This window comes from Cetorhinus maximus, chromosome 5, assembly GCF_964194155.1.
Source record: "Cetorhinus maximus chromosome 5, sCetMax3.hap1.1, whole genome shotgun sequence".
NCBI classification, from domain to species: Eukaryota; Metazoa; Chordata; class Chondrichthyes; order Lamniformes; family Cetorhinidae; genus Cetorhinus; species Cetorhinus maximus.
In genome coordinates, this window is record NC_135883.1 from 57,950,760 (window position 1) to 58,022,848 (window position 72,089).

General features: G+C 40.7%; 2 protein-coding genes across 4 annotated transcripts in view; both read left to right on the forward strand.

Annotated features, from left to right (window-relative positions):
- Window positions 1-1,157: 1,157 nt before the first annotated feature.
- cln8 (CLN8 transmembrane ER and ERGIC protein) lies at window positions 1,158-42,665 on the forward strand. The gene is made up of 4 exons (XM_078541893.1): window positions 1,158-1,222; window positions 4,159-4,316; window positions 37,143-37,864; window positions 38,640-42,665. Exons 3-4 carry the CDS (start codon window positions 37,301-37,303, stop codon window positions 38,952-38,954), a joined length of 879 nt encoding a protein of 292 aa, XP_078398019.1. The 5' UTR covers window positions 1,158-1,222; window positions 4,159-4,316; window positions 37,143-37,300; the 3' UTR covers window positions 38,955-42,665.
- Window positions 42,666-62,880: 20,215 nt separating this feature from the next.
- arhgef10 (Rho guanine nucleotide exchange factor (GEF) 10) overlaps window positions 62,881-72,089 on the forward strand; it is a 340,903-nt gene continuing 331,694 nt past the window's right edge. For all 3 annotated transcript variants that reach the window (XM_078541897.1, XM_078541898.1, XM_078541899.1), the window contains exon 1: window positions 62,881-63,250. The gene's annotated coding sequence lies outside the window, so the exon portion shown is untranslated. The remainder of the gene's footprint in view (window positions 63,251-72,089) is intronic.

The following is a 72,089-nucleotide window of genomic DNA, read 5'->3' on the forward strand; positions in this document are numbered from 1 at the left end:
CTGGGGTGGTGGTCAATGTGGGGGTAAACCTGGGGTGGTGGTCAATGGGGTAAACCTGGGGTGGTGGTCAATGTGGGGGTAAACCTGGAGTGGTGGTCAATGTGGGGGTAAACCTGGGGTGGTGGTCAATGTGGGGGTAAACCTGGGGTGGTGGTCACTGTGCCAAACCAAACTGCTTAGAAATCTGATAAAAGCAAAAAACTGCAGATGCTGGAAACCAAAAATAAAAATACCTGGAAAAACTCAGCAGGTCTGGCAGCATCTGCGGAGAGGAACACAGTTAATGTTTCGAGTCCGAATGACCCTTCAACAGAACTAAGTAAAAATAGAAAAGGGGTGAACTATAAGCTGGTTTAAGGAGGGGTGGACAGGTAGAGCTGGATAGAGGGCCAGTGATAGGTGGAGATAACCAAAAGATGTCACAGACAAAGGACAAACAGGTGTTGAAGGTGATGATATTATCTAAGGAATGTGCTAATTAAGGGTAGAAAGCAGGACAAGCAAGGTACAGATAGCCCTAGTGGTGATGGGGTGAAGGAATCGAAATAGGCTAAACGGTAGAGATAAAACAATGGATGGAAATACATTTAAAAATAATGGAAATAGGTGGGAAAAGAAAAATCTGTATAAATTATTGGGGAAAAAAAGGGGGTGATGGGAAAGGGGGTGGGGATGGAGGAGAGAGTTCATGATCTAAAATTGTTGAACTCAATATTCAGTCCGAAAGGCTGTAAAGTGCCTAGTCGGAAGATGAGGTGCTGTTCCTTCAGTTTGCGTTGAGCTTCACTGGAGCAACCAGCTTATTTCACCTCTCTTCTATTTTTACTTAGTTCTGTTGAAGAGTCATTCGGACTCAAAACGTTAACTGTTCCTCTCCGCAGATGCTGCTAAACCTGCCGAGTTTTTCCAGATATTTTTATTTTTGCTTAGAAATCTGCACTCTCTTTGCCTGTTAAGAGTGCCCCCACCTCCTTCATTGCCTCATTCGCCCAAGGCAAGAACATTTATTGGTTTGAAAGATTCAAGTCTTGTTGGGCTGACTGTACTTGCTAGAGCTTAATAAAAATAAAATGATCAATGATGAGCACAGAACAATAATAAACTTCTGCTTGTTCAGCTAGAAACAGTTTCATGTTTGGGAATTGAATTGCAAGATTTTATGGAGCTCTTTGGGAAGAATTCCGACTAGTCTTCTCTGCCAAATTCCGTTGCTGAACCCTAGGTTGGTTGGATAGCATTTTAAAAGAACCACATCTTTGGTTCCAGTGAAGGAAAAAAGCTTTGCTATAATTGTATGTCATGTCCTCAGGATGCCCCCAAAGTGTTTTTCAGGCAGTTAATTTCTTTTGACATGTAATCATTATGATAATGTAGACAAATCTAGCAGCCAATTTGTCTACACCAAGGTCTCACAAACAGCCATGAAACGGCTGATGGTCTTGGTTGAGGAAGTAGAGAATAAGCAGGAATGTAGGACATCTGAAGTAAGACAGCAAATCAGTGGTGGATCAGCCAGAACAAAAAAGAGATAATGATTGGAATGTTGCTCACTGGTTAGAGCTGGTGATGGTCAGGCAGGAGAATCCCAAAACAAACATGTGAACCATGGATAGAAATGATGAGCGCTAGTATTTTATAAAGATGACTGCTGTGTCCTGTTCTGTTTTCTCTGCGCCCAGTGATTCTTTGTGTCATGTTTCTGTCCACCCAGGCCAGCCCTACAGCTAAAACAGTTTTCATAATCTCGACTAGTTTTGGGTGCCGTAATATATGATTGATACTGATGATTTAGTTTTTAAAAATTCTTTCATGAGATGTGGGTGTTGCTGGCTAGGCCAGCATTTATTGTCCATCCCTAATTGCCCTTGAGAAGGTGGTGGTGAGCTGCCTTCTTGAACCACTGCAATCCATGTGGTGTAGGTACACCCACAGTGCTGTTAGGGAGGGAGTTCCAGGATTTTGACCCAGTGACACTGAAGGAATGGCGATATATTTCCAAGTCAGGATAGTGAGTGGCTTGGGTGGGGGTGGGGGGGGAACTTACAAGTGGTGGTGTCCCCATGTTCTCCAGCTGATGTAAAGAAAAATTCCCATGGTATTATTTGAAGAGCAGGCCAATATTTATCCTTTGACCAACATAATCAAAAGCAGATTATCTGATCATTTATCTCAGTGCTGTTTTGAGGACATTGCTGTGTGCAGATTGAAATCACAATTTCCTACATTGCAATAGAGACTGTTTCAAAAAGTACTTTGAGCTGTGAATTGTTTTAGGATGTGAAAATTCATTTTTTAAGATAACAAGAAAGAAGTTAGAATATTGTTAAAACTCTTGTCATTTTATTCAGTTATCTAATTTGCCACCTGCTAATATACATTACACATTTTAATTATAGTAATCCAACTGCAGCCGTTTGATAATCTTACCATCTTGTCCTCGTTTAAAAGGAAACTTAGTGTTGGGGAATAGAATATTTTTCTTAAGGCACTCAGCTCAGATAGCATTAAAAGCAAATAACTACAGATGCTGGAAATCTGAAGCACAAATGGAAAATGCATTGATACATTCAGTCAGCATCTGTGTACAGAACAGACAAGTTAAAGTTTCAGTTGTAGCTACTTTAGAACTGGCAATACTGATGACTGATGATTTCTTTCATGGATAGTACGGTTAGATGCCAAATAAAGCTCCTTGCACTCTGCCCTAACAAAGTGCTTCAGGCCTGGTCTACTGCATCAACTTGACATTTTCTAAATGATGTTGCAAATTAATGCTCTACGTGGTGTACTTGGTTATGTCAGCTCAGCCATGACACACGGAGTTGGACTGAGACTTCCCAAACTCATTTCATTAAGTGCCCTTGCTGTTAGAACACTTGCTTCTATTAGCCCGAGCTAGATTTCATTCCATCCAGAGATATAGGACGAGGGCCTCATTTAACCCTCAGCATCACCCTTGTTTTGAGGCTCATACAATCTTAACATTTTCTGCTATACTTAGGTGGTGTCTGGCTTTACTCCTGTATTAAAGCGATTGTCAGCAAATGAGGGGCAAGACAGTATTAGTTTAAAACAAAGGCTGACACATCGCAAAACAAGGTAGAAATCTAGCAGACTGCGAGAGCAGTAAAAGAAAACAACCAAGCGATACAAAGAAAATGATAAAAGTGCAATAAATATGTTTTTTTTTTAAAAAGAAATTGCAAGCAGTATCGAGACTAACAGCAATGGTGTTTATAAATATATATTTTTTAAAGTGGCAAAAAGGAATATGGGCCCATTAAAGTTTGATGCATGTGGGACAGTGATGGACAATAAGAAAATGGCAGACTTGTTAAATGATTTCACAATGGAGGAAGATGATAAAATACCAGTGGCACAAAGAAACTTGCAGATCTGGGAAGGAGAGGAATTTAGTAGATTTTCATACACATTTTCAAAATGGTGATGGAGAAAAAGACATAATTGACAAACCACGGGGGCTGGATGGTTCCACAATCCCAGGGTGTTAAAAGATAAAGAAGGAAATTGGAGATGCATTAATGATTTTCCTACGCTCTCTACATTCAGGAATTCTGTTCTTGATGTGGAAAATTTCAAATGCCACTCCATTACTTAAGGTGGAAGAAACCAGGTAGTGTCAGACCTGTCGGTTTAATATCAATTGCAAGGAAGTTATTAGAATCCATCAGGCTTTTCTCCACAACTCCCCCCCCCCCCGCCCCCCCCCCCTCCCCCGCCCCCAACCCCTGCCAAACCCCCGCGTTGTCTTGAATGAAATCTAGAATAATTCTTGACTTTAAAACTGCTTGTCCCCACACAACCATGCTTTGCTTGTCGTCAGAGATAGGCTGAGAAGCAAGTTACATTGTCCTTTTGGTCAACTTATTTTGGCATATAGCGGGCAAATATTTCATGCCTTAAAGCAGTAGGAACATGTAGGGGAATTATGAAGTTTTAAGTTGCACTTTTCCAGGTTCATAGAGGCCTACCATTTCCAGATTCCACTGATGCTAACTGCTGACATGTGGACATTGGGCTCCTATGGGTTTCCATCTCTGGGCTGGAAACCAGGTGGGTGTGTCAGCAAAATTCAGCATCAAATGCAAACTGAGCTACATTCTGCTGGTACTGAATTTTTCTCGTGTATTTCTAAAGGAAATTCTAACGAAGATGTGTGGTTATGCTGCTGCTGTTTATCCATAGAATGACTCAAAATTGAAAGGAGAGACTTGAAATGGCAAGTCACTACAGCCTAGAAAAGGATCTCCTACAGCAAAAAGGGTTTTTAAAACTTACATGAATACCTTCATGTGGTGAGTACTTTTAAGTAAAACTTAATTTTGTAGAGATTAACTTTAGAACCACCAGTCTAATCCAACAATAGTGAGAAAATATGTTGGTGCATCTGAGACTGGGAACTCCCTATTTGTGAATTTTTGTCATGAACTTGCTTCCCATGAGTTAGCCACCTCTTAAAATCTCTTAACGTGGTTGCAGATTTAGCAAGTGCACTTTGCACTTTTCTCGCCTACTGTCATGGAGTCATTGACTCTGCAACTGCAAGTTGGTTTCCCATGTCTTGTCTTAAGTTGGTCTTCATGTGATTCAGGACTATTTGGCTGTGGACAGTCATGATCTTTTCCTCACACGTGAACTTTCAGCAGGGTTCACCTGGAAAGAAATCAGAAGTGGATACCATGAAACCACTTTCTTTGACCAACCTGGGGAAGTGCTTGTGGCCAAATGTTACACCCTTGCCATTCCAGATGAGAATTAGGTTAACACAGACTAGAAATTGAACTTGAACCTTTCTGGATTGTATGGCTTAGAATTGATATTTTACTTTAGATTTTACCTTCTTGAACGTGTTTTTAATATACACGTTCATATATATACAAATATAACTTTTTTATTGTGGGGCATTTTACTATTGGTACAATTGTATTGAAAAGAATCAGATAGGCAAAATCATTACTACCTAGAGTTTTTTCAAATTAATTCTTGAAATATAGGTGTTGTTGGTAAGGCTAGCATTTATTACCAATCCTGAGTTGCCATTCAGAAGGATGCAATGAGCAACCTTCTTGAACGACTGCAGTCTATGTGGTGAAGGTCCTCCTATAGTGCTGTTAGATAGGAGTTCCAGATTTTTGACTGACCGATGAAGGAACAGCAATATATGTTCAAGTCAGGTCAGGTGTTTGACTTGGGGAGGAACTTGCAGTGATGGTAACCGAATTGATGTATGTGTGTCTGGCCTGGGAAAGCAAAAATTAGAAACTCCAGATCACATGACTAGTGCAATTGGGGAAGGAAAGGTTCAAACTGCTATCTGATTGGCTGGGGGATTGCCAATGTCCATTTTACCATTTACCTCAGCATGAAACAAGGAATATTGTGATTGCTGTAAACTTTCTAATGTTTGTCATTAGATTTTATCGGAGAAACATATGGAATGTGACTTTTTTTAGCTTTTGTTCATCAGTAATGTTCCTCTGACTCTGGATCCATTGTTGTCTCTGGAGCACTGGAGGGGATAGTGAGTGTTCTCAAACTACCTGTATGAGAGTGCAAGAGGTTGGTTAGTTTGCACCCAGCAGGTGAAGACCTTAACAAAACAAAAGCTCTTCACGTTTAATTATACATCATCAATCAATACCTTGGATATGTTTTTTATGACTGCGCCGCTTCAATTGTACATAAGGATTAGTTCAGTTCCTTGCACTATTAAGTTGCATTGGTCCTACGGGTCACCAGTGTTTACTAATTTTCACAATTTAGACAAAAACAGAAAAGGAAATAACCAGAAAGTGTGCAGCCAGGTTGGTGAAATCTCATAATTTATTACATTTTGATGGTGTTAGTAAATTTCACTTCTTATTTTGGGGTTTACAATTCTGCCCAAGAAGGCTGTATTTATGCTTCCTGTAAAGCTGCATTAGGTAACATTCCTGTAAAGACACTTCTTGTTTCATTCAGATTAGACAAAGCTGCACAGCAACACCTGTCTACAATTGGTTGCAGAGGAAATGGATTAGCAAAGAACAAATATTCAGGCATGGAGGAGGGGGATTAAAAGCTCGTGTTTTAACTTCTACATTGCCACAAGTATATGACACACCTAAAGGTTGAGCAAAAGTTCATGATTGAGTTGAAAATCAGATATATCAAATCAAACATATTCACATATCCAGTTTATGAAGTGTCAGAGGACATTTTTAATCCATTGTAAGTGTGAATGATGAATGAGTAAGTTGCAGAAAACTGAGCTTTTGACCTTTTTCATTTATTGTTGGAAAGCTATTGGTTTCCATTGCCATTGTTGCCTGGAGTCCATGTTAATCTAAGGCAAACCATTCTCCACTCTATTTGGGTTCACCTGCTGTGCCCCTACATAGCTCATTCTGCTCCTTCTGCAACTAATCCACTGAACAATCATTCCTGCTCCAACTATGTCTGATTATTTATTCATTTAGGGAAGTGGTGGTATATTGGTATTGTCACTGACTAGCATTCCAGAGACCCAGGGTAATGCTCTTGGGACCTGGGTTCGAATCCCACCACGCCAGATGGTGAAATATGAATTGAATAAAAAAAAAATCTGGAATTAAAAGTCTGATGATGACCATGAAACCATTGCCAATTGTCATAAGAAAAATGCCACTAATGTCCTTTAGGGAAGGAAATCTGCCATCCTGGTCTGGCCTACATGTGACTCTTAAACACCCTCTGAAAAGGGGCAATTAGGGAGGGGCAATAAATGCTGGCCTAGCCAGCGACACCCACATCCCATGAACGATTAAAAAAAATGAAGTTCAATTTTTCTACTGTGCTTACTGTAATCACAACTATAGAATTGCAGGATGGATGAAGATGGATTTGGGAGCAACGTAAATCAGAGAATAGTAGTAGTTGGGATTGTGATTCTCCTTCCTCGTTTGCCTGCTAAACCTGAGTGGCTCCCAGCTAACCTGCTGGTATGTTTCCTCATCAATGTGAAATACTTCCTGGCCCATCCACCCCTTGTATGACTTCTTTTTATAAGCCCTTGGTAATTGTTATGTCCAAAGCTACCTTTTTATTACATGGGATTGTACTTACAATCCCATGTAATAAAAAGAAAGATAATTTCAATCATTCAGTCAATGGAATACTGGCCTTGATGAATTTTCTGATTTGTCTCTCCTTATGCTTGTGTCAATATGTTTCACGTTTTGTACAGATTTATTATATGAAACAACTTGAATTGAACCTATGATCTCTTTGTCAAGATTGTTATTAGGAAGTACTTCAACGAAAGCATGATTAATATTTGGAAATATCTCAGGAAGAGTCAAAAGTTTCTAGAGCAATTCAAGAGGCAGTGGACACTGAGCTATCAGTGGTTTCTATGACGGGATGGGCTGAATACGCTCTCTTGTGATTGTATTTTTATTATCTGTATGAACCTTTATTTTCAAACTAATGCAAGGTGGCTTGCATCAAGTGAACATTTTAGAAAGTTATCTTGGGGTTTTACAGCATTATTAAACATCAATTCAAACTCAGTGTGGCTCATTTTCCTTGGAGGGTGGGTGAATCAAGGGCTATTTAAAGGCAGATTGGCTCCAAAAGGATAAAAGTGGTGGTAGAAGATTGCAGCTTGGTCGATCGTTCCACAGTCTAGGTAATCAGATAGCTGAACCATACGTCTTTATACAGAACACTGAAGCAAAATGTTGCAGATGCTGAAAATCTGAAGTGAAAACAAAAATTGCTGGAAATAGTCAGGTCAGGCAGCATCTATGGAAAGAGAGTGAGTTAACAGTTCAGACTGAGTTAACAATTCAGACCGATGAACTTTCATTAAAATCAGCTTAGTTTATATGTGAGATTGCAGCTCTAATGTTCAAGTTGTTTTATATAAATAATCTTTGTTGCCTTTTGATCTTTTTTGATTTAATGAAATTTCAAAAAATGTTGCAAATGTCAGGTTGCTGCAATTCGATGTGTAGCATGATCCTGAATTGGATAAGCAGTGGGAAACTTACTGACTTAGCATGTGCTGGTAAATTGCATAGTTTTAGTCAGTTCAACTCCAATAATACACTTGATGCACAATGGAATTCCATATTATCAACTGTACAGTTTTCTAGGCTTGGGTAAGTGGAATGTGTCCCTATGGATAGCAAGTGTGGACACTATATCAACGAGTAGAAGCCCTGCTAATATGGATTTATCAATAGCTTGATCTAAAGACTACTGGGAAGCTTCTAACTGTGACTAGAGGTGCATTTTTTGGGACCAGGAGAAAGCTCTGAATACCTGTACTTGCAGGCATGTAGTGATCTGTTCCCATTTGTTAAATAATATTTTGATTGAATGATAATGTACTTAGGAAAGCTTTTTTGCTTGCTTTGGTCAAACCATGTTTGCCTAAATCGCAGATTTTTTCTTTGTAGTACCAAAGCCAAACAGCAGCGAGGCTGCATCCTTGAAGAGGTCTTTCTTTATCCATCTCTAGAGCCAGGTTAGAGTGTGACTACAATGAATACTGTCACATCAGTTATATTTGTCACATTATTACTGCTGTAAAATGGAAGCTGCTTTGCAACAGTTCAGAATTAGTAGTATAGCTGTGCACTCAAGTATGATGCTGGGTCTTGGTCTGCTTCAAGCACTCTTCTGCCTGTCGTCATTGTCATTGTTGTCACCCCTTGCAGTTAACTGGAGCTGGTACCTGGATTGTTGGCATAAAAATTGGATTAAAATTTTCTTTTCATACTCATTCACAGGATGTGGGTGTCACTGGCAAGGCCAGCATTTGTTGCCCGTCCCTAATTGCCTGTGAGAAGATGGTGGTGAGATGCCTTCTTGAAACACTATCTGTGCAGTGAAGGTACTCCATGGTAATGTTGGGGACCATATTTGTCAGACCTGCTGAGTTTTTCCAGCTATTTTTGTTTTTGTTGCGGTATTTCATTATTTCGACCTAGCAGTTAAGAAGCAGTCATGTATTTCCAAGTCAGGACTTGGAGGTAGTGGTGTTCCCATGTGCCTGCTGCCTTTGTCTTTCAAGACAGTAGAGGTCGTGAGTTTAGGAGCTGCTGCTGAAGAAACCTTGGTGTGGTGCTGCAGTGCATTTTGTAGATCTCAAATGAAATTGAATTAAATTTGCACTTAACTCTCATATGAAATAAAAACAATAGGAAAATGTATCTAGGTACTGTAAGCATTTGAGGGAGCCTGCATTTTGGTAGTTTGATTACTTATTTCATAGTCATAAAATCAAAGTAAATCCAAATATCGGCGTGACATTAGTCGTCTCAATCTCTCTGCTCCTCTCACCCATTCTAACCTGTCTTTCTCTGAACTTGCTGCACTCCGTTCTCTCAGGTCCAGCCTGACATTGTCATCAAACTTGCTGACAAGGGTGGTGCTGTTGTTGTCTGGCACACTGACCTCTACCTCGCAGAGGCTGAGCGTCAACTCGCAGACACTTCCTCCTACCTCTCCCTGGACCATGACCCCACCACTGAACATCAAGACATTGTTTCCAGGACTGTTACTGACCTCATCTCCTCTGGAGATCTTCCTTCCACAGCTTCCAACCTGATAGTCGCCCAACCTCGGACGGCCCGCTTCTACCTCCTACCCAAAATCCATAAACAGGACTGTCCCAGCAGACCGATCGTGTCAGCCTGTTCCTGCCCCACGGAACTCATTTCTTGCTATCTTGACTCCATTCTCTCTCCCCTTGTCCAGTCCCTTCCCACCTACATCCGTGATTCTCTGACACCCTACATCATATCAACAATTTCCAGTTCCCTGGCCCCAACCACCTCCTCTTCACCATGGACGTCCAATCCCTCTACACCTCCATCCCCCACCGGGAATGATCTGATGGCTCTCCGCTTCTTCCTCGAAAAGAGGCCCGAATGATCCACATCAACCACCACTCTCCTCCGTCTGGCTGAACTTGTTCTCACACTGAACAATTTCTCCTTAAACTCCTCTCACTTCCTCCAAATAAAAGGTGTGGCTATGGGTCCCCGCATGGGCCCCAGCTATGCCTGTCTCTTTATGGGGTATGTGGAACATTCTTTGTTCCAATCCTACTCCGGCCCCCTCCCACAACTCTTTCTCCGGTACATCGATGATTACTTCGGTGCTGCTTCATGCTCTCGTCTGGACCTGGAAAAATTTATTAATTTTGCTTCCAATTTCCACCTCTCCATCTTTTTCACATGGTCCATCTCTGACATTTCCCTTCCCTTCCTTGACCTCTCTGTCTCAATTTCTGGTAATAGACTGTCCACCAATATCCATTACAAGCCTACCGACTCCCACAGCTACCTCAACTACAGCTCCTCACACCCCGCTTCCTGTAGGGACTCCATCGCATTCTCTCAGTTCCTTCGCCTCCGTCGCATCTGTTCTGATGATGCCACTTTCAAAAACAGTTCTTCTGACATGTCCTCTTCCTTCCTTAACCGAGGTTTTCCACCCACGGTGATTGACAGAGCCCTCAACCGTGTCCACCCTCACACCTTCTTCACCCTCCCAGAAACATGATAGGGTCCCCCTTGTCCTCACTTATCACCCCACCAGCCTCCGCATTCAAAGGATCATCCTCCGCCATTTCCGCCAACTCCAGCATGATGCCACCACCAAACACATCTTCCCTTCACCCCCCTGGCGGCACTCCATAGGGATCGTTCCCTCCGTGACACCCTGGTCCACTCCTCCATCACCCCCTACACCTCAACCCCCCTCCCAAGGCACCTTCCCATGCAACCGCAGAAGATGCAACACCTGCCCCTTTACTTCCCCTCTCCTCACCGTCCAAGGGCCCAAACACTCATTTCAAGTGAAGCAGCATTTCACTTGCACTTCCCTCAACTTAGTCTACTGCATTCGTTGCTCCCAATGCGGTTTCCTCTACATTGGAGAGACCAAACGCAGACTGGGTGACCGCTTTGCAGAACACCTTCGGTCTGTCCGCGAGCATTACCCAGACCTCCCTGTCGCTTGCCATTTCAACACTCCACCCTGCTCTCAGGCCCGCATGTCCGTCCTTGGCTTGCTGCATTGTTCCAGTGAAGCTCAACGCAAACTGGAGGAACAGCATCTCATCTTCCGACTAGGCACTTTACAGCCTTCCGGACTGAATATTGAGTTCAACGATTTTAGATCATGAACTCTCTCCTCCATCCCCACCCCCTTTCCGATTTTCCCCCTCCTTTTTGTTTTTTCCAATAATTTATATAGATTTTTCTTTTCCCACCTATTTCCATTATTTTTAAATGTATTTCCATCCATTGTTTTATCTCTACCTTTTAGCCTTTTTCGATTCCTTCACCCCACCCCACTCCCACTAGGGCTATCTGTACCTTGCTCGTCCTGCTTTCTACCCTTAATTAGCATATTCCTTTAGATAATATCACCACCTTCAACACCTGTTTGTCCTTTTGTCTGTGACATCTTTTGGTTATCTCCACCTATCACTGGCCCTCTATCCAGCTCTTCCTGTCCCAACCCCCACCCCCCTTAAACCAGCTTATATTTCACCCCTTTTCTATTTTTCCTTAGTTCTGTTGAAGGGTCATTCGGACTCGAAACCTTAAATGTGCTCCTCTCCACAGATGCTGCCAGACCTGCTGAGTTTTTCCAGGTGTTTTTGTTTTTGTTTTGGATTTCCAGCTTCTGCAGTTTTTTGCTTTTATTTTAAATCCAAATACAATTCCTTTAGCAGTAGCACAGAGGAATAAGCAGAACGGTTTTCCCCATTCCTTTGGATAGAAACGCAGGCTCTGTCTTCAAGGTTTTCTTTCGTTTCTCTACCAGCAGCTCTAGCCTGTCCCACTTCCTGCTGTGTCAGTTCGCTCAGTGGTCTAGGTTCATCAGCTCTACGATCATGCCTTTTTGGAATTGTTACTTTACTTACCTCCAAACCCCTTAATTATAGTGAATGATGGTGAAGGAGAAGGTAGTTGAGACATTGCACAGGCTAAAAATTGGTAAAGAGGAGGTATTATGAGAATGGCTGGATGTTGATAAGTCACCAGGGCCAGATAGGTTGAAACTCTTAATGCTGAGCAGAATAAGGGTAGAAATTGCAGCAGTACTGGATATAATCATCTAATCCTCCTCCGATTCTGGGGTGTCACTCAGACAAGTGTAGGTCAATTAACGAAAACCAGCATGGATTTGTTAAAGGCAATTTGTGTTCAGCCAACTTGATTTGAGTTTTTTAAATGTAACAGAAAAGGTTGGTGAGGGTAATGTGGTTGATGTGGTGTAGCTGGACTTCCCAAAGGCATTCAGTCAAGTGCCACTTAATACCAGTAAAATTGAAGCCCATGGAATAAAAGGAACAGTGGCAGTATGGATATGAAGTTGACTGAATGACAGAGTAGTGGTGAATGGTTGATTTTTGGACTGGAGGAAGGTATACAGTGGGGTTCCCTATGGGTCATTTCTAGGACACTGCTATTCTTGATATTAATGACTTGGGTGTAAGGGGTACAATTTCAATATTTGTAGTCGACACTGAGGTATTTTGGACTGTGAGGAAGATAGTGATAGTCTTCAAGAGGACATAGGCTGGTGGAATGAGCAGACATGTGACATGAAATTTAATGCAGGGAAGTGTGAAGTGATTCATTTCGGTAGGAAGAATGAAGAGAGGCAATATAAACTAAAGGATGTAATTCTAAAGAGAGTACAGGGTCCTGTGGATACATGTGCACAAATCATTGAAAGTGGCAGGGCAAGTTGAGAAAGCGGTTAAAAAGGTATACGGGATCCTGGGCTTTATAAATGGAGGCATAGATTTAGAAAGTAAGGTAGTTATGATGAGCCTTTGTAAAACACTGGTTCAGCCTCAAATGTAGTTTATGTCCAATTCTGGGCATCACATAGGCAGACTTTTTAGAGAGGGTGCAGAAAAGGTTTGAGTGGTTCCAGGGATGCGGGATTTCAGATGCATGGATAGATTGGAGAAGCTGGAGCTGTTCTGCTTGGAGAAGAGAAGGTTGAGAGGAGATTTAGTAGAGGCATTCAAAATCAGGAGGCCTAGACAGAGTAGACAGGGAGAAATTATTCCCATTGGTGGAAGGTGCACCTACAACACATGGACTGCAGCAGTTCAGGAAGGCAGCTCACCAGCACCACCACAAGGGCAGATAGGGATGGGCAATAAATGCTGGCCTAGCCAGCGACACCCACGTCCCATGAAAGAATAGAAACAAAGGGGTCAAGAACACAGATTTTAGGCGATTGGTTAAAAAAAAACCCAAGGTGAAATGAGGAAAACTTTTTTATGCAGCGAGTGGTTGGAATATGGAATGCACTGCCTCAGAAGGTGGTGGAGGCAGATTCAATCATGGCTTCCAAAAGGAAATTGGAGAAGCACCTGAAAAGAGGAAATTTGCAGGACAACAGGGAAAAAGAGGAAGTGCTAAATTGCATTTGCAAAGATTCAGCATAGACTTGATGGGCAAAATGGCCTCCTGTAATATAACTATTCATGATTGTGAACATACATACAAATAGGAGCAGAGGTAGACCATTCGGCCTGTTGATCCTGCTCCGCCATTCAATAAGATCATGGCTGATCTGTTTGTATTATGAATTCCACATTCCCATCTACCCCTGGTAACCTTAGATTCTTGTTAGGCAAGGGAATCGATCTACCTACATCTGAAAGGTAGTAAATGACCCCACTTCTGCCACCTCCTGAGGCAGTGTTCCAAAGTCGCATAACCCTTTGAGAGAAAAAAATTCTCCTCATCTCTGTCCTAAAAGGGTGCCCCTAATTTTAAAACAGTGACCCCCTAGTTCTGGACTCACCCGCAAGAGGAAACATCATTTCCGCGTCCACCTTGTCAAGGCCATTCAGGATCTTATATACTTCAATCAACTCACCCCTCACTCTTCTAAACTCCAGTGGAAACAAGCCCAGTCTGTCTAACCTTTCCTCATAAGACAACTCGCTCATCCCAGATATCAATCTAGTAAACCTCCTCTGAACCGCCTCTAATGCATCAACATCCTTCGTTAAATAAGGAGACCAAAACTGAACACAGTATTCGAGATGTGGTCTCACCAATGCCCTGTATAACTGAAGCATAACATCCTTATTTTTATGTTCAATTCCTCTCGTAATAAAGGATAGCATTCCATTAGCCTTCTTAATTACTTGCTGTACCTGCATGCTAACTTTTTGTGACTCATGCACGAGAACACCTAGATCCCTCTGCACCTCAGAATTCTGCAGTCGTTCTCCATTTAAGTAACACTCTGCTTTTTTATTCTGCCTGCAAAACTGAACAACTTCACACTTTCCCACATTGTACTCCATCTGCCAGATATTTGCCCACTCCCCAAACTATACCTGTCTGTCTGCAACCTCCTTATATCCTCTTCACAACATACTTTCCTACCTATCTTTGTGTCATCTGCAAATTTAGCTACCATGCCTTCACTGCCCTCATCTAAGTCATTGATATCAATTGTAAAACATTGAGGCTCCAGCATAGACCCCTGCGGGACTCTGTTCATTACATCCTGCCAATCAGAAGATGATTTATGCATACTCTGTTTTCTCCCAGCCAACCAATCTTCTATCCATGCTAATATGTTACCCTCTGCACCATGAACTTTTATTTTCCGCAATAACCTTTGGTGTAGCACCTTATCAAATGCTTTCTGGAAATCCAAGTACAGTACATCTACAGGCTCCCCTTAATCCATGGCTCAATAACTCCTTCAAATAACTCTAATAAATTGATAAAACATGATTTCCCTTTCACAAAACTATGCTGACTCTTCCCAATTACCTTGAGTTTTTCTAAGTGCCCAGCTATAACCTCCATAATGATCGATTCTAGCACCTTCCCCATGGCAGATGCCAGGCTAACTGGCCTATAGTTTTCTGCCTCTCTCCCTTCTTGAAAAGAGGGGTTATATTTGTCACTTTTCAGCCTGATAGAACCTTTCCAGAATCTAGCAATTTTTGGAAAATTAACATCAACGCGTCTACGACCTCATTGGCCACCTCTTTTAAGACCCTAGGATGAAGTCCATCAGGGCCTGGAGACTTGTCAGCCCGCAGCTCCAACACTTTGCTCCATAAAGCTTCACTGGTGATTGTTATTTCACCAGTTCCCCCCTCTCTTCCACCTCTTGATTTGCAGCTATCACTGGAATGTTTTTTAGTATCTTCTGTCATGAAGACAGAAGCAAAATATTTGTTCATTCCATCTGCCATTTTCTTATTATCTACTACTAACTCCCCACTGTCACTCTCTAGAGGATCAAAATATTTTATATACTCTTTTCCTTTTTAAATACCTGAAGAAGCTCTTGCTATCTGTTTTTACATTTCTAGCTAGCTTCTCATACTCTAATTTCTTTCTCCTGATTAACCTTTTAGTCATTCTTTGCTATTCTTTATATTCTGACCAATCATCTGTCCTTCCATTCATCTTTGTGGAGTTGCATGCTTTTTCCTTAAGTTTGATGCTTTCCTTAACATCTCTAGTTAACTACGGATGGTGGCTCCTCCCTTTAGAATATTTCTTTATAGAAGAAATATACTTATTCTGAATATCCTGAAATATCCCCTTAAAAGTATCCCAGTGCTCCTCTATTGACCTACCCTCTAGCCTAGTGTCCCAGTTCACTTCAGCTTGCTCAGCTCTCATGCCCACATAGTTGCCCATATTTAAGTTTAAAATACTAGTCTTAGACCCACACTTTTTCTCTTTCAAACTGAATGTAAAATCCAATCATATTGTGGTTGCTGCTACCTAATGTACCTTTACTCTGAGGCCATTAATTAATCCTGTCACATTACACAATACCAAGTCTAATATAACCTGCTCTCTGGTTGGTTCCAAAATGTGCTGCTCTAACAAACTGTCTCAAAAACATTCTATGAACTCCTCACCGGGCTACTACTGCCAGTCTGATTTTTTTCCAGTTCACGTGTAGATTAAAGTCACACATGATTATTGCCGTCCCTTTATAATAAGCACTCAATATTTCTTCTTGTATACTTTGTCCTACATTGTGGCTAGTGTTAGGGGGCCTGTAGACCACTCCCACAAATGACTTCTTTCCCCTACTATTCCTCATCTCCACTCAAACTGATTCTACATCCTGACCTTGTGAACCAAGGTCATCTCTAACTATTGCATAAATGCCATCCTTGATTAACAGCGCTACCCCACCACCTTTACCTAGCTTCCTATTCTTCTTGAATGTCATATACCCTGCAATATTCAGGACCCAATCCTTCTCATCTTGCAGCTACATCTCCGTAATGGCTCAGATCATATTCATTTACTTCAATGTGCGCTATCAATTCATTTACTTTATGAATGCTACACGCATTCAGATACAGAGCTTTTAGTTTTGCCTTTCTGTTATCTTTGTACTGTAGTCTTGACTGTTGGTGCATTGTTAGGTTTTTTTCTCTTTTCCTTCCTGCCATTCTCTGACCCTCATTTCTCATATTACTACTTTGCTCTCCTGCAGTGACTCTACCCCATGATTTGCAACATCTGCCCAAGCTTTATCCCTTAGCCCCTCCTTGTTTAGTTTAAAGCCCTCTCTACCTTCCTAGTTAAGTGGCTTGCGAGAACACAGTCCCAATGGTACAGCCCCAACTTTCCCCAGTATTGATGCCAGTGCCCCACAAACCGAAACCCACTTCTCCCACAGCAGCCTTTAAGCCATGCATTCATCTCTCTAACTATGATTGCATGATTGTTTCAGAATGCAGATCATCATAAATGAGTGTAAATGAACAGTGTTGTGTGCAGAATTATGTCAAATTTTTCTGGTAGGGGAATATGATCTTCCCTTCATCATAAGGTCAGAAGTGGGGATGTTTGCTGACGATTGTGCAATGTTCAGCACCATTCGCAACTCCTCAGATATTGAAGCAGTCTGTGTCTACATGTAGCAAGACCTGGACAACGTTCAGACTAGGGCTGATAACTGGCAAGTAACATTTGCAACACACAAGTGCTGGGCAAGACCACCTCCAACAAGAGAAAATCTAACCGTCAACCCTTGATGTTCAATGGCATTACCATCGCTGAATCCCCAACTATCAACATCCTGGGGGTTACCATTGACCAGAAATTGAACTGGACCAGCCATATAAATACTGTGGTTACAAGAGCAGGTCAGAGGCTAGGAATCCTGCGGTGGGTAACTCATTGCCTGACTCCCCAAAACCTGTCCATCATCTACAAGGCACAAGTCAGGAATGTGATGGAATACTCTCCACTTGCCTGGATGAGTGCAGCTCCAACAACACTCGAAGCTCAACAACATCCAGGACAAAGCAGCCCACTTGATTGGCACCCCATCCACCATCTTAAACATTCACTCCCTCCAACACCAACGTACAGCGGCAGCAGTTTGTACTATCTACAAGATGCACTGCAGCAACTCAGCAAGGCTCCTTTAGCAGCACCATCCAAACCCACGACTTCTACCAACTAGTAGGACAAGGGCAGCAGATGGATGGGAGCACCACCACCTGCAAATTCCCCTCCAAGCCACTCACCATCCTGACTCGGAACTATATCCTTCACTGTTGCTGAGTCAAAATCCTGGAACTCTCTCCCTAATGACACTGTGGGTGTCCCTACATCAGATGGACTGTAGCAGTTCAAGAAGGCAGCTCACCACCACCACCTTGGGCAGTTAGGAAGGGGCATTAAATGCTGGCCTAGCCAGCAACGCCCATACCCTGTTAAAGAATAAATAAAAAGAAAGTTATTACTACAGCTGACTGAGCATAACAAGGACAATCCTGTTCCTAATGTATGTAGGTCCATAATGTAAAACCATTAATGGTTATAATTTAGCATTAATTATGGCAGTCTCAGTTGGAATCTGCTATATAAATGGCTACGTGGGAAGAAGAAAATTTAGATCACTTTTCATTCCTGAGTATTGACATTTCTTGCTTTGATCAGTATAATAACCCCATTTTGTTTTACAGATACTGGAGAATGATTTGAAGGTTGCTTTAATTGATGGGTTCAAATTGTGGTTAGAGCTTTGGGGACATCTTTCATATTGTCACCGGAATCCTTTGATTAATTTATTGTACATCATTATTGTAATCTTGCGTTAGCTAATTATGTTTGACCCAAATAATTATTCCAGTAAAATTTAATACCATTGCTTCTTGATACCTGGTGATTGTGCTCAAAGCAACTGAGTTGACCCCTATTTTAATACCTGATACCTAAGAGTGTGGTATAGTTTGTAATCTGGCTGTGGGGTTCAGTTTTACTCTTATCTTGAATGAAATACTGGAAACAGATTCCACCACTGTAGCTTGCTTTTAGCTATCCATTATTTATTATATTTTACAGTATAGCACTCAATGAACAAAGCTTTAAAATTGTTTAATTTTCAAATTGGAAGTTATGCTTTCATTTGTGTGTCGTTAACTTTCCTAAATTGCAGCCTCTGAGCCGGGTTCAAGCTCCACTCCAGAGCCGTGAGCACTTAATTTAAGCTGGCACTTCAGTGCAGTATTTAGGGATGAGACGTTAAACTGAGGCCGAGGTTCATTCTCCATGAACTTAGTGACTTGCACAGTTTCAAAATAATTTATTCATAAAGCTACTTGCTTTGTGAGGTTAATTTGAAATCATAACGAACCAACACAGCTTTGAATGTGCCAACATTGGCAAATGAATAAGCCAGCAGAGAAAGTAAAAATTGGTTCACTTCCCATTAAGGCTGCTACAGTACTAGCGACAGAATTCTGTGATGGATCAGCAATTCCTGTAAATGTGACATTTTATATTAAATAGCAATAGTATTTTTCTGGGTTTTTTTTAAAGTTTCATACGAAGGTACAGTCTTGTAAGCTGAAGTTCACAATTTTAAACTTCATTTATTACAGCAAAAAAAACCTTCAAAGGATTTGTGTCCACTATTCACTTATTTGGCTAAGAAAATGTAACAAGTAGCCCCTGACTGGGGCCGCAATAAGTACATCCAGTTCAGTTGTGGATATTGGAGAGAACTCCCCTGCTCTTCAAATAGTTCTGTACATTTTTTACGTGCTTCTGAGATAGCAGAGGGGATCATGGTTTTAACACTTCATCTGAAAAATGGCATCTGACGGTGCAGCACTGCCTCTGTAAGTGTTAGCCTATATGCTCAAGTCCTGGAGTGAGGCATGAAACCATGCCTAACAAGTTTCTCTTCTGATTTCCTTTTCACCACTTCAAAAGTTTTACTTGCGTAGTACCACATAAACTGCAAAACAAAAAAAGACCATAAGACATAGGAGCAGAAATTAGGCCATTCGGCCCATCAAGTCTGCTCCGCCATTCAATCATGGCTGATAAGTTTCTCAACCCCATTCTCCCGCCTTCTCCCCGTAACCTTTGATCCCCTTACCAATCAAAAACCTATCTATCTCGGTTTTATATACACTCAATGACCTGGCCTCCACAGCCTTCTGTGGCAATGAATTCCATAGATTCACCACTCTCTGGCTAAAGAAGTTTCTCCTCATCTCTGTTCTAAAAGGTCTTCCCTTTACTCTGAGGCTGTGCCCTCGGGTCCTAGTCTCTCCTACTAATGGAAACATCTTCCCCATGTCCACTCTATCCAGGCCTTTCAGTATTCTGTAAGTTTCAATCAGATCCCCCCTCATCTTTCTAAACTCCATCGATTATAGACCCAGAGTCCTCAAACGTTCCTCATATGTTAAGCCTTTCATTCCTGGGATCGTTCTCGTGAACCTCCTTTGGACCCTCTCCAGGGCCAGCACATCCTTCCTGAGATACGGGGCCCAAAATTGCTCACAATATTCTAAATGTGGTCTGACCAGAACCTTATAAAGCCTCAGCATCACATCCCTGCTTTTATATTCTAGTCCTCTCGAAATAAATGCCAACATTGCATTTGCCTTCCTAACTACCGACTCAACCTGCAAGTTAACCTTAAGAGAATCCTGGAGTAGGACTCCCAAGTCCCTTTGCACTCCAGATTTCTGAATTCTCTCCCCATTTAAAAAATAGTCTATGTCTCTATTCTTCCTACTAAAGTGCATGACCTCACACTTCCCCACATTGTATTCCATCTGCCACTTCTTTGCCCATTCTCCTAACCTGTCCAAATCCTTCTGCAGCCTCCCCACCTCCTCAATACTACCTGTCCCTCCACCTATCTTTGTATCATCTGCAAACTTAGCCAGGATGCCCTCATTTCCTTCATCTAGATCATTAATGTATAAAGTGAAAAGTTGTGGTCCCAACACTGACCCCTGCGGAACTCCAATAGTCACCGGCCGTCATCCTGAGAAGGACACCCTTATCCCCACTCTCTGCCTCCTGCCAGACAGCCAACCTTCTATCCATGCTAGTACCTTGCCTCTAACACCATGGGCTCTTATCTTACTGAGCAGCCTCCTGTGCGGCACCTTGTCAAAGGCCTACTGGAAGTCCAAGTAGATAACATCCATTGGCTCTCCTTTGTCTAACTTGCTCGTTACCTCCTCAAAGAATTCTAACAGATTTGTCAGGCATGAGCTCCACTTGATGAAACCATGCTGACTTTGCCCTATTTTATCATGCACTTCCAAGTATTCTGAAATCTCATCCTTAATAATGGACTCTAAAATCTTACCAACGACCAAGGCCAGGCTAATCAGCCTGTAATTTCCCGTCTTTTGCCTCACTCCCTTCTTAAACAGGGGGGGTTACAAAAAGTCACAAGTACAAAGTTCATTTGCATATTTTATACAGTATTGAAAGATGATCATTAGTTTTCCTCTGGGAATTCAGTAATGCAGTAAACAGGCACTGAACCTGCTTATGATCTCTTCTCCTCAATCTGCCCACAAATGTGTTTTCCACTTGGAATGAAAATAAAAATCACCCACCACTTTTTATTATCACTAGAGCAAACCCAGAAGATTAGATTCTGGCATACCCCTCATAAAACCCAGGTAGATGGCGATTAAGATGAATTTCTAGTGAATTATGAAGTGCCCACAGTGGGCAGTATTTGATCTCTTCACTTGCCCTGTACAAAGATTTATGCACTTTCTTGGGTTATGCTCCAATTCAGAAAAAAAAGGAATCTGTTCTGCCTTGTCCGTTACATGCAAACACACACATTCAGGGCCATGTAACCTAACATTTCTCATTGTAGGTTTTATTCTTATGGCATTCCATAGGAATTATATCATATAAACCAGCTGTTCAGCCCAGCCAGCCCATGTTGGCATTTATCCTCCACATCAGCTGTAATCTTAGCTTGGTTTGCCTCCTCTGTTCCAATATTTCTCTATTCCCTTTTCTTTCAACAACTTGTCTAGTCGATTCTTAAATGTTGGCATGGTTTCACTTCCAATCCCTAATGCTGGTAATACATTCCACAACCTCTCATTTGTCTGCTTAAAAAAAAAACCTGTTTTCTAAGGTAGGTTTCTTGCATTTAAGCTCTAAAATGAGACATATGAGATTATGTTGCTTACAAAAGTAGTTGGAGAAAAAGGTCCATTTTAATGTAAGAATTGCATTTAATTAATTGCAAATCGACTTCTTGAATCCTTATTGGTTATGTCAGTAATGGATAAGGGATGTTTATAATCAATAACGTAAGAGTTCTTCAAATGGCTTAGATCTTGTATTCCTGTCAAGTAGCAAGGCACAAGTCCATATTTGGTTAGAGATATTCAGGTTAACTACTTTTGTCAGTTAAAATGGTGCAGCATGCAGTTCACTTTTGTGGTTCATTGAAATTTCTATATTTATCAGACTGCTGTTTTGATTGGGTAGCTTTGTGGGGGAAGAGAAACCAGAGAGGAAAAATGAGGAAAAGACTAATAATGAGCAATGAGTTTAAACTACATGTTACACTACAACTTTTGCAGAGAATTCTGCCTGCAGTAGCATCAACTTGGAGCAATAAATATTTGAGTGGCTGAATCTCTGGCGACTCAAGTTACCTTCACTGAGCGCCAACAAAATTGATAGTCATATTAGGCAACAAAATTGTATGAGCTCCAGTGTGATGGTCCAACCCAACATCCAGTTCAAGGCCTGATGTGCATTCGTCTAAACTAAGCCCCTTGTTGGCAGGTTATGGTCTAGATTATCCAGTCAGTGGTGAACAAACAATGGTCACCGTTCATAACACTTAAAATTTCCTACGGGATTTCTGTGCGCCATTACAGTGCAAATTGCAGTAATAGAAAGCCAAAGTGCTCTGCAGGAAATCTGGGACCTGTGCAAACAGGACAAGCAATAGCTTTGTCTTTAACCAATCAGACTGAAGAATCTTTGTGGCATGCAGCGCCAAAGCAGGAAGCGTAAATTAGAACACTTAATTAAATGTCAAATCATATAGAAAAAAAGAGAGCAAGAAAGAGATGAGATGTAAAAATAAATTTTTTTTTAGATCTCCAACAATAATTAAAATCTAAAGGAATGAGACTTACATTTATAGAAGTAAACTTTCAGTGTCAGAGAGATTGTTTGGCAGTAATTAAGATTTAACATGCTGTTTAGAAATTCCCTTACACATGAATGGACAAGCCTGAACTACCCCCCCCCCGCCCCACCGGACATCCACCTTAAACCAGCTTATATTTCACCCCTCTCCTAATTTTACTCAGTTCTGTTGAAGGGTCATGAGGACTCGAAACGTCAACTCTTTTCTTCTCCGCCGATGCTGCCAGACCTGCTGATTCTGTTTTTGTTTTGGATTTCCAGCATCCGCAGTAGTTTTTTGTTTTTATCTCTGTGTTTAATTTACTGCCACTCCTCTTCAAGAAATGCCTACCTTGAAGAAGTACTGCTCTGCTCTCCGACAGGATTTTCGTATCTCTCTTCTGCCTTGTTCTTCTTCATTGTTTTCCATTTCTCTCCTGGTGTTTGACAAGGTGTTTACTAAAACCCGCTTTCACAGCCATATTTCCTTTCTCAGTGACTGTCTCCGTCTCCGACTTACCCCACGTGGATTTCAACTGAAATTCCATCCCTCTTGTTTCGAACCCACCTAGGATTACAGGTATCTCCGGGACATAAAACGTTTCTCGGACTGCTGTTCCCGTCGCATTCTGAGATCCACACTCAGTGCCATGCGCCGCCATATGAACACACTCGACCTCTCCCTCCAGCAGCACCGCCGCACCCTTTTTCAAAGCTGCACGTGCCCCCAGTTTCATTTTATTCTTCGTCTCATCCGACGCCTCAACAAGAAACTTTTTCTCTTTCTCTCAAGTGCTAAGGAACGCAAGCTCCTACAACTCATCGACACCAACACCCATCTAGGACCCTCGACCCCTGCCTGTCCCTCCGTCCCCACCCCATCTTCCAATCCCAGCCCCGGCCGTGAATTCACTATACCCCCTGACCTTCCCCTCTCCGATGCTGAACGTTCAGTGCTCAGCAAAGGACTTAGTTTCATACCCTTACGCCCTCATCTCAATGAATTTCGGGCTCGGCATGATGCTGAACTCTTCTTCCGCCGTCTTCGTCTCCGTGCTCACTTCTTTGGGCAGGAGTCCTCTCCCCGTTCAACGGATCTTTTTACTCACCTCCAATATTCTTAAACCAGCTTATATTTCACCCCTCTCCTAATTTTACTCAGTTCTGTTGAAGAGTCATGAGAACTCAAAACGTCAACTCTTTTCTTCTCTGCCGATGCTGCCAGACCTGCTGAGTTTTTCCAGGTAATTCTGTTTTTGTTTTGGATTTCCAGCATCTGCAGTAGTTTTTTGTTTTTAAACCTGAACTACTGTTTACTGTGTACCAGGTGTGTAGGTACCACAACTTCATGAGCATTATGTATTTCAATGTTGAATCCCTTGGTGAGATGCTGGTCTAGCGACACTTGTAGAGGAGTAGGTAAATCAGACTTGCAAATTCTGCAGCTTCCACACTTGGAAAGCTGAAGCTTCTACCTGGTGTGCTCTTTAATAACACTGAGTATTGATTAGACTCACCATTATTTTTACCACAAAATCCAGGCCAATATGTTGGGGGAGAGATATAATGGGCCTGATTTTAACTTTGTACAAGAGGGTGCGTTTTGAATGGGTGAAAATTGGGCCCATTCTATCTGTCTTCATTATATAAACTATACTCCAGTTTCCTCAAGAACCATGGGGAGGATTTTGGTTTTTATGGAGCCCCCATTTTGTATGGTAAAGGCCAGGAAGTCTGTTGGAAATCTATTATGCTAAGAAGATTCTTCTTGTTTGTGAACCCAATAAAATACTTTGCTTGGACATGGGGTTGGAATTATGAAGCTTCCATTGGAAGCAGGTGGTACTTTCATCTGCATGTGTAAAAGTGGGTGGTAAAAGGCACCATGCCATTTTGAGCCCAGGATTATGCTGATATTCAAGTCCTCAACACAGTCATGGAAATCTGGCAGGAAACTGATAATGAACAGATCCATAATTGAGAATCTAAATGGCCTACAGAGTTTCCAGACATGTATCTATAAAAATAATACTTGAAGAGGAGCAGCTGCAGAGTAATGGCAGGGCAAGCTAGTTGAGAGGAGCCTTGTGTCTTCCAGTATCTTCACATATACAAGAGAGGGTAATGTATGAGCTATGGCAACATTGCACTGGTAGAGGCAGCTCCTTCCAGAGGACATTGTGCCAAAGATCCTTACTTATCACAATGGAATGTGACTGCCTGACTGACCATTCTGAAATGCCTAATCCCAGTATGTTATGCTGGATGTGGTATTGTGTGAAATTAGGCATGCTGGAGTGATCAGGAGCTAGCATTGCCTATTGGATTTCACCAACTAAGATGCCAACAACCATTTCTGCAAAACCAATATGGTAATGGAGGAAACTGCCTTTGAAGGATGAGTCAGCAGCAGGATAGATGTCGCCTAAGTTGCAAGGACACCTGCAGCCATCATGCACTATATAAAGCTCCCATATGTACAGGGGCAGGAACAGTCAGCTGTAGTCTAAGACCTAAAAGTTGGCTAGCATAAGGGAAGTGGCATCACTTAATAAATATACTGTGGGCTGGCAAGTTTTTTTGGGTAGCTCCAGTTAAGGCCCTGGACTGAAAAGACATCAATAAATCCTTCCCAAAAGTATTGCATGCCATATGTGTTGTGCAGCCCAAAATTTAAAATGAGTGCTGTATGTGCCTTAATTATCCATTGAAAGGTTTGTTTTAACCTTTTACAACCGCACCACACAAGTGTCAGGCAATGACCCTCCCTAACAAGAGAGAATCTAACCATCTCCCCTTGACATTCAATGGTATTACCATTGCTGAATCCCCCACTATCAACATACCGGAGGGTTGCCATTGGCCAGAAACTGAACTGGACTAGCCATATAAATACTGTGGTTACAAGAGTAGGTCAGGGACTGGGAATTCTGTGGCGAGTAACTCACCTCCTGACTTCCCAAAGCCTGTCCACAATCTACAAGGCACAAGTCAGGAATGTGATGGAATACTCTCCACTTGCCTGGATGAGTACAGCTCCAACAATATTCAATCTCAACGCCATCCTGGACAAAGCAGCCCACTTGATTGGCACCCTATCCACCATCTTAAACATTCACTCCCTCCACCACCAATGCACAGTGACAGCAGTGGGTACCATCTACAAGATGCACTGCAGCAACTCACCAAGGCTCCTTTGACTGCACCTTCTAAACCTGCAACCCCTAACACCTAGAAGGACAAGGGCAGCAGATGGATGGGAACACCACCACCTGCAAATTACCCTCCAAAGCACACACCATCCTGACTTAGAATATATCGCGCCATTCCTTCACTGTCGCCGGGTCAAAATCCTGTAACTCCCAAACAGTACTGTGGGTGCACCTACATCACGTGGACTGCAGAGGTTCAAGAAATTAGCTCACCACCACCCTCTCGAGCAATTGGGGGTGGGCAGTAAATGCCAGTCTAACTGTGATGCCCACGTCCAGTCAGAAATAAATTTTAAAAGATTAATTGTGCCCTTGCTGTGAATCATGCTTAAGAGTTACATAAAAACATTAGAAATAGGAACAGGGGTAGGCCATTTGGCCCCTCGTTCCGGCTTCACCATTCAATAAGATCATGGCTGACCTGACGTGCCCTTAACTCTTCTTTCCTGCCTGCCCTTCATAACCCTTGGCTCCCTTGTCAATCAAAAATCTGCCTAACTCAACCTTGATTATATTTAGTGACCTAGCCTCCACTGCTGTCTGGGGAGGAGAATTCCAAAGACTAACGACCCTCTGAGAAAAAATTCCTTCTCATCTCCATTGTAAATAGGAGAACCTTTATTATGAAACAGTGTTACCTAGTTCTAGATTTCCCCATGAGGGGAAACATCCTTTCAGCATCTACCCTGCCAAGCCCCCTCAGAATTTTGTATGTTTCAATAAGATCACCTCTCATTCTTCTAAACTCTAGTGAGTATATACATAACCTGCTCAACTTTTCCTCATAAGACAATCTCCTCATCTTGGGAATAAGCCTGGTGAACCTTCTTTGAACTGTTTCTAATGCAAGTATGTCCCTCCTTAAGTAAGGCGACCAAAACTGTACACAGTACTCTTGGTATAGTCTCACCAATGCCCTGTATAGCTGTAGCAAGACTTCTCTACTTTTCAACTCCATCCCCCTTGCAATAAAGGCCAAGATTCCATTTGCCTTCCTAACGACTTGCTGTTCCTACATGCTGATTTTTTTGTAATGTGATCATGGATACCTAGGTCCCGATGCAGTTTCTCTCCATTAAAATAATATTCTGCTTTTATGTTCCTACCAAAGTGCACAACCTCACATTTCCATCTGCCAAACTTTTGCCCACTCACATGTCTATATCCTTTTGCAGACTCTTTGTATCCTCCTTACAACTTGCTTTCCTACCTATCTTCGAATTGTCAGCAAATTTGGCTACAATACAGTCCAATTCATTAGTATAGATTGTAAATAGTTGAGGCCCCAACACTGATCCCTGTGGCATTCCACTAGTTTGTTTCCTATTGTGAAAATGACCCATTTATTCCAACTCTCTTTCCTGTTACTTAGCCAGTCGCCTATCCTTGCTTATATATCACCCCCAACACAATGAGAACTTAGCTTGTGTCGTAACCTTCTATATGGCACCTTATCAAATGCCTTTTGGAAATTGAAATATGCTAGATCTATTGGTTCCCCTTTATCCGCCCTGCTTGGTAGATCCTCAAACAACTGTAATAAATTTGCCAAACACGATTTCCTTTTTACAAAACCATGTTGACACTGCCTGATAGTATTATTTTCTAAATGTCCTGCTGCTACCTCTCTAATAATGGATTCCTGCATTTCCCAATGACAGACCTTAGGCTACCTGGCCTATAGTTTCCTGCTTTCTGTCTCCCTCCTTTCTTGAACAGAGCTGTTACATTTGCACTTTTCCAATCTGATATGAGACCTTTCCAGAATCTAGGGAATTTTGGAAGATTACAACAAATGCATCCACTATCTCTGCAGCCACATCTTCTAGTACACTAGGATGTGAGCCATCAGGTCCAGGGGGTTTGTCAACCTTGAGTCCCATTAGTTTTCCCATTATTTTTTCTCTAGTGAATGATTGTTTCACGTTCCTCCCTCCCTTTTGCCTCTTGATTTTCTACTATTCTTGGGTGCTTTGTATGTCTTCCAACGTGAAGATGGGTACAAATTGTTCAGTGACTTTGCCATTCCCTTGTTTCCCAGTATTAATTCCTCAGTGTCACCCTACAAGGAATCAATGCTCATTTTAACTGCTCTTCTCCTTTTTATACCCTTGTAGAAGCTTTTACTGTGACTTATATTTCTTGCCAGTTTTCTCTCATACTCCAATTTCTCTCATTTTTTCTTAGTCATCCTTTGCTGATTTTTAAAACTTTCTCAATCTTCTGACGTACCACTAGTCTTTACAGCATTATACACCTTTTATTTTCAATTTGATACCACCCTTAATTTCCTTATCTCGCTTTGGATGGTGAATCCTTCTGGTTGAGTCTTTCTCCCTCTAGGGAATATATATTTATTGAGAGTTCTGAAATATCTCCTTAGATGCCTGCCACTGCTTCTCTACCATCTTGCCTTTTAATCTATTTTCCAGTCCACTTTAGCAAACTCTGTCTTCATACCCTTATAATTGCCTTTAGTTAAGTTTGTTATGGATCCACATTTCTCACTCTCAAACCGAATGTGTTATAAATGGTTAAAAGACAGTTTTATTCATGATTCAACATCTAGGAATGTGAAAACTACTGTTGTCTTTTTAAAAAAACACAGGAATATCTTTGAATAGATTTGTTAGAATGTATTAGTTTTCAGGAACTTAGTTTTACCACAGTACTTCCTCAGAACTCTTGGCATTTTTCAGGGAACCAATGCATATCTCTAAAAGGTCAAGGCTTTCACTGTTGGAGGAAAATGCTAAGGTTACATGACGTTTGGTTTAGGAAACATTGTGACTCATTTTAAAGTACTGTTCCAAATTCTAGGAAAAGTTATGAACCAAGAAACTACTCTAGACAAAAGCAAAATACTGCGGATGCTAGCAATCTGAAACAAAAACAGAAAATGCTGGTAAAACTCAGCAGGTCTGACGGCATCTGTGGAGAGGGAAAAAACAAAGTTAACGTTTCGAGTTTGCATGACCTTCCTTCAGAGCTGCTTTAGAAAGTTTGTGATATGTTAGAATTACACCATTAAGGTCTGAGCCTATGAAGCACTGAAACTGGAGGGCAGAGGAAGAATCTACCAAAGGGATACAGAATCCCTGCTTTTTCTACATGGACATGAAAACTAACACTGTGCAATATGGAATTTTGCCAGCTGTCAAGATAGAGGATACTCATTAGCTAGTGCCACTTTCTTTTTATTTGTTCATGGGATGTGGGCATTGCTGGCTAGGCCAGCATTATTGCCCACGCCCAATTGCCCTTGTTTAGAGGGCATTTAAGAGTCAACCACATTGTTGAGAGTCTGGAGTCACATGTAGGCCAGACCAGGTAAGGATGGCAGATTTCCTTCCCTAAAGGACATTAGTGAACCAGATGAGTCTTTACAACAATCAGCAATGGTTTCTTGGTCATCATCAGACTTTTAATTTCAGATTTTTATTGAATTCAAATTTCATCAACTGAAATGGTGGGATTTGAACCCAGGTCCCCAGAGTATTACTCTGGGTCTCTGGAATACATATCCAGTCCTAATACCACAATGCACTGTCTCCCCCCTTGGATGCAATATTAGCAGACCTTTTTCCTTATCAAATATTGACAAATTAAAGAATATTTGAAATGATGGGGGTAAGATGAGGGTCAAACACTGCTGCTGCAGTGGTTAATGACTGTTTGCTGCCAATTGTATGCATTCTGGCATAATTTTCAATACATCTTTGGCCACAGGAGAGGTGCCAAAGGACTGGAGGACAGCCAGTGTGGTACCATTATTCAAGAAGGGAGGAAAGGATAAACCAGAGAACTACAGGCCAGTCAGTTTAACCTCAGTGGTGGGGAAGTTATAGGAAGCAATTCTGAGGGACAGAATTAATCTACACTTGGAGAGGCAGGGATTAATCGAGGATAGTCAGCATGGTTTTGTTAAGGGGAGGTCATGTCTGACCAATTTAATTGAATTTTTTGAAGAGGTGACCAGGTGTGCAGATGAGGGCAATGCATTTAGTCTACTTGGCCATCAGCAAGGCTTTTGATAAGGTCCTGCATGGGAGACTGATAACGAAGGTAAGAGCCCATGGGATCCAAGGCAAATTGGATCCAGAATTGGCTGAGTGGCAGGAAGCAGAGGGTGATGGTCGAGGGGTGTTTTTGTGACTGGATGCCTGTGTCCAGTGGGGTTCCACAGGGATCGGTATTGGATCCCTTGCTCTTTGTGGTATATATAAACGATTCAGACTTGAATGTAGAAGGGTTGATCAGTAAGTTTGCGGATGACACAAAAATTGGTAGGGTGGTAAATAATGTGGAGGAAAGCCTTAGATTACAGGAGGATATAGACGGGCTGATCAGTGGCACATGGAATTTAATGGGGATAAGTGTGAGGTGATGCACCTGGGCAGGACAAACAAGGCATGGGAATACACGATGAATGGTATGACCCTGAGAAGTACCGAGGATCAGAGGGATCTTGGTGTGCCTGTCCACTGGTCCCTTAAGGTAGTAGGACAGGTAGATAAAGTGGTTAAGAAGGCATATGGGATACTTGCCTTTATTAGCCGAGGCATAGAATATAAGAGCAGGGAGATAATGCTGGAACAGTATAAAACGCTGGTTAGACCACAGCTAGAGTATTGCATGCAGTCCTGGAATCCGCATTATAGGAAGGATGTGATTGCACTAGAGAGAGTGCAGAGGAGATTTACCAGGATGTTGCCTGGGCTGGAGAGTTTTAGTTATGAGGAGAGATTGGATAGACTGGGGTTATTTTCCCTGGAGCAGAGGAGATTGAGGGGGGACATGATTGAGGTGTATAAAATTATGAGGGGCATAGATAGAGTAGACAGGAAGTAACTTTTCCCCTTGGTGGAGGGATCAATAACCAGGGGGCATAGATTTAAGGTAAGGGGGCAGGAGGTTTAGAGGGGATGTGAGGAAGAATTTTTTCACCCTGAGGGTGGTGGGAATCTGGAACTCACTGTCTGAAAGGGTGGTAGAGGCAGAAACACTCATAACATTTAAGAAATATTTGGATGTGCACTTGCGATGCCATGGCACACAAGGCTATGGGCCTAGTGCTGGAAAATGAGATTAGAATAACTAGGTACTTGTCTGACTGGTGCAGACTCGATGGGCCAAAGGGCCTTTTTCTGTGCTGTAGACCTCTATGACTCTGATTATGACACAGTTCTGCTGTTTCTCTGCCATGTTTACTGTTTGAATCAGACTGGCAGCAGAACAAGATTTCATAGACCTGATGCTGCTGGATTGAAATTCATTCATTGTCATTCAGTGTTTGCTTTTTAATGCTGATTAAGACATTAAGACCTGCATACATTTCCTGCCTACAAAACCCAAACTTTGGGCGCGACAGAGTAATGTCTGCATGGACCAGTGCACATGCGCAGACGGCCATATTGTGTAGGCAGGAGACACTGTGCTGCTGGCTAATTCCTGCTCCTCCTGGCCTCACAAAGGTAAATTTAAAACGTGCTCTTTAAAGCTTCCTCTGTTAGCTGAAAGGTTTTATACTGAGTTTGTACTTTCCTTTAAATGTCACTGGAATTCTATAGACATCATTAGCAAATGTTAATGCATCTGACTGAGGTAGGAGCTTCGTGAATCAGCTGCCAGCAGAAACAACCAGCTTAAATCCACTGTGGAGCACAAAAGGAACACCAACCCGCTGAAGCCACAACATAGGACTACGCGCATGCTTAACAGGACAAGCAGCATCCTATAGAACACCAAGCAATCCCACAACCAATGGATCAAAGCAAAGCTCTGCAGACTTGTTACAGCCAGTCCTAAATAGTGGTGGAAAGCTAGACAACTAGAAGGGAGAAGGAGGCTCAATGAACATCCCTTGCCTAAATGATTGCAGAGTCCAGCACGAGTGCCAAAGATAGGGCTGAAGCTTTTGCAACAGTCTTCAGCCATAAGTGTTAAACTGTCCTACTCTCAATCATCAGCAAAGTGATAGAAGGTGTAGTCGTCAGTGCTATCAAGCAGCACTTGCTCACCAAAAACCTGCACGCTGATGTTCAGTTTGGGTTCTGCCAGGACTACTTGACTCCAGACCTCATTACAGCCTTGGCCCAAACATGGACAAAAAAGTTAAATTCCTAAGATGAGGTGAGTGGAGGATGGATGAAGGAACAGGGGCCAGAATTTTCACGTCGGTTTGTGGGGGCGGGCCCAGCATGCCGACATGTAAAATCACACAGTGTGAGGTTGGGCGTGCGTCCCGACGCCAATGCGTGTCAATCGGGTCTTTTGTTCGGCGGGTGCACGCCGGGACAGCTGCGTGCCCGCCGAACTGTCAAAGGCCTGTTAAGGCCATTAGGAAACTAATTCAGATAATTAACAGAGCTGCCCATGCAACCTTAAGGTTGGTGGGCAGGCGAAGAGCCCAAGCAGCCTTCGCATTTTTCAGGAAACCTCATCCACGGGCGGGATGAGGATTCCAAGGTTTAGTAAAATCAATAAAAAAATTTTTGAACAATTCATAAAATGTCCCAGCTCGTGACACTATCACATGAGGGCACATGTCTAAATAATTTTTATCTTTATTTAAAGATTTCAATATGAACTTAATCTCCCTGAGGCAGCTCCGTGCCTCGGAGATTTCTGCGCTCTTCCGCATGCATGCGTGAAAGAGCACAGGCCTCAACTCTCCCTCCTCTCCCTGCCCATACAGATAGCGCTGAGCGCTACCGGCCGTGCATTTGCTGGGCGGGCCTTAATTGGCCTCCCCACGTAAAATGGTGGCGTGGAGCCAATTGTGGGCAGCGATTGACCCACGCCCGCTCCCGACTGGCCCACCCAACATGGGGAAAATCTCCCCATGGTTGCGGGTGTTGGAGGCCAATCATCTCGGCTGCAGGATATCACTTCCTTAGGCAGTGTCCTGGGGCCCAACAGCTTCATCTGCTTTGTCAGTGAGTTTTCATCCATCACAAGGTGAGAAGCGGGGATGATCACTGATGATTGCATACTGTTTAGTTCCATTCACAATATTTTTTAGGTAATGAAGTAGCCCCTGACCATGTGCAGCTAGGCTTGGGCTGATTAGTAATATTCATGCCATATAAGCGCCAGGCAATGACCATTTCCAACAAGAGAGAGCTTAACCGCCTCCCTTTGATATTCAACAGCATTACCAGCATCAGCACCCCCATCATCAACATCATGGGAGCCACCATTGACTAAAACTATCAACCAGATAAATACTGTGGCTTTAAGAACAGGTGAGAGGCTGGCTATTTTGTGGCAAGTGACTCAGCTCCTGGTTCTGCAAAGCCATTCCAAAATCTGAGAGACATAAGTCAGGAGTGTGATGGAATACTCTCCACTTGTGTGGATGAGTTTAGCTTCATCAGCACTCAGCTCGGTACCATCCAAGACTAAATGGCCCACTTGATGGGATCCCACCTACCATATTTAAATATTCACTCCCTCCTCCGCCACCAGCACAATGTGGCTGCAGTGTGTATCATCTACAAGATGCACAGCAACAATTCACCAAGGATTTTTCAATAGCACCTCCCAAACCTGTGACCTATCATCTAGAAAGACAAGAGCAGCAGATGTATGTGAACATCACCAGCTCCAAGTTTCCCTCCAGCCACACTCCATGCTGACTTTGGAACAATGTCACTATTCCTTCATGATCGCTGGGTCAAAATCCTGGAACTCTCCACCTAACAGCACTGTGGGTGTACCTGCACATGGATTGCAGCGGTTCAAGAAAGCAGCTCACCACCACCTTTCAAGGACAATTAGAGATGGGCAGTAAATGCTGGCCTAGCCAGTGACCAGGCACATCCCATGAATAAATTAATGAAAAAATAACATCTGCTTGATTTAACACACATTCTTCCTGTTTAATTCCCTCTGCCTGATGTAAAAGTTCTTCATAATATTTTCAAAAGGAATAGTATCCAGAAAAATTAAGGTTTGAGGAGTGGCAACATTATAGATGGTTCAAAAAACTTGTATGTACATAAAGCCAAAATGGACTGTTCCAAGTTAGAAATCTCTTGTAAATTGATTTTGTTAGGTATAAAATAAAACCATATGGACTTAGTTTTGGCCCTACATCTCTTGATGCAACAACTCAGCATTGTGCACTTTTGTTTTGTATTCTCAATCCTGTCTAATATTTGTATTTCAATCTGTTAAAACAGCTTTTGCAATTATTGCCTTAAAATTAGCTTCTGGTTAATTGAGTGTTTGTGTGTTAGAAGTAAAATTCACAATTGTGAATCAAGGAGTTAAAAGTTCTACAGGACTTGTGTTCTGGGACCTACTTTTTTATTGAGATTATTTTATCAGAAATACTTACCAATTTTGTGGGTGCTTTGTATTGTAATGTGGCATTGAAAGTGCTGCATATATACTTCATGCAGGTGTTTTTATGCAGTATGTTTGTAGCATCTACCTGGTGACATTCAAGTGCTGCAACCATAGAGTATTGAGTGACATATACCTATGTATACCAAATACATTTACCTAGATAATTTAAAAAGTAACTTGTATCTAATATTATATGATAATCCAAGCCATTAATGTTTAGATTGGAAGAGCTATTTGACATCATAGACCAATCATCGGGAAAGTAATGTTTCTGCTTTCTGGCTATTGTATGAGTTTCCATCAGTGTATCAATTTTTGTCCGTCTTTCCTCAATATATTCTACAGTTGGACATTTTTCCCATTCCCCCCACCCCACCCCACCCCAGTGCCAGTCTGTATCTTGTGTTCTCTCATGTTTTGCTTTCAGAAAGTGCTGACCCTTCTACTATTAACACCTGTTTTAGTTTTTAGCACTATCATTACTACTCCCTTCGTCTTGTGTCCATGACATCCTTGCCATTTTATCTCTCCTGACCTCCAACCTTTCCCTGACCTTTTATTTTGCTCCACGTGCTCCAACTTTATCCTCCCCTTGATAACTTATGTGTCACTGCCCAAAGCACTGATTTTAACACCGTGAAGAAAACGCTTTCTGAGGCCTTGGAGGGACTAACATCCTACTATGAAGAAAACCACCTTCGCGCAAACCCATCAAAGACGCAAGTTTGTGCATTCCAGCTCAGAAACCGTGAAGTCAAATGCCAGCTTAAAGTAACCTGGTGTGGAGCAACACTGACGCATTGCGAGCACCCTATCTACTTAGGAGTCACCCTTGACAGATGCCTCACCTTCAAGAACCACATCGAAAAGACAGAGGCAAAAGTGAGCACACGAAACAACATCCAGAATAAGCTCACTAACACAAAATGGGAGCAAGCTCGAAAACATTGCGAACCAGTGCACTTGCTCTTTGCTATTCCACTGCCGAATACGCCTGCCCTGCAAGGGAAAGATCTACTCATGCTAAGAAGATGGATGCCGTTCTGAATGCAAGCTGCCAACTTATCACAGGTTGCTTAAAACCAACAAACACCAACAGCCTATATATCCTGGCAGGTATCGCTCCCCCTGATATAAGAAGAATGGTAGCCAGCAAAAAAGAGCAACTCCGCCAGACATCAGACCAGAGGCACCCTCTACATGGTCATACACCTACACCCAGCCACCTAAAGTCAAGGAAGAGCTTCATGAACAGTGTTGTTCCATTACAATCAACCCCATCTGAAGCCCGCATCACCTTGTGGAAAGACTGGCTCGCCAGTCTCGAACAACCCCCAGTGATGGAAATTCTACCGGATGAAAGCCTTCCCCCAGGAGCTAATTGCAATTGGGCAACCTGGAAGGCCTTAACCGACTTAGGACTGGTGTAGGTCGTTCAAAGGTGTCACTAAGCAAATGGGGATATACAACCAGCCCGATAACTTGTGAATGTGGAACTGAGCCACAGACTATGCAACATCTCCTGCAATGCCTATCGCTAGAGGAACCCTGCACTGTTGCAGATCTTGCCGAATTCAACAACAAGGCGCAAAAATGTGTCCAGTTCTGGCTGGGCCATGTATAGACTGTCCGTGGACACGATAAGAAGAAGAAGATCCTCCCCCTCCCGCATCAACAGCATAAAACCCATCACATTTCTACCTCTCTTCAGCTCTGAAGAAGTGTCATACAGACTTGAGACGTTAACACAGTTTTTCTCTCCACAAACGCTGCCAGATCTGAATTTTTACAGCATTTTCTGTTTTTATTTCAGATTTCCAACATCTGCAGTATTTTGCTTTTATTTTTATGCGGATATAGTTTGGTATTACTCAAATGACAAAGGAAGGCATTAAATACTGATTGCAAATATATGCATGTTACTATAGGTTTCTGTTTGGGGTGAAATCGGTGATCTGAGTGTCAGTGGTTCTCAAATTGCCTCCCTACCCCCCAACTCCAAACTATCTTTTCTCCCTCAGGTTTCCACTCAAACTTAATGTGAAATCTGACATGAGCCAGCATAACTGGCCAGAATTTTAAAACATTCTTTTAAAAGAATTTGCTCTTAAAATGTTCATTGATATATTTGAAAGTAGTAACTTTGTGCAGTATTATGAATAGCTGAAGGTGCATTTATCACAAAGAAAAGTTTTATTCACAGTGCCAATCCACTACCTATGAGTAACCTGATTTTAAATTGCTGAAAGTTTAAAAAATATATAGAATTGGTGTACAGTCGTCAGCTTATTAGTACATTTTTAAAATTACATTCAAAAGCTTTTAAAACATCCCTATTAGTCTCCTTGTGTCCACAAGAAGACTCAAAATCCTGCAAACATGGATAATTAGTAGAAGCTCCCATTGGCATGGCCAGCTTCTAACAGGATGTTTCTTACAAGATCCCAGAAACTTGATTTGCTGAACATAATTTGCTATTAACGTGCAAAAGGCTAAATTTTATGTTCATTTTGGCTTCATTGTGCCTTTAAAAGCCAACGCACTGGAGGAGAAACTCTACATCATGATTCCACAAACTATCCCCTCCCCCCACGCTCCCCACCCAAGGCTGAGTGGGTAACTGCACCACCTAATAAGATATAGTCATGCGGACTAGGATCCTTGATTTAATGTACGATCTTCACGATGTTAGGCAATTTCAGTAAGGTCAGTGGTGGGGGCTGCAGCTTTTAACATTGGACCCTTGGATTAGGGTGAGGCAAAAATTGAAAATCCTATTCCTGATAGCTATGTAGTGATCCCTGCTGGATAAGTTGTGTCTGGTGAAGGCAGAATCAGGATTGCTGATACTCAGCTGTGTTGTCTTAAATATGAAGGCTGGCCATGTAGGTGAGGTACTGGAGAGCTGACCGTGAGTGTAGCTAAGCAAGAACCACAATTTTTGAGGGCAGTGCCAGGGTAGGGGGGAGTGGCAGGAATTAATTTGGAAGAAAATTTAGTTTGTAACTTGCATCACCTTAGGCCTGTAAAACAGCAACAAAAATATGCAGCGGTTGGTTGACCTTTTACATTTGTTAATTCTGTGCTTCTTTTCCTCTAGGTGACTTGTAGTTGTCCAGAGCCTTTGTGATACTGTAAACTTGGATGGACTTTTCACCAGGCACTTCGGATGTGGAGACAAACTTTGTTTTTGCTGGTTGAATTTTCTTGACCAGACAACCAAAAATTAATTGGCTACAATACAAACTTCAATTAAATATGATCGCCTCAGTTGACAAAATTAATTCCTTTCACAAGGTTGACACTTCAGAAAGCCTTTTTGACATGAACTATTCCTCTTGGAATGTCCGTTGCACTGTGATTGCTGCTGGTTTTCTATTCTATTTTGTAATATTCATTCTTTCACATGGGTTAAGCCTTATATTATCTGTGACCTACTGCTCTTTGCCAGCAAAGGAGAAAGTCTTCTGGAATCTCGCTGTCACTCGTGGTGTTTTTGGAATCCAGGGCATGGTTGCGGGTCTTTGGGCTCTCCTTAAAGATTCAGAATTGTATGCTGATAAAATACTAGCTCAACAGGACTGGTCTTGGTTCAATATCTTAACAGCATTTGGCTTCTTCGTGTTGGAGAATGCAGCTTTTCATGGGTCCAATGTAGTTTTCAAAACATTTGACATGGCACTGGCTATCCATCACTTTTTCGCCATTTCTGGTTTTGCCACCAATTTGATATGGGACAATGTAGGCCACTATTTGCCCATGATGATACTATTGTTGGAGATGAGCACTCCATTCACTTGCATTTCTTGGATCTTGTTGAAGGTAAGAACATTAATGTTGCTCCAGTTTTTAAAAATAGGACCAAAATAAATCGTAAAACCAGTGGGGCTGCGTTTAAAATTTCTGTTTCAGATGGCCGTAAACAAATATGTTTGTGTCTTTGATGGCTTACTCTTCGGAACAGGAAACTGATTCTGAAGTCAGGGGTTAGTTCCAAATAAATTTGAGTTTTAATTCAGAATGCAATCTGTCATATATTTAGTATTTCTAGGCTGCAGTGTTTTTCTGGTGGTGAATTGGTAGACTGATTCCTAGTAGCTCAGTAGTTCCACCCACAGGAATATAGTGGTTCTGCAGCTATCTTTGAAGTGCACATGTGCATGCATGCCTCTGTTTTGCAGCACATTTGGGGAGTGCCATTATTGCCAGAACAATTGTTGTCTAATCCTGATGGTCAAAACTTTTTTTTTGCTCTTTAAAAATGAGATTAGTTTTATATTTAAATTCAACAATACTTGTTGAAATTTTCAGTTTGTACAAAAATGGCTGATGTGAAAATGACCATTCAAGCCCATACAAAAATGTTCCATTTCACAGTACCTGTTATAGAGAAAAGATTAGATTAATTTGTTGCGGGATTGGAGTTATAGTTTAAGAAACTTTGATATTTCTATCGGCTCCGAGCTTTAACTCTGAGGAAAAGAGTGCAGCATTTTAACTATGTCTAAAGAATACAGTACAGTTTGAGGAGGCAAGGACAAATTTTGAGTTTGCCCACTATATGTCTTAATTGTTTCTTTTAATCCTCCTTTCCTAGGCTGGTTTTGCACATATCCTGCTCTGGAAATTAAACCAGTGGCTCATGATCCACATGTTTCACTGTCGTATGATCCTCACCTATCACATATGGTGGGTATGCTGGCAGAATTTGGACAGAATAAAGCTGCATGTACCAGTCCCACAGGCAATGTTGTTCTTTTCTGGACTTTTCCTCCTGACCTTCATAATCAACCCTCATTGGACACGTAAGAAAACATTGCAACTTTTGAACCCAGTTGACTGGAACTTTGCAAAGGAGATCAGCGGGAGGGCAAATGGTGAAACAAACAAGGTTTTGAAGAAAGCAATGTGACTTGAAATATAATGTGGGGAAAATGTTAAACCCCAAACATGCAAAATTATATTCCTAACATGCTAAACTACATAAATCTACTCAGTGAGGTTAGCTGCCCTGTATCCCTGGATATTGAATTTGATACCTAACGTATTTGTTTATCATTTCCCGTCAGAAATTGACCTTTTTATACAAGCAAGCTTGTGCAATAAGTGACACACATACCAAATGTAGATAGGTCAAAACAGGATCTTGGCAAACTTAAGCGAAAGCTGCTCTTGAGAATTTAGTTAACGATAGACTTTTAGCTTCAAAGTAAGTAAAGCTTTTTTGAAAGTTCAATATTTTTGAAAAAAATAGTTGTAAGATGGTAATAAATTTCCCTAACTAAATAAGTAAATATCTGAATAACTTTCAATGCGTTTGGGGGTAAATGGATAGTTTAATTTACCATTGGAATCTTTCAAGACTACTGGCTATTTTCTACATGAAAAAGTTTGATATAATGATATATCATGTATTTGTACCTGTGGCTCAAAGATTGAATCAGCAATAATTTGCTCTAATCATGTAATAATTCTGTCAGATGTCAACATGCTTTTACACTTCAGTATTATCATGATGTCACTGTTGTGGGACATTGCTATCAGCAGTGGCTTGGTTCGCAGCACTGTTGCCTCTTGAGTCAGAAGGCTCTGGGTTCAAGACTACTCCAAGACTTGGGCACAAAAATCAAGGCTGACACTCCAGTACAGTACTGAGCAGTAGAGATATCCATGGTAGCCTGGCCAGAATTTATCCCTCAACCAACAACACAAAGCAGACCGTTATCAAAGTACTGTTGTGGAACCTTGCTGCGTGTAAACTGATAGCTGTGGTTCCTATATTATAACAGTGACTACTCATGATTGGCTTTAAAGAATTTTGGAATGTCCTATGGTGATGAAAGATGCTTATATAAAAGCGTCTTTTTTATTCATTTTAATACAGTATTCAGTCTTAAACTTAAGTGTTCGTCCATCTGTTAAAGTTCTAGATTTGTGTAATAATTGACTTTCTGTGATGCATTGATCCTTATGAAACCCATTTTTATATATTACTGGGTGGAAAATCCTACCAGAATTGCCCAAGATTTGGCAGAAGATGCAAATCAACCATGTTTTATTTAATAACCATAAACATTTCTTAACTTATTTCAGAGACGTTATCCTTGTGTTTCATCTATATATATTGCAACTTGGCTTTTTTCCAAAAAATAACTTCACCATGCCCACGCAATTCCTTTGCTATCTTGGATCTTTAATTTGCCTTACATCTAGTATGCAGGGCCTTTTGTCTTAGTGGTTTAAGAAGGCAGCTAACCACCACCTTCTCAAGGGCATTTAGAAATGGGCAATAAGTGCTGGCCTGGCCAGCAACACTCACATTGTAGGATTTCCCGGCTTCAGAGATGGTTTATTAAGAAAAAACAGTTTAGATATAATATATTAACTAATTATACAGAAGAAGTATAGGACCTGTAACAGCTTTTATAACATCATTCCACTCTCCAGTTGAAGTGTTAGAGAACCCTTACCTCGATCTCTCTATCTTCCTCCTCCTCCTCTGGCCCATCTTCCATCTGAAGAAGGCAGCTGCCCAATGAGCAGTGCCACTTCACTAGCACCTCAGCGCACTACCACCAGTATGACTCCAATCTATATACCCTTTTTTTTGAGGGCTGGTAGCTTACCCAGTGTCAATCATCTAGCTAACTATCCTGACCAATGGATGCAGGACAGGTACTCAAAATGTCAGGGTAGTTATCAACCCCAACCCCCTGCCCTTGCGCGTCACCCTGCTTGAGGTCAGCTTTTTAATTTACATCTTGCTGAGGGTCATATCCTGACCCTTTCTAAACAATTGCATAGATAAGGGGGTGCATAAGACACCATTCTACCAGCTTAGGAATGTCAACATGACAGCCTGAACTAAGGCTGTTTAGAGGTCAAAGTGTTTAGAAATCCTCTTTCCAGAGAGAGAATCAAGGCTGTTTAGCTAATCACATAAAATGCAGAAAATACCCGCTTATTAAAGACTTCAATTTCTTACAACATCCCCTGAAAGAAAAAAAATAATGGACCCAGGATCTTTTGACGTGCAAGTTCTATTGAGTATAATTCTTGAGTTCTTCAGTGTGATCCTGATAGATCTGCTACTTTGTAGAAAACATCACTCGATTTATATTTCAATAATGTATCTTATCTCCTATTGCATTGTTCATAGATGGTCTGAAGTGTTTTTGTGATGTTGAGCTGCTAACTCGGCTTTGTCCCTTTTAAGGCCATTGTCTAAATAAGTAACCCGTGATAATTGTATTTGCTTTTTGATTTTTAGCTCCAGGTCAAAAGAAACCATTATTAAATGACTTGTGTTTTTTTTAAAGATTTTGTATTTGTTACAAATTATGACAATTTGATACCTGGGTAGTAAAGTCTGTAGTGATGGATAGGCATTTGGGTGGTGGTGGTGCACTGCTTTTAGGTACAAGGACTTCTGTTTTAGATTTCTGATCACTTTGCCATGGAAAGGATTTGGGGGTGAGTTTTATTGAAGCAATTGTGTTTAATACTTCACAAAGGGTTAAAAATCAACTTTTTCCTGGTGTGACCCCATTTTATTCCCCCAGACTTCGTATGACCCCTGGGGTTGGGCGTGGGTGGGTAGCTTCAGCAGTTGAGCAGGAGGTGGATGTTTTAGGTCCTGAGCAAGGGGGTGTTTTTGGTGGGGGGTGTGGGTTAGGGGGTTAGCTCTTGAGCATGTGAGGGAGGGTGGGGGATGTTTTAGCTCCCGAGCGGTGTGAGAAAAGAGGTTTAGCTCCTGAGTGGGCTGGTGTAGGGGGTGGTGGGAGAGAAGTTAAGCATGGTGGTAATTGTTTAAACTTTAGGGATTTAAAAAAAAACTAATACGTCCATCGTCAATTTTTTTGCAGCAGCAATCAGGCCTCAAAAGATCTGTCCATTAGGCCACACCTACCAATACAAAAAAAGGGAGGATTTAAAGGGGCCTGACAGCTGTTAGCATTCAGTCCAACTCCACAGCAGCCATTGCTGCCTTGGAGCTTGCAACCCCGAAATCTTTGTTTCATGACCCCACCAGGGGTCGTGACCCACAGTTTGGGAAACCCTGATCTAGTATGTACCTACAGCTAGCGACAGAAAGAGGTGTGTAGTCGGAACAAAGATGCCAATTTCCCGTGCAATTTCCCATAATGACGGGGCAACAGATAATTTTGTTATCTTGTGCATGGCTTGCCGCAGTCATTCACACCCAAGGATGGGAAGAGCTGAAGTCTTGTAATGTGGTTTGAATCCACTTTTGAGAGGACAGTAGCTGGTGTAATTAGTAGCTCTCTCTGACTAATCCCTGAATGGGAAAGAAGTTTTGGGGAACAGCCTCCTTAATTGCTGTGCTGAAAAGTGAGAAAAATATATATGTAGGTCAGTTTGGGGAGTGGTGGGGGGTGGGTGGTGGTGAGCTACTGAGTGAGAATGGAAAGATGCAAGTCTCCTTGAAGGAGACAGTTGGTCATATTTCAGCAGAGAAAAACTGTCCAAAAAAGTGATTTTCTTTCTGTAGCTTACTACTTGATGTATTTTTATTTTATTTATGAGGTGATTGAGATGAGATTGGCTATAAATGTCACTCTGTATGATAACTTACTAAAATAAAGCAGCTTAATCAATCATACCTGGTCTCATTTCACTTGCGTATTAATCCGTCTGTCTACCAAAAGTTTGGAGAAACTTATATGAAGCTGCATATGAAGAACTTGATAGCCAGTTCAAAATTTCCAGGTTCGAATATCATATAATTAGATATTGGGCAGGATGAGAGATCAATCCAGTCTGCTTGTAAGAGTGACCAACAGAGGTGAACCTAAAGCAGGCATGAAATTTGGAACAGAGGCATTGTACCCAGGTATAAAAAATAATTTTATAAAAGGCTAATGGATGTTGAACCTTATCCTGAGAAGGTTCTTGTATAAAGGAGAGAAAGATTTGCTTCAGCTACACAAAGCTCTGGCTAGATCACATATGGAGCACTGTGTACTTTTCTGGGCGCTACACTTAAGGATATATTGACCTTGAAGGTGTAAAGCACAGATTCACCAGAATGTTACTAGGTCTCCACGGTTTAGATTATGAGAAGAGATTACATAAACTAAGTTTGTATTCCCTGTACTAGAGATGGTTTAGGGGTGATCTTGATTGAGGTTTTTAGGAATTTTGAAAAGAAAGAGAGAAACTTTGTCTACTGTTTGGGGGAGATCAACGACAAGGGGAAATCACCTTAAAAGCAGAGCCAGGCCATTCAGGAGAGAAGTTAAGAAGCATGTCTTCAGGCAAAGGGCGGTTCAAGTGTGGAAGTCTATCCCACAAAAAGCAGTAGATACTAGCTCAACCATTTTGGAATTTAATTTTGATTTTGGACAAGTATGTAAAAGCTTATGGAGCAATGATAGGCTGATGAAGTTACAATATAGGTCAGTCATGATCTCACGGAATAGCAGAACAGACTTCATTGGCTGAGTGGCCTGCCTCTGTTCTTACGCACTAAAGATCTGCAACTCTTTTGGTGTGCACTCGCTATAAATTCAGAGAATAGATTTAAAACAAAAGGCAACCACCTGTCTTATAGCATGTCACAGCCTTCCCAGTATAGTTGTCTCTTTAACACTATGGTACAATGTAATATGTAAATGCAAACCATTTAAGTGGCTCTTGATGTTGTGGGTCTGGTATTTTCTGTTGCTGGGTAATTTATACATTCCAAATGACTGCCTTTAATTTATACTGTTTTGTCAAGTGTGACACAAAGTTTGCATTCGAATAGTATGTGATATCTGAAGTATGATGGACAGGATGGAAATTAAAATGCAATAACTTCATACAGTGAACTGCATGTGGCACAGTTCATGTTAAATCAAAGCATATGCAACTTTATAAGAACAGAACATCTTTTCATGACACAAGTGCACACAATGATCTATATATCACATCATATTTCAGCTGCTGTTAAAGGTGTATATTTCTTTAAAACCACTGCTCAAATCTCAAAATAAGCAAACCCAGGTGATTATCACTCCTTGTAATTTTCTAACATAAGGTCAAAAGAAAGGCTCATTCATAATGAATTTTTCACAGGTCAGAAATCTACTGTCATTTGTATTAATTTATTCCGAGTACTTCAGTTGTGATCTCAAATAGGGCAGCTTAACAATTAATTGAGCGAGTCCATTCACCGATTAATTGCCGTTCAGGCTAGGGAGATCGGAGCACTAACTTTGTTTGTGGGAAAGTCAATTAGGAGCTTAACATATTGTGATTTCAGTACATCTTGTTTCTGTAGAGTTATTCCTGTTCAAATAACAGTAGAACATAGATATGACACACATCGGCATTAGACAGTGTTGCTGCCTAATTGACAGGGAGCGGGCATAGATCTTCCATGATATTACTTGTGGTGAGTTGGAGAATTCACATTGTAAAAATAGGGTTGTCTTTTCACTGTTTTGAGACCACAGTAAATAATTAGCTGCTGTAATGAAACTTATTTTCACTTCCAACTAGTACAATTCTCTCAGCAATTTTTGCATCTCTTGGAAAACTGCGCTCACTCTCTTGCTCTCAATGAATATTTCCAGAACTTAGCACTGAAGGCATGTGTATTTCTGCTCAAAGTTTCAAAATATTTTAAATGGATTAAAACAGTAATAAATTGGACTACATGATCAGACTAATAATTTTCTTAATAAAGAATATTTTTTAATAGTCCTTCTAGCTTTGTTTCACCTAATTTGGAAAAACCAACTCGGGTACAGTTAAGGACTGAAAGAAAACTTTCTTCCCGAAGGATGGTTAACTCATTATGAGAAATGGGCACACTGCACAAAGACATACTTGTGGAAACATCCCTTTGGTTATTAAATCCAAGTCCAGATTTTTGAGTAGCTAGAACCTTCGTGCACAAACATTAATGAAGGCATTCAAAGCTACAAAGGATAACATCAAAGTTAAGTTAATCAAATTAAAGTGAAATATATCAATTTGATTTAGAAATATTATTTTAAATCTGTTATTTATTGCTGTTGGGGAAGGGTATGAAAATCACAGCTGATTGGTTCGCTTGTTGCCAAGAAACTTTGCATATGATTGTAATTCAGTCAATAAATTCAAATCACAAATGAGTTTGTATATCATCTAAACAAATGTAAGGTATTTGGATACATTTCAAAGTTGTTCAGCTTAAATATGATTAGGTGTCTCACACAGCTTTACCAGGAAATTTATGCTGTCCTCTACACAATGTTTGTAATATGTTGTTAGATCTCCCATGGCATTGCCACTGGTGAGTTGGAAGGCAATGTCTTATAATCAGGCATTATGACATGTAACATACAATGTATTACACTGCAGCTACTCCAGTCCAGAAATATATTGTTTGGAAACACCAGTTGTCCAGAAATTTTTTGAACAGACCCAAGCAGCATTCAGAATCATTTTGATGCAGTACTTTGGGAACAGAAAGATGGAAGATAAACTATTTGGATCAGTAAAACATTTTTATGACTGTTTTATGTTGTTTTATCACTGTTTTATACTCCAGGTAAATACTTATATCTACGATGTTTTCTGGTTCACACACTTGTAGTTAGGCATTCTAACATCATTCTATAATCCATAAAACTCCAAAATCCAAAATGACTTTGTCCCATTGATTTACAGTTGCTGTTTGAACATGATTACAGGTTGGGCATCTAAAATCTGGCTGTCTGAAACCTGGACATTTTTGAAAGTATTACGTCTGATATTTGGTTATATGAAAGTCAGACTTATTGCCCAAATAATGGGACAATTTGGCTAGGCACCAGTTGTCGGTTGCATGCCAAATTAGTTATCAGCTTGCCACTTTGTTTACAGTGGTGCACCAATCTAGTTCCCATGCTCCCAGTCTGGTGTGACGAAATCTGGGAAATTCCGAAATCCAGCATGGTCTCGATCCCAAGGGTGCCAGATTTTGGATATTGGATCTGTAGATGACATTGAGTTTTACCAGCATTTTCTTGATTAATATCTGCACTTTTTTTTTCTGTTTTTAAAAAAAAACATTTTAAATAAGCAGCATTCGTAATTGTTTTGCAACTTTACTGAATATGCAGTGTTATCCTCTTTTTTTGAAAGCCGAAGATTGTAGGCAGATGTATCAGTGTCGGTTAGGGGAAAGAAAAGTGGTTTGGGAGTTTATGTTTAGGTGGAATCCTGAAAATTTGCACTGTGGTAGTGGGGGGTGGTTGCGGTCTGGAGCTCAGGGAGGCAGTGTACTGGGATGTTGGTGCACTGAGCAGAAAGCAAAATGCAGCACTAACATCCTGAGTTATCAGCACAGGAGACACTGTGCCTAGTGAACTGAGCTTGGCAGGACTGAAATATGGGTTCAGATCACTGGGGGTTTTGGGGTCTGGCAATGTTGGGAGGTATCCTGGAATCTGGTAGCACAGGGGGAGATGGTAGGTGTGTTAGTAATGGTAGAGAGGGATCTGGAGATTGGAAAACAATAATATGTGGACATAGAGGGAGACACTTGATCATGTGGACCTGTAGCGGGGTAAGGATTCAGCTTGAAGCTCTAGTTTTGGGCTAGCAACTCCTAGTATGGTGTGTTGAAAATTGAGTTAGCAACTGCCAGTGTACATGGAAGCTTGAGTTCTCTGTCAACTCTAAAATGTACATGAATTCCCCTGGTGCCGCCATTTGCTATTACACTGGCCCTGCAGTCATTGTCTGCCATCACTCTGAGCTGGAGTTATACATAATAGCAGTCCAGTCCGTGTTGTACAGTATGGCAACGTTGTTCCTAACAGCTATTCCAGATAGTCCAAATGTGTAACAGAATGGCAGTCTTGACTGATGCCACCTGACATCTTAGCCTTTTCTTGCTCGTCTTAATCCTCCTCCTCTGTATTATTCCATGATTCTATGGAATACCAAATGCTTCCAAATTTCCATCAAAGTATACTGCAGCTCAGCTTTAACTGAAGTAGATCAAACATTGAAGCCTTTGCCACAACATTAGTTCTGCATGAAGGTTCAAAATATGGTTGACTTTCAAGTTTGAAGCAGCCTGCTCAATTGGCACCTTACACATTCACTCCCTCCACCACTGGCACATCACGGCTGCAGCCTGTAACATCTACAAGATACGCTGTAGCAACTCTTCGACAACCCAAACCCACCACCTCTACCACCTAGAATGACAAGAGCAGCAGGCACATCCTGACTTGGAAATATATCATAATTCCTTCATCACTGATGGGTCAAAATCCTGGAACCTAATAGTATTGAGGGAGTATCTTCAGCCCACCGACTGCTGCACTTCAAGAAGGAAGCTCACCACGACCATCTTCTCAAGCGATGGGCATTAATTTAGTGTCATCTGCAAAGTTGGATACAACACTTTATTTCTTCATCCATTAATATATATGGTGAAAAGCTAAGGTTGTGAAACAGATCTGTGTTTCTACTTGCTACTTACAACGAACCAGAGAATGAGCTCTTATTCTCTCTATTCTAATTCCAAACAAATTACTGACCCAAATCATAGGGTGATTTCTAATCCCAGTAATTACCCTGCAATTAATGTTTTCTTTTGTAACCAGAGATCAGCCCTCATTTTGCAGACTTGTAGTGCATTTTGCTGAAATTCAGGGCTACTTATGCGATCAGCATTCAAATGCACTTGAACTATTTACTGAACAGTTTTGTTGAATACAAAATTGAATGCTATGACAGAAAAAAAACAGGCATTCAATGGAAGGAAATGAGGTCTGATCAAAGTGTCATTGTCCTTTGTTTCCATATGAAGTGAGCTGGTTATGCAGTTGTTTCAGGAATATAACTAAAACTGAAATTATTTCCACAGCGGGCAAAGATTGGGGGCTGGAAGGCAGGGGGTATGTAGTTTCCATTGGCATACAATTAACATTTGTACAACTTGTGTAATAGTTCGGGCTGTCACATCTACTGATGCATCAATATCATCTAGAAAAAAGCTACCAGAAGCATTGACTTTATATTGTGGCTAAAATATAGCGTGACAAGGAAGTTTCTGACAAAAAGAGTCAAATATCCCTTCTCCCACCAGGTGGCACTCAAGACACACACACACAAACACACACACAGTTGCAACTCTAAACGTGGCACATATTTACTGTGTTTAACAGTATTTGTCCATAACTTTGTTAGATTAGTAGCTTTGATGGATAGGGTTCAGGCTTAAATTCTGATTCAGAGTCTTGTTATAAAGAACAATTCAAGACCCATCACAAATTATCACAAATTTTATAAAATATTTCTTAAATATTATAAAATATCTCTCTCTCTATGTATATGTGTATGTATGTGAATGTATATATATGTAACATATAAATATGCACACAATTTAAAATCAAGTACATATAAAAAGCTTGGATTAAGTATTTGCCTATCACACTTTAAGGTATCAAGAGTCATTAGATTATAGATAAATGCAGCTAAGAATATAAATTTAGAATAGACTTGTTTGTTTTGAGCTTAAGAGAAAAAAGCTACCAGAAGCATTGACTATAATATTGTGGCTAAAATATAGTGTGACAAGAAAGGATTAAAGAGGCAGAGGCAGATTGGGAACAAATTTGGTTAAGGGACAGAAAGCAGAAAGTGACAGTGAATGGTTGTTTTTCAGTCCAATGGGAGTTATGCCATTGTTCCCCAGCTGTTGATATTAGGACCACTGCACTTTTAGTGGTTCAAGAAGGCGGCTCACCACCGCCTTCTCAAGGGCAATTAAGGATTGGCAATAAATGCTGGCCTAGCCAGCGATGCTCACATCCCATGAAAGAATACAAAAAATATAAAAGCAAAATACTGCAGATTTTGGAAATCTGAAACAAAAACAGAAAGTGCTGGAAAAATTCAGCAGGTCTGGCAGCATTTGTGCAGAGAGAAACAGAGTTAACATTTCGAGTCCAATATGACTCTTCTTTATACTTAGTGCTATTTCCTTCTATTGCACTGTAAAATTGTTGTAAAATCTGGTAATACCGTATTGTGATGTTTTTGTTTGTCCTGTATGTGATACTATTTTCCAGTCAGTGTTATTTTAACACTGGCAGTAATGAGTTACCAATGGCATTAAAAATTCATGATCTGAAAATTCAGACTCATATTTTTGATTTCAGTGTAATAAACATTTTACCAGCCTCTCGTGTACCACAGATATTCTCAAGCTTTTTGCTTCTGAGGCCCCCCTCCCAAATGATAAAAATTCCACATAACATAACTCAACTATTTTTTAAGAGTGGAGTTTGCCATGTGGTAAAAATTAACAGCATATTTGTGCACAGCAAGTTCTTACATCAGAATATCAGATAGATAGCCAGAAATTATGTGCACTTAAACTCCAAGCGACTTCCCAGTACAAATGGTCAACTTTCAAAGCCACCCACACCTCGCGTGTGTTTACTCCTGGAGCTGGGACTGTCAATTCCCGGCAGCAGCAGACTGTTTGATCGTCCATGGTTGGCCCTGTAAACAACTACCAGGGACAAGCAGCAGTCAGCAGAATAAAGAGGGAAAAGTGAAGTCAGCCACACACACTCCAAACTCTTTGATTAATTCTTGGGTCCTTTCCCCCACAAAACTGACATCAAACCCTACTAACTTGTTTCACTTGTCAGGTTTATAAAGATGGTGGTATGAGGAGAGCAAGTGGCCTGCCCGGAATAGACCTCACTTCCGACTGTTACTGATGCAACTGGCAGAGGAGAGAGGCTGGGGTCTCCTCTTCCCCCAACACTAGTGGGTGGTGGCAATGGCACACCAGCCCAACCTCATATCAATGAACTAAATTAAACTCCTCTTTTGGTTCTAGAGATGGGTAGAAAAATAAGGTCTGGTTCTTAGGGATAAATGACTTCAAATGCAGAATGGGATTTTTCTTTAAATTATTCTTGGAAGATTTTCATTTGGCAGACACCTTAAAAGCCTCTCGGGGGCCAAAGATCCCCAGCTGAGAATCCCTGATCTACACCACACTCACTTGATCTTTGAATTTTCATGAAGCTATTAATGTATATAATATTGTTGGGAAATATTTTTCTTTTAAAATAGAGGTTTAGTCTGTGGGTGTGTCTTGATTGCATTAAAGCCAGCTAGTCTGGATACTTTGATGTGTACTAGTTTTGATATGTAAGAGAAATAGAACATATTTGCATTCCTTGAATAGAGCGTTCAAGAGGTGGGGTGAAAACTGATATCTGTCTAGCAGATACCAAGCAATATGTTTATATTACTAATAAAATTGGTGCTATGAAAGGGGTTTTATTGTTAGAAGAGGTTGATGATACAATGAGAATTTACATTCAATGAGAGGTGGTAGGTATAACTTCAGCAGTTTTCGGGTGTGCAGGGCAGAGGCAATGTGAGATCAAAAGGCAGCTGTAAGCCTCCAACTGTCTCCACAGGAACCAAAGTGAAAAGAACCTCATTTTGAAGTCGTAAGGTGAAAATGCTTTGCCTGGTGTTTGGTTAAGTCTATGGGTTGCTGTTGCCTTAATGGAGATTAGTTTGGGAATTTGTTAAAAGTTATGATAGTAGTAATTTGAAGCCATGTGTACATATTTTTTTAACCTGTGTAAATTAATAAAATGTTTCATGTAGTTTAATGTAAAACCTTGAGAACTGGTGGTCTGATTCCTGAATTTTGAGTTGCATCTCAAACATAACACTTAAGCAACTCTCATAACCTATAATTTTAAAGTTTCCCTCTGGGAATTCTAAATAACTCAGCTTTATCAACTGTATCGGTCATAACAATTGGGGGCTCTTGCCGGGATAAATTATATTTCTAATTCCTTGACTGGTTTGGAATTGGTGAATCTTAATGGTTATGGGAACGAGAGGCACTTTGAATTAAGGAGTTGGTGAGGTATTTTAGAAGTGGTGAGACTGCAAGGTGACTTTGGCAATTGCTAAGATTTGTCTGAGAATAGAAGAGATAACTCTGATTGGGTTAGAGAAAATAACCAGAAGTAAGTTAACAGAGTTGGCAGATAAGTCAAAATTGGGGTTATCTGTGGGGGCTAGAAAATCAGATATAGTTAAAAGTATAGCGCAGCATCTACGGTTGGAAGTGAAACCTGACGCTACTGAGTCACAGCTGGAAGTAGTGAGACTTCAGTTGCAAATGAATTTGAACAAGCAAAGGAACTAAAAAAGCTTGAATTTGAAGCAAAGGACAGATAAATGGCCTTTAAAAGGGAACTAGAAATTGTAAAGATAGAGAAGGAGGAAAGAGAAAAGGAGAGAGGATTCCAACTGCAAATGTTGGCAGTTAGAAAAGAGATGCCAGTAGGTGAGGAAGGATTTATCTCTAGAGTAGAACCCAGTGGGGATATGCTTAAATTTGCACAAGCTCTTCCAAAGTTTGAGGAAAAAGATATTGAAGCATTCTTTATTTCATTTGAGAAGTTAGCTAAACAGATGAAATGGCCACAGGGAAACTGGACATTATTATTACACTCTAAGTTGTTAGGTAGGGCACTTGAGGTATATGCTTCGCTTTCAGAAGAAATGTCAGTGAATTATGATGTGGTGAAAAAAGCTATTTTGAGTGCATATGAGTTGGTTCTTGAAGTGTACAGGTAGAAATTTAGGAATATGAGAAAACAGCCTGGGCAAACCTAGTTTGAAAGAGTAAAACAAAGTAATTTTGACTGGTGGATATGGGTGTTAAAAATAGAGACAACCTATGCAGCTCTTATGGAAGTCATTCTTTTGGAAGAATTTCAAGATTCAAACCCTTCGGTAGTGAGAACTCATATGGAGGAACAGAGGGTTGATTCTGTAAGACGAGCAGCAGAGATAACTGATGATTATTAGTTAATTCATAGAGCTAAACATTTTTTCCATCACCCTTTCAAATTGGAAAAGGATAAAAAGTGGGAAGGTGAAAGGAAGGCAGGTAGTCAGGGAAGAGGAGTAGCTGGAAGTTGCCAGGAAGTTTTTTTCTCAGAATAAAAAGGAAAGTGCTGAAGGGAGAAGTGACATTTGAAAATTGAGGTGTTTCCATTGTAATAAGTGGGGTTCATGGAGATGTTAAATCTATTCCATTGTGGAAAGTAAATTTAAAGAGCAAATGGAAGATGGTAAAGTTATAGTTGGAGTGGTGGAAAAATTGCCCATTGCAGGGATTCAATTTATTCTGGGTAATGATATAGCTGGATTGCAAATATGGGTGATGCCTGTGGTAGTTGAGCAGCCTGTAGAAGTGTTTTCAACAGAGATGTTACAGAAGGAACATCCTGGATTGTTTCCTGATTGTGTTATAATGAGATCAAAGGCTCATTTGGAAGAACAAGACAAACAAGATAAGCAGGCAGTTCAAAGCCAAGAAGAAAGTGTCAAAATCCAATTAGCTGGCACTGTATTTGATAATATTGTTCAGGAGGAAGGAATGCAGGACAATTCGGTTGAAATATCTAACTCAAAGAGGTTAGTGGAGTTACAGAAAAATGATTTGCAATTAAAACAGTTATACCAGAAAGCTTATTCAGAAACCAAAGTAAAATGTATTCCAGTATGTTATTATCTTCAGGAAGGTATTTTGATGAGAAAATAGCGGTCAGATCACGTCTCAGCAAATGAAAGCTGGAGGGAGGTTCATCAGATTGTTATCCCATTAGGGTATAGAAATGAGATTCTGAGGATTGCTCATGAAATTCCAATGGGGGGGACATTTAGGAATTAGGAAAACAGAGGAAATGATAGAGGGTTTTTTTTGGCCAGGATTGCATAGGGATGTAGTCAAATTCTGTAGAGCCTGTTATAAATGTCAAATAACAGGAAAACCACAAGCAGTGATTAAGCCTGCGCCTTTAATTCCAATACCAACATTTGAAGAACCTTTTACCAGGGTCATGATTGATTGTGTAGGACCTCTCCCTAAGACAGTATTTATTGACAATAATGGATGTGTCTACCAGGTTTCCTGAAGAGATACCTTTAAGAAAAATGACAACTAAGAGGATTGTGGAGGAGTTAATTAAATTTTTTACAAGATATGGTTTACCTAAAGAAATACAATCAGATCAGGGGTCAAATTTCATGTCACAGCTGTTTAAGGAAGTAATGAACAATTGGGGGTAAAACAGTTTAAGTCAACAGTCTATCATCCGGAATCACAAGGAGCTTTGGAAAGGTGACATCAAACTTTAAAAACTATGATAAGAGCATTCTGTCATGATTATGCACAGGATTGGGATACAGGAATTCCACTTTTGTTATTTGCTATTAGAGGTGCTCCTAATGCATCAACAGGTTTTAGCCTTTTTGAACTAGTTCATGGTCATGAGGTAAGGGGACCACTAAAATTGATTCATGAGAAATTGGTGGGAAAAAATTCAGAAACTACTCTCCTGGATTACGTATCAAATTTCAGGGAAAGATTGAATGGAGCATGTGAGTTGGCTAGGGAACATTTAAAGCTATCACAGCAAGTGATGAAAGTGAAAGCAGATAAGAAGGCTAAAAATTGCAGTTTTGTTTCGGAGAGAAAGTATTAGTTTTGTTACCAGTACTAAGTGATTCATTAAATGCAAGATTTAGTGGGCCTTACAGGATTGAAAAGAAATTGAGTGAAGTAAATTATTTAATAAATACTCCAGATAGAAGAAAGAAGCAGAGGGTGTGTCATGGAAATATGCTTAAAAAGTACTTTGACACGGAAGAGGAGCAAAAAGAGGTATTAGTGAAGGTGGATGATGAGAAAGAGATAGAAGTGCAGGACTCTGAAATTGATTTTCCTCTAATCAAATTTGATAATGAGGGGGTGCTTGAAATTTAAATGAAATATTGAGTTACCTTCCAAGCAAGTGTCAAAATGATTTGAAAAAGCTAGTGCAGTCACACAAACCTATTTGTGGAAATAAATTGGGAAAGACACATTTAGCTTTACATGATGCATGTATAGAAATATCATCTTTAATAAGGCAACAACCTTATAGATTAAATCTGGCAAAGTTATCACAAATACAAAAAGAAATTGATTTCATGCTTCAAAATGATATCATTGAGTCTAGCTGCAGTAACTGGAGTTCACCTATTGTACTGGTACTGAAACCGGATGGAACACAAAGACTGTGTGTTGACTATCGAAAGGTGAATGCGATGACAAAAGCGGATTCATAATCCATACCACGGTTGGAAGATTACTTTGAGAATGTAGGACAATCGAAATTTATCACAAAGATTGACTTGCTAAAAGGATATTGGCAGGTACCGTTGTCGGAGAGAGCAAAGGAGATATCAGCTTTTGTAATGCCAAGTGGACTATATCAGTTTAAAGTCATGCCATTTGGTATGAAGAATGCGCCTGCGACATTTCAAAGGCAAACAAAGTAATTACGGGTCTAAACAATTGTGCGGTTTATATTGATGATTTAATTGTTTTCAGACAGACATGGGGAGGAGCATTTACAACATCTGGAAGAATTATTTACTCAACTACAAGAAGCTAATTTGGTGATGAACTTGGCTAAAAGTGAATTTGCAAAAGCGCAAGTTATGTATCTAGGCCATACCATTGGACATAGTAAGGTGGCTCTGAGAGATGTGAAAGTAAAGACTATCATGGATTTCCTAGTGCCTACAACAAAGCAAGAAGTTTTGAGATTTCTTGGCATGAGAGGGTTTTACTGGAAATTTGTACCAAATTTTAGCCAAGTGGTTGTTCACTTAAAAAGGAACAAGAAGCTTCAATGGACACTGGAGTGTCAGAAGTCATTCGATAGTTTGAAAACGGTATTAACTATGACACCAGTATTGGCAGTACCCAATTATGCCAAGCAATTCAAGTTGGCCCTTGACACAAGCGACATAGGCATTGGGGCTGTACTGTTACAAGAAGATGACACTGGAATTGAAAAATCGATAGGGAATTTTTCACAGAAGCTGAATGTACAACCCGGAAGATATTCAATGACCGATAAAGAGACTTTGAGTTTGGTGTTAGCATTGCAGCATTTTGAAATTTATGTTGCGAACAATTCATCAGAAACGATTGTTTATATAGACCATAATCCTTGGAAGTTTTTAGAAAAATTTCGTTGCAAAAGTGCAAGGTTTTTCAAATGGAGTCTATTATTATTACCATTTAATCTACATATTGCTGGAAGAGAAACTCTGTTCGCAGATGCTTTATCAAGAGCTTGAAGCTTTAAGGAAAATGGGACTTTTAAAAAAAAACCTGGACACTGAACTGGAGTGACTTCTGTTGATACCAAGGACTTGTGTGTGTATAAATATAATTATGTTAATGCATGCATCTGCTAATGTAATAGTGTAATAAGTATAGGAGATAATGTGAGGTGGGTTATTAAAATGAAGCCGTCTTTTAGAATTATGACGGTTCATTTTCTGAGAAGGAGGGGGATGTCATGAAGCTATTAATGTATATAATATTATTGGGAATTTTTTTTTTTTTAAATAGATGTTTAGTCTGTGGGTGTGTCTTAATTGCATTAAAGCCAGCTAGTCTGGGTACTTTGATGTGTACTAGTGATATGTAAGAAAGACCGAGTGTATTTGCATTTTTTGAATAGAACATTCAAAAGCTGGGGTGAAAACTGATATCTATCTAGCAGATACCAAGCAATATGTTTATAATATTAATAAAATTGGTACTATGAAAGGGGTTTTATTGTTAGAAGAGGCTTGTGATACAATGAGAATTTACATTCAATGAGAGGTGGTAGGTGTAACTTCAGTAGTTTTCAGGTGTGCAGGGCAGAGGCAATGTGAGATCAAAAGGCAGCCGTAAGCCTCCAACTGTCTCCACAGGAACCAAAGTGAAAAGAACCTTATTTTGAATTCATAAGGTGAAAATGCTTTGACTGGTGTTTGGTTAAGTCTATGGGTTGCTGTTGCCTTAATGGAGATTAGTTTGGGAATTTGTTAAAAATTATGATAGTAATAATTTGAAGCCATGTGTATATATATTTTTTAACCTATATAAATTAATAAAATGTTTCATGTAATTTAATGTAAAACCTTGAGAATTGGTGGTCTGATTCCTGAATTTAGAGTCGCATCTCAAACATAACACTTAAAATTGTAGGTTATGACAGTTGTTTAAAGATTCCCTCTGGGAATTTTAAATAACTCAGCTTTACCAACTGCATTGGTCATAACAGAATAAAAACAAAAAAAATTTAAAACACATTTTTAAAAGCATGATAGGCTATCTTTTGTATTGAATCTGTGTGCAAATCAAGTCTGTCACCTGTTAGTTTCCTTCATCATTTCTCAAGTTTCTTCTTCCCCATTCACTAGATCCCTGTTTTTGTCATTTTTAACTTGTAGGCTTTCTACTTGTATTATTCACCACATTATAAAGACGGAAAGACTTGCATTTACATAGCTTCTTTTGTGACTTCAGGATGTCCTAATGCACCTTACAGAAACTGATGTACTTTTGAAGTGTACTAGTCACTGTTGTAAAGTAGGGAAAACAGCAGCCCATTTTGCACACAGCAAGTTTCCACAAACAGCACTGTGACAATGACCAGATAATCTGTTTTACGGATGTTGATTATGCAAAATCTTTTTCCCTGCTACAATTTTCTCCCCATGTTATTCTCCCCAAACAATTCTACTTTATTATTTTCCAGGGAAGAAATATTATCTGAAATCCAGCTGCCTGACAGTCCCTCGCCCACTCCACTATACTCCTCAGAATAAACATTTACACAAATTCATCTGCAAATGGTAATCAGCAATTTCTGTGATTTCCCCCTCCCTACCCAATGTTATCAAATGGCTGGGGCTACAACAATGTCCAAAGGACCACACTCCTTTCATCATGAAACAGTCCTTGTGATCCCTGCTAGTTTAAGTGCTACACTAGCAACTCCGACATGCTTCCTCATTTTCTCTGACCCATTCTCTCCTATCCTCTGTACTACATCCACTGCCTTAACCGTTTTTTTCCAGTTCTCGAGGTTGCTTCCGCCATCCATCCCATATCCCAGTTCCACAAACTTCCCATTTGGTAGTTTAAGCTCTAGAAATGAGGGGCGGCAAAGAACTGCTGGAGATATTCATTTGTTAGGTTAGAGAAAGAGACCCTGTTTGGGCTTTGGGGGTAGGACTACGTTGAAGGGGAGAAGGAAAAAAGAGAGATGCATCTTTGATACTGTGAGGAGCAAAGGGATAGTTATTGACTCAGGAAGCCCTGATGTAAAGACAAAAATACATATATGCAGGCACACTCTATAAACCCCCATACCACCATGAAAGACATCAAAGACAATCCTCTTTGAAATATTAAGAATTGCAAATGTGTAGTAGTGTGTTTCAAGGAGTGATTGATTTTCCATTCTGCTGATGTTCAGAAACTGATTTTCCTTTTACACTTCAAAAGATACCCAATTAAGTTTCCATCTCATCGTTACCAAACACCTCTGGGTTAATACTTATGTTTTGATGTACACGAGACAGGCGGTGGGTGGAAAAATTACAGGGCCTGCCTGATGTCACTAGCAGGAAACCCTGTTGAACAATAAAATCAGGTCCTGTTATCCACAGGATCAGCAGCATTAACTGAGTTTATAACCAAGAAATTCTTGTTTCCACTGGCACTTACTGACTGAACAGGGCAAGGAATTTGCTGCCTTCAAGCCTGTTCCATATACTGTCAAATCTGGCTGTCTGCCAATGGTGTAGTTTCCTGCATAATGTCACTACAAAATCAAATCTGATATAAATAAATGGGCAGGCACCAAAATTTCTGTTTTCTTGTCCCATTCCTATAATGTTTGTGAATTTGAAATTAATCTTAAGAGGCCAACATATCTATTAGGAAGGGCTCTCTTAAAAATTGCATTGTTCATTTATCTCAGCTGCCATTGGGACACAAATTATGGGTTTCTTTTCAGTGTTCCTTTGTCATAGGGATTCATACGTCAGAATAAAGAACAAACTAGCGATGCCAAGGAGATCAGGTAGCACCAGATGCAGACTTCCCTTCTACCACCAGCTGTGGACAAATCAATTCTCAACTGCCTGGCAGTAACAAAAGAGAAATGCCTTCACAAGCTCAAGTAGTCTGGAGGACGAGTTCATGGAATGCATTTGAGACAGTTTCTTTGAACAATATACCATAGAACCAATGAGGGATAAGGTTATTTTAGATTGGTATTGTGTAATGAGGTAGGAATAATTAGAAATATCATAGTAAAGAATCCAATGGGGCACAGTGATTAAAATACGATAGATTTTCAAATTCAGTTTGAGAGTGATATACTTAAATCCAAAACAAGGGTCTTAAATAATGCCAATTATGTAGGTATGAGGGGCCAGTTGGCTAAGGTTGATTGGGAAAATAGATGAAAAGGTAAGGAGGTAGATAAGCAGTGGCAACCATTTGAAGAATTAATTCAGTTTTCAATAAAAATACATTCCATTGAGAAACAAGAACTTCACAGGAAAAGTGATTCATCAGTGGCTGACGAAAGAAGTTAAGGATGGTATTAAATTAAAAGAAGAGGCTGATAATGTTCTGACAAATAGTAGTAAACCAGAGGATTGGAAGAACTTTAGAAATAAACAAAAGCTGAACAAAAATTGGTAAAAAGAGAAAAAACTGAATAAGAGTAAACTAGCAAGAAATATAAGAACAGATCATAAGGGCTTCTACAAGTATGTAACAAGGAAGATAATAGTAAAGGTAAACATTGGCCAGTGGAGGCTGAGACAGGAAAAATTATAATGGGGAATAACAAAATGGCAGAGGTGTTAAACAAATGTTTGAGGAAATTAAAGTAATTAATATCAGTAGAGGAAGAAAAACTATCGGAATTAAAAGTTAGCAAATCCCTTGTGCTGATGGCCTACATCCTAGGATTCTAGAAGTGGTGGCTACAGAGATAATGGATGCGCTGGTTGTGATCATCCAAAATTATCTAGATTTTAGAACAATCCTAGTGGATTGGAAGGTAGCAAATGTAATACCACTATTCAAGAAAATGGAACTATAGGCCAGCTAACCTGTCATCAGTTGTCAGGAAAAAGTGCTGGAATATGTTATTAGAGAGCTGTTGAAAATCATAATATGTTCAGGCAGAGTCAACATGATTTTGTGAAAGGGAAATATTGTCTGACAAATTTGCTCAAGTTTTTGTGGCTGTAACTAACAGAGCAGACAAAGGAAAACCAGTGGATGTAGTATATCTGGATTTCCAAAAGGCATTTGATAAGGTGCGACATAAAAGGTTATTGGGTAAAATAAGCACTCATTGGGTTGGGGGTAATATTTTATAGAGATTTGGTTAAATGACAGAAAGCAGAGTAGGGGAAAATTAAGCATTTCAAGTTGGCAGGCTGTAACTACTGGGATACCACAAGATCAGTAGGATGAAAACGCTGCCCAGTTGTGCTGGCTTATGGAAGATTTCATGTTCAGGGATATGCAGATAAGCAAGTGGAAATTTGAGCAAAAAGTACATTTTGCAAAACTGATACAATTTTGAGCAAAATTAATCCCTAGATCACTAATTATGCCCTGGATGGAGCCTTTTGGCCCCTGTCTTTTAAAATCAGATGGATGGAAACATTTTCATGATACTATTTGAAGAGCACTGAGTTTTCATGGTGAACATTTTCTGGCATTACCTAAAAAAAGATTGCCTGTGCATAACAGTGATTACATTTTAAAATCTGTACCTTAGTTATGAAGTGCTTTGGGCAGAGTGCTAAATTCTTTCTTTCTAACCCACAAGATGGCCAAGGTGAAAAGTGAACAAAATGGATATTAGTGCAATAGGGTGCTCTGCTAAGGTTGGAGTTGGGTTGATAACTGATGAATTGCTTTAGTTATTATGGATTAATAAAGTAATCATACCATAGGACTTCCTCTGATTACTATTTTTAGTAAAATCATAAACATGCTATTTTAGAATGTTTTTATATTTTCACAGGAAATAGCAAACATAAAAAGTCTTCCCACTGTGTTTATGATGTTATCAACACATAGAGTGGGATTTTCTACCCCTCCCGCTGCTGGGATTGTCTAGTCATGCCGAAACTCAATGAAATTTTAGCTAGGCTGCCAAATCTCCCGCGGTGGGTCCTGCCAATGACAGGGCTGGAAAATACCGGCCAGGGAAAATCTTTGATGGTGCAGAGTGGAACAAGATTATTTTCCTGACATCAAACTTGCTGTACCTTATGTAAGAATCCATGATATTGAGACAGCTGCAAATAAGTGAACATTCAACTCTCCATCTCGTACACCAGGATCACCACAAAATTAAGAACAAAAAATAGCAAAAATAAAAATGTCAAAGAGAAACAAAACTGTCTGAGTTGAGATGTTTCACCCTGTGGGTCTAAAGGGATATTTTCACAACTGCTGCTTGTGTGACGAACTTATATATTCACTGTTTTAAGGTATGTTGAGCATTATTGTGTGATTCAATCAAACTGTTCAAGCCACCATATCTGTGATATATAAGTGTGAGGCCTCACTCTTGGAGTTTACAGATTTATGATTTGTTTACTTGAGATTTATGAGAAATTACACAGGCCACACAGTTCTGTCTATTATTGTATCTCCAACTCAGATTCAAAACCAACATTATCACACAATCTAAATTAGTTATAAAAACACTACAATGCAAGCAGTATACCAATAATGTTAAAAGAGGTAACCACACATACATCATCAATGGATGATCAGTCCTTGTGGATCATAGATCCTCCTTTGTGGGAAAAATGACCAAACCACTTCCTTCTGATAGCAGTAATGGTTGCATTAACAACCACTTTTTAATGTTTTTTTTTCGATAGCATACAGGATGTTGCACTGACAGGACTTCACTGTTTAGTAAAAATCTTTTGTAATATAACTTAGCCAATGGATCATCAAGTTCTTTGTTTGAGCCATGGAGTTAAAGCCCACCCTGACATTGTCCATCCTTCACAAGCTTCTGGAGCTATCACACATGCCTTTTGTCTTTGATCGACCAAGCTTTTACATCATAATTTTCTTATCTCATCCTAGACTGTTTTCTACAAATCTCTCTAAACATCTTGTCTCCAATTTGTAAACTAACGTTCAGAGCTTCCTCATTCATATTCGCCTGTTACCAGTCACCTATGCTCAGAGCTACTCACAATGATCATCCAATTCCAAATGTCCCCTGAACTTATCACACTAATGAAACCATACAAAGATTCTACACAGTAATCAACATTGCATTCCGGCTAGCACAATGACTTAACACAGCTTCAAAACATGATTGTCTCAAGTCCATATGACTCTTCTTCAGAGCTCTGAAAAAGAGTCATACTGACTTGAAACATTAACTCTGTTTCTCTCTCCACAGATGCTGCCAGACCTGCTGAGTTTTTCCAGCATTTTTTGTTTTTATTTCCCATTTCCAGCATCTGTGGTACTTTGCTTTCATCAAGTATGATTGTCTGTTGTGTTTAGCTTTCTTTTTATGACAGTGGGTCTTGAAAGTGTTGATTCCCAACACAAGTTCAGTGGTTCTTGCTTATCTGTGAAAAAGCTGCCTGAAGCTTTTAGCAAGTTATATTACTTTGAAATGTCTCCTTTGCTTTTGCAAACCATGTTGATGCATTTGGCCAGGTTTCTGTACAATTGGCTACAATAAACAGCACTTCTCACCTCATCCAAACTGTCGATGCCCTAGGGTTGGATAGTTTCCACAAATCTTGACCGCATGTTCTGAAGTTAGTGGAGAATATTACAGTTACTTACATATTAAAGTTTCTTAAATAAATTACTTCTTTTAAACAAAAGAATGGAAACAACTTCATACACACCATGAGTAAACAATCTTCTTTGGTCGAGAAATGCTGAAAGATAAAATAGAGACCATGCTGGAACTACATAGCAGATCTATCAGTATCAGAGAAAAGTTGGGTCAATATTTCAGGTGTAAGGAAAGAACTTACATCTGAAACATTTAGCTGCCTTTGCTGGTTCGCTGTGTATTCTTAGCATCTGTGGTTTCCATTTTGGTCTTCTTCAGCCTTTTAATTTCTGAAGGACATTTTCAGCATAATGGAGAGGCCAGAGAAGCTGGGTTGTTCTCCTTAGAACAGGGGAGGTTAATAAAAACTTTAATAGATCAGGAATAGTTTGATAAAGTAGGGAGAAACTGTTTCCAGTGGCTGAGGGGTAAGTGACACAAATTTCAGGTAATTGCCTAAAGAACCGGGGCAACCTGCAGATTTTTTTTGAGTTGTAATCTGGAGCGCACTGCTTGAAAACTGATGGAAACAGATTCAATAGCAACATAATTGGATAAATACTTAAAGGCGAAAGAGCAGGGGAGTGGAATTCACTGGATACCTCTGTCAAGAGTTGGTGCAGGCACAATGGGCCAAATAAAAGCATGGAATCATAGAATGGTCTTGGCACAGCAGGAGGCGATTTGACCCATTGTGCCTATGTCAGAATGACCTCCTGTGCTGTATCATTCCATGATTTTATGGTATTCAGCTACTGTGTGAAAAACATCATAGGACATGAATTACAATTGTTTTCTGTAAATTCTCATTGCTGATATTATGGAGCTCTGTATAATTTAATCAGGGATGCATATGCTTAATATATGGTTTTTAAAGAAGATAATAATTTAAAGTAAATTAATAATAAAATATTAATAGAGATGGGCAATTTTAAAAAAATATCTTAAACGAGGGACGTAACTGCGTTCGCTGAATGGGAGCACAATTCTCAGCCATGTCAACTCACTGCCCCTTTCACCCAGTGCCTGAAGAATGGAACAAAAGGCGTTTCCCCTGTGCTCTATGGCAGAGCCACGGCCAATGGAGGATGCAACATCTACCCAGCGTTCACCTATAACTACCGCGGCCGCCTCGTTCATTTCCCCCTTTCTCTCCTGGCGTTTATACGTAAACATATCTAAGAGGGAGAAATCTATAAATCACCGCCCATACAAAATCAACAACCGGACGGAATCTCAGCCCGTGGGGGGCTCGGCTGGATGATTGACAGGTTGTTGAGCCAGTGAGATGTTGAGGAAGCCAGGAGTCGCGGCCAGTGAGAGCGCTGTAAGGAGGCGGGACCAGTACTGACCCGTGAAGTGGCAGTAAAAGCTGCAGGACTGACAGTGGAAGGAGCTGGAGTTACGTTTACTGCTGAGTGGCTGAAATCGCGGCAAACTTGGAATTGAGACAGCGATGGTAAGTCTGCCCCAAAATTGAGGGAGAGCAAACAACAGCAAAAAAAAAAATGCACACCCAGCGACGTTTTCCCCCCTTTCAAAGGTTTTCTGGAAAATTAATTAAACAAACCCACCCCTAAAAAACCTGGCTGAGGTTTTGTCGATATTCAGTGGAGTTTTCTGCAGATGAGAGTCCATGTGGGGACGACGGACGGTTTTAATGTAGAATTTGCTGGGATGGGACTGAGGAGAGACAAATCACAATCGTGTTCAAACTGTCTTTTGTTCGGCTTGGAAAGTCAAAGCGTTGCTATGGTTCCGGTACATGAGAAGTTGGCATTTACCCAGAGGAAGCGTCTTGTCAGTGCGGGAGGAAGGACGAGTTTTGGTCAAACACGGCGCTTGATTCTGCATCGTTACTGTATTCCCCATTCTTTCCAGTGTTGGTGAAAATCATGACTCCCAAGTGTATCGGGAGCGTGATTTTAAAAACTTAACTTGAGTTACAGCAGCCTTACAAAAGAACTGGATACAACCTAACAGTTGTTCTGTGAAACTTTCCTAGCTTTCTGTACCTCAGCTCTGCTTTTTTTTAAATGCAGTGGAAGTTTAACCCTTCCTGCTACATCAAACTCCCTTAGCATTTCGGACTGTAAGACCAAAATTGGGCCTGCATGTGAACAGCGTTCGGCTAAATTATACAGTTTAATTCAGTTCAAGGTGGCATCATTGCCTCGATTTAACTTTTTCTCCCCAAATGTACAACGTAGAGCTCTTTTTTTTAAATGTTTTAGAAGACAGTCAGCATTCTGAAAGCAAAGCTTTCTTAGCCTATATTGCAGACTATGTACAGGACAAGTATCCTGCAAAATAATCTGCTGATACTTCCAACGACGGTACATGTAGGAGATAATGGGCTGAGCTTTACTTTGGATATATGTAGAGCACAGTCAGATCGAGGTACAATTCCTGTACCTTTTGAAGTGGTCTCATGGTAGCTTCTGCCTTCATGACTAGTTTGGTGGGTATGTTACATGTCTATTGAAAGTTGGTTTAGAATTTCAAATGCTGGTATATTTGGGTTTGAACTTTTGGGCTAATGTTTAAGGATCATATTCCTTAACTCAGCTGCTAGACTTTTACCAAGTTGGAACAATGTATCCAGCAAGAAACAAGTTGGGTGATGCCAGTAACATTATTCTATTGGAAACTACTCTCTGTAATTACAGTAGGTACAATTTGATTTCTAATAGTGCATTCCAGTGGAAGTAAATGATGATATAGTAGCCTCTGAGATTATAAATGACCTAAATCAGTGCCTTTTGTTATGCAGTCTGCTCTATTTTCAATTATTATCAGAACTGTTTTGCTTAGGCTATAACTTTGACCTTTAAAACCCCTATGTGCCACAGTGAATTAGGAGTTTTGAATGTGTTCTTGATGAATGTGGAATATTTATGCTTGACATGGCACAATGCCATGCTGCTGGTCAATTGCCATGTATAAGCCAAGCAATTCCTTAGTAGGAAAGGAAAGGGGAACCTGAAAGGTTCAGCATTCTAGGTCACACTGGCACACCTCCTAATGGATTGAAAATGCCTTGAAAATGTGTAAAATGAAGAAAGTATGATTTTCAAATGTAGTATTTTTGAGTAAACTTTCAATTTATATTTTGAATGATTTTGTTTGAATTAATTTTGTACACTATTTTATGTTTTCTCTTTAACAAGATTGACAGATAGTCTTCTCCCAGGCTGCTTCTGTTCTATAACCAAGTCTAAGAAGGTGCATGATGTAGTGACAAGTCATTTACCTAAGAACCTACGAATTAGGAACAGGAGTAGGCCTTTCGGCCCCTCAATCCAGCTCTGCCATTTGACAAGATCATGGCTGATCTGACTGTGGCCTTGACGCCACTTTCCTCCTCCTCCCTATATTCTTTGACTCCGTTAGCCGAAAATCTACCCAGCTCTGCCTTAAAAGTTGTCTTTTAAAATAGCCCTGGGATTAATACTCTTGGCTGGCCTCCCATTTTCTGCCCTCTGTAAATTTGAGGTAATTCAAAACTATGCTACCCAAGTCCTAACTATGTCCCATTCACCCATCATCCCTTGTGCTCATTGACCTACATTGACTGCCATTTAAGCCATGCATTGATTTTAAAATTGTCATCCTGTCTGCAGGCTTTGACATGATTGACCACACCATCCTTCTCCAACACCTCTTCACTGGTATCCAGCTGGGTGGGACTGTATTTGCCTGGTTCAATTCTTATCCATTCAATCGTAGCCTTCTCCTGCACTGTCACCTCTGATGCCCCTCAAGGGCCGACCCTAGGCCCCCCCCCGCTTTTTCTTCTCTATGTGCTGCCCCTCAGTGACATCATGAGAAAGTACAATGTTCATTTTCAGAAGTGCCCTGGTGACATCCAGCTCTACCTTATCACAACCTCTCTCCACTCCTCCAATGTTGCTAAATTATCAGACTGTCCCATCATCCAGGACTGAATGAGCTGCAATTTCCTCCAGTTAAATGTTGGGAAGACTGAAGTAATTGCCTTTGTTCTCCACTTGAAGCTGCATTCCTTAGCTACCAACTCCATCCTTCTCCCTGGCAACAGCTGGAAATTAAGCCAGACCGTTTGCATCCTTGGTGCCATATTAGAACTAGATGTGAGCTTCCAAACACACATCACCAAGACTGCCTGTTTCTACCTCCGTAACATTGCCTGACTTAGCCCCTACCTCAGCTCAGCTGCTGCTACACCCTAATTTGTGCCTTCGTTACTTCTACTTAAATATTCTTATGAGTTCCTGGCTGGCCTCCTACATTCCAGCCTCTAAACTAGAGCTCATCCATAACTCTGCTGCCTGTATCCTAACTTGCACCAAGTCCCATTTACCCATCACCCCTGTGCTTGTTGACCTACATTGGCTCCCCGTCAAGCAGTGCTTTTACATTAAAATTCTCATCCTTGTCCTTCTATGCCTGTAATCTCCTCCAACCCACAACCCTCCGAGGTATCTGTGCTCATCTAATTCTGGCCTCTTGAGCATCCCTGGTTTGAATTGCTCCACCCTGCCATCAGTTGCCTTGGCACCAAGCTCTGGAATTCCTTTCATAAACCTCTCCACCTCTCTACTTTGCTTTCCTCCTTTACAACACCCAAACTTTTGACCATCTGTCCTAATATCTCCTTATCTGGCTCGGTGTCTAATTTTCCTTTGTAACACTCCTATGAAGTGCCTCAGCATGTTTTAGTACGGTAAAGGCACAGTATAAGTAGGTCATTTTCAAATCCCTCCATGGCCTCACCCTCTAGTCTCTAATCTCCTCCAGCCTTTCAGCACTCTTGAGATATCTGCGCTCCTTGAATTCTGGCCTTTTGAGCATCCCTGCTTTTATTCACTCCATCATTGGCAGTTGTGCATTCAACTTTTTGTTTTGGCATTCTTTTCCTAAATCTCTCTACTTCTCTTTGCTCCTTTTAAGAAGCTTCTGAACCAAGTTTTTGGCCATCTGATCTAATATCTGCTGACACGGCTCAGTGTCAAATTTTGGTTTATAACCCCCCTGTGAAGTGCCTTAGGGTGTTTTACTGTGTTAAAGTTACCATATAAATACAGGTTGTCATTGTCATCATCATTGCTTGGTGCTGCTCCCCACCCCCCTTGCTGGTATGGTGAGCCCCGAAATGAAAGATGAAATGTCCCCAATGTGCTGCTGCTACTCTACCTTTTTAAAGGTAGATTGTGCCTTATTTGTGCTTTTGTTACCTCTAATTAAATATTCTTATGAGTTCCTGGCTGGCCTCCTACATTCCAGCCTCTAAACTAGAGCTCATCCAAAATTTCCATTGTGCTGAAATGGCTGATGAGGCAATAAACATAAATAGTTTAAAGAATTTTAGGATTGAAGTTATTAAAACTTTTGAACTCCTGCACTTGTGTGAGTTAGTGGATATGATGATGGATATAGTGAAGTTAATAGATAGTGGCAGAGAGATTTGTGATTGGTTATAGTTTACTGGGAAACAATTCAAAAATGTGAGAATTCTTTGTAATGCTTTTGAAAGCCGAACTTAGTAGAGTTTTTTTATGTTGCAATTATGAGATTTATAAGATTATTATAATTTGGGACTGTGGCTTTAAATTTAGGGTAAATGAAGGGGCCTGTTCTGAAGCCTATCTGCCCGTAAACCTGGTTGGTTTTATTATTAGAGATCAAAGGAAGGCTTAGATTATTTTACTGAGGTGTAGGGTATTTGCACTTGGAGACAATTGCAGCAGTCTGAGTTTACCAGGAGTAGACACTGAGTTTCCCAAAGTCCCAAAAAGGAGTTGTTTGTGAGCCTACTAAAGTCCCAGAAAGGTTTGTTGATATTGGGTTATAAGCAGTTGTGCTGTAAACCGTCCGTTTACTACTTAAATAAAAAGGAGTTGGGATCAAGGATAGTTAATTTGCAGTTCTACCTAGATATAAAGTTAATATGTTTCATGTGCCATGGGGAAGAGAGCAGAGGAGGCCGTTTCTGAGATCAGGTTACAGGTCTCCCTGCAGATAATGAATATCACAGGCAGAAGAGGTTCTGTGTGGTCAGCAGAAAGAAAAGACTGGTTGACTTTAAGAGTTACCACAGCTGGATGTGGGATGGAGACAGTCTCTAGTCGAAGAGACGCATCCTACAACTTTCTACGGATTCCGGGAGATTTGCCCTGGCACGGCCAGGAGGAAGATGAATCATCGGAACTGGCTTTACTGCTGGTGGTGGATTTAAGGAACTTTCAGAAAACTGAGGAAAGGCCCTTAAGACAGTCGCTTGAAATTCCTACTCAGCAAAGTGGGGATAAGGGAACCCATCGGAAGCTGGGAGCAATTGTGGACTGTTTGCTATAAGGACTGTATGGACTGTAATTCTTTGGGGAGTGTAATGTGTGATAAGTATAAAAGGGGAATGTTCCTCTCTGTAGTTTAAAGTATAAGTTGCCTATAAAAAGGAGAATGTTTTTAGTCATTTGTTACAGTGAAGTTTTAAAACGTGAAATCTTGCCAGGTCATTCTTTCAGCTATCAATTGGAAGTTCAAATCTCTTTTAAAAAGTTACTGATCTCTATGCGGATTGAGACAACTAGTCTTCATATCCTTTACTTTTGGCTTTCAAATCTTGCATCATTGTTTAATTTTGTAGTTCCAAAGTTTCAAGAATGCTTGTCCCTGCTTTGAGATCTAGGTAAGCTTTTGATAAAGTGCCCAGTGTATGAAAATTGAATGTTGTCTGTTAATTGTTTTAAAGCTTGCACCTTCACATAAGAAATAGACAGCCTGCCTTCAAACTCCTTGACTGGACCAAATTGGAAGTGTGCAACTCCAAGAAAGAAACAAATTGTTTTTTTTTAAAATAGCACTGTTTCTCCTCTTCAGCAATGGAAAAATGAATGATTTTCATGACCTTGGGACATCCCAAAATGCTTTATAGTCTGTTATGTATTTTTGAAGTGTAGTCACTGTTGTAATTTGAGAAATGTGGCAACAAATTTGAGCACAACAAGCTCCCCAGAATCAGCATTGTGATAAGGACCAGATAATCTGTTTTAGTACTGTTGAGTAAGGCATATTGGCCAAGATACTTGTGAGAACTGCCCTCGCTTATTTGCAATAGTGCCATTAGATTTTTAACGTTCACCTGAGTGGCATTACTGGGCCTCAGAAGGTAACACTGACAGTGCGGTGCTCCATATGTACAGCACTGGAATGTCAGCCTGGATTATGTGCTCGTGTTTCTGGCATAGAACTTGAACCCACAACCTTCTGACTCTGAGGCAACTAGCCAAGGCTGACATTAAACAACGTTGAACTGACTTATTCTGGCTGGTTGTTTCTCTTTTTATTCATTCACAGTTGCGCATTTGTTGGCAAGACCAGCACTTTAATGCCAATCCATAATTGCTTTCGTAAGGTGGAGGTGATCCACCTTCTTGAACCGCTGTAGGCTGTGTGGCGAATACTCCCACATTGCTTTTAGGTAGGCTCAGCAATGATGAAACAATGTCAATGTATTTCCAATTCAGTTTGGTGTGTGGCTTGGATGGGAACTTGCAAGTGGTGGTATTCCCACATGCCTGTCGCCCTTGCCCATCTAAGTTGTGGAGGTTGTGGGTTTGAAAGGTGCTATCGAAGGAGGTTTTGGCAAGTTGTTGCAGGACATCTTGCAGGTAGGACCTATTGTACATACAATGCACTGATGGTAGAGGGAGTGCATATTTAAAGTGGTTGTTGGGGTGCTGATGAAGGACACTTTTGTCCTGGATGGTGTTGAGCTTCTTGAGTGTTGTTGAAACTTCATTCATCCAGAAAAGTGGAGAGTATTTCATCACACTCCTGACTTGTGCCTTGTAGATGGGGGACAGGCTTTGGGCAGTTGGGAGATGAGCCACTTGGCACTGGACACCCAGTTGCTCACCAGCTCCAGTAGCCACAGTATTTATATTAGTCCAGTTAATTTTTTGCACAATGGTGATCCCCAGAATGTTGATGGTGGGGAATTTAGTGATGGTAATACCATTGAATGTTATGGGGAGATGGTTAGACTCTATCTTGGAGATAATCATTGCCTGACCCTTGTGTGGTGCAAATGTAACTCGCCATTTAACGGCTCATGCCTTGCAGTTGTCCAGGTCTTGCTGCATTGGCTGGAGAACTGTGAATGGAGCTAAACTCCATGCAATCATCAGTGAACATTCTCACTTCTGACCTTAGGGAAGGTCATTGATAAAGCAGCTGCAGATGGCTGGGCCTAAGACACTACACTGATGAACTCCTGCAGTGATGTCCTGGGGCTGTGATGATTGACCTCCAACAGTCGCAGCCATCTTCCTTTGTGCTAGTTATGACTCCAACCAGTGGCAGTTTTACCCCTGATTCCCATTGACTTAATTTTGCCAGGGCTCCTTGATATCACACTTGATCAAATGCTGCCTTGACGTCAAGGGCAGTCACTGTCCTCTTACCTCTGGAATTAAGCCCTCTTGTCCATGTTTGGGCCAAGGCAGTAACTAGACCTTGAGCTGAGTTGCCCTGGCAGAACCCAAACTGAGCATTAGTGAGTAGGTTACTACTGAGTTAGTCCCTCCTCTCATGAGATTTTCTAATTGTCACCTGATTTACTAGAAAAAAATAATTTTTTGCTGGAAAAAGAGTTACTGTGACTTCCTAGACTTTGAATATAACACCTGCCTGCACGAAACCCCTCCCCACACAAGCCCAATAGAAAAGGAACTAATCACAGAGGATTGCTTCAAGTTTGAATTATTCCTCTATCCAACTAATAGTGGTTGAAGCTTACAACAAAATAAATTCAGTTCAAGAATCTGGGCTGCTGGCATTTTTTATTAACTGCTGATGTTGTGTGACTAGTTTTGAAGAGGACTGCCACTCACTGCAGTGAAGGAAATATAAGAATTTTCACTTTGATAAATGAAATATAAACCTGAATTCAGTGGTTGTATCGACCATGAAACTGTCAACGTACATTTTTATCACTCCTCTGAATCTGACAGCAACTTCAGGAGTCTGTGGGCTGAATTTTCAGGAGGGAGTGAGCAGGGTTGCAGACATGCATTGAAAATTGTGTTACCAGAGGGCTTCACTGGATCTTGAAGTCTTCTTCATGCAACACAATTTTCAAAGGGCAGGCAAGATGGGGAGAACCACGTTTCCAAGTGCTTCCAATTAACTGCCGTTCAAGGAGCATATTAATGGTTTGGGGAAGGCCAGGAGGCGATCTTTCAAATTGGGAATTGCCAAACCCGAACAGTCTGGTACACGTTCGTGCACAACTGTCGGGTTCAAGGAAGGCAGCTGCAATGTTTTCTCTTAATATCAGAAAAAATTTTGTTGCCAGGGCTTTTGGGTGCAGTACTGTTTGGCTGGAGATTTGGCCAAGTTTTCTGAGTGTTAAGGCTTCTGGCTGTATGAATTCATGCCTGCCCTTTTGTGCATGGTGGCAGCAAGCCCTATATTGGCCTTTGATGCTCCTGCTTCAACAGGTATCTCCCACCTCTCCCCAGAACTCTGTATCTCTCCCCCGAGCTGGATGCCCAGCTCACCTCCAGCCCAATTAGGGCATTAACATTTGGAGATTGTGTTGCACACACGACACAAACACAAGATGTGGTGTGGGATCGGGACTCTGATTTGAAAATCAAGCCCCACGTGTTATGTAGAATAATGCAGACGTTTAGAAGTTGCTGTCAGTGATTCTGTGCGTCTCCAGTGGGTTGCACGGTTGAAGACCCCATAGACGGCAACCCAACAGAAATCACTGAACAGATGTGAACTTAACCCTCTTAAGCTATTTGGCTAGCTGTAAAAACCCTTCAAGGTTACACCTTGTTGCGTGGGGTGTAACTGGGCTTTTAGCTGCATACTAAGTTCATAAATATTGCTGAAAATCCCCTCTGGATCTTGTATTTGGAGAATGTTCAATTTCCCCATTATGATAAATTCACATTTTAAAAAATTATTTTAAGGTTGATATTTCACCTTCTATGTGCATTTCCCAATCACTTATTTTGCTCTCTATTCTTCAGTTTTAATTAAATTTTACCATCCATGCGTTTCACTTCCTGGTTTGCTGTCTGTGAGAATACTTCATTGTGATTGGCTGCTTATGACATTGCTGCTGCTGCTGCTGGATGCCTGGAAGTCTCCTTGACTTGGCACCAGATTCAACATGATGTTGGGAAAGAGGAAATCCATGCCACAGAGATGACCACCTCTTTGTGGGTAGCTTTCTTTGAGGGCAGTGGCGAGTGCTGTCTCTTTGTCACTGACTGTGAAACCTGGATCTTTGAATGTGA

What these genes read in the sequence shown, in the direction of transcription:
- cln8 (XM_078541893.1), top strand. Translation starts at nt 37,301, where the DNA reads ATGATCGCCTCAGTTGACAAAATTAATTCCTTTCACAAGGTTGACACT. An exon ending in TTTCTTGGATCTTGTTGAAG is followed by an intron (nt 37,865 to 38,639) that starts GTAAGAACATTA and finishes CTCCTTTCCTAG; the next exon opens with GCTGGTTTTGCACATATCCT.